The sequence below is a fragment of the Leptopilina heterotoma genome, unplaced genomic scaffold, assembly GCF_015476425.1.
Source record: "Leptopilina heterotoma isolate Lh14 unplaced genomic scaffold, ASM1547642v1 Lhet_63, whole genome shotgun sequence".
Lineage (NCBI taxonomy): Eukaryota > Metazoa > Arthropoda > Insecta > Hymenoptera > Figitidae > Leptopilina > Leptopilina heterotoma.
In genome coordinates this window covers 2,603,824-2,660,174 of record NW_025111149.1, presented here as the reverse complement: position 1 = coordinate 2,660,174, position 56,351 = coordinate 2,603,824, and the positions used below count along the sequence as shown (strand labels likewise).

At 23.4% G+C, this 56,351-nt stretch overlaps 4 protein-coding genes across 8 annotated transcripts; 1 reads left to right on the top strand and 3 right to left on the bottom strand.

Moving 5' to 3' along the window:
* The first annotated feature begins 3,446 nt into the window (after window positions 1–3,446).
* LOC122509874 (bcl-2-related ovarian killer protein-like) lies at window positions 3,447–22,619 on the top strand. Of its 4 annotated transcripts, none has more exons than XM_043624172.1 (5): window positions 3,447–3,573; window positions 6,610–6,911; window positions 7,072–7,515; window positions 7,590–7,885; window positions 9,584–9,854. In XM_043624172.1, the coding sequence occupies exons 2-4, from the start codon at window positions 6,642–6,644 to the stop codon at window positions 7,722–7,724; spliced, it is 849 nt and encodes a 282-aa protein (XP_043480107.1). In that variant the 5' UTR covers window positions 3,447–3,573; window positions 6,610–6,641; the 3' UTR covers window positions 7,725–7,885; window positions 9,584–9,854. The 4 variants fall into 4 exon arrangements, with proteins under 4 accessions (XP_043480107.1, XP_043480105.1, XP_043480109.1 ...); XM_043624174.1 differs by lacking the exons at window positions 3,447–3,573; window positions 6,610–6,911; window positions 7,072–7,515; window positions 9,584–9,854 and adding exons at window positions 19,375–19,676; window positions 19,837–20,280; window positions 20,355–20,650; window positions 22,349–22,619 and having other exon boundaries at window positions 7,749–7,885; XM_043624170.1 differs by having other exon boundaries at window positions 7,072–7,885.
* LOC122509871 (intraflagellar transport protein 80 homolog) lies at window positions 7,731–15,657 on the bottom strand. The gene is made up of 16 exons (XM_043624168.1): window positions 15,429–15,657; window positions 15,128–15,309; window positions 14,947–15,057; window positions 14,558–14,736; window positions 12,941–13,030; window positions 12,724–12,861; window positions 12,475–12,599; window positions 12,153–12,401; window positions 11,783–11,946; window positions 11,252–11,449; window positions 10,958–11,108; window positions 10,601–10,772; window positions 10,410–10,532; window positions 10,076–10,215; window positions 9,858–10,002; window positions 7,731–7,967 (listed from the first exon to the last, which is right to left on the bottom strand). Exons 1-16 carry the CDS (start codon window positions 15,521–15,523, stop codon window positions 7,881–7,883), a joined length of 2,349 nt encoding a protein of 782 aa, XP_043480103.1. The 5' UTR covers window positions 15,524–15,657; the 3' UTR covers window positions 7,731–7,880.
* Window positions 20,496–28,422, bottom strand: LOC122509873 (intraflagellar transport protein 80 homolog). The gene is made up of 16 exons (XM_043624169.1): window positions 28,194–28,422; window positions 27,893–28,074; window positions 27,712–27,822; window positions 27,323–27,501; window positions 25,706–25,795; window positions 25,489–25,626; window positions 25,240–25,364; window positions 24,918–25,166; window positions 24,548–24,711; window positions 24,017–24,214; window positions 23,723–23,873; window positions 23,366–23,537; window positions 23,175–23,297; window positions 22,841–22,980; window positions 22,623–22,767; window positions 20,496–20,732 (listed from the first exon to the last, which is right to left on the bottom strand). Exons 1-16 carry the CDS (start codon window positions 28,286–28,288, stop codon window positions 20,646–20,648), a joined length of 2,349 nt encoding a protein of 782 aa, XP_043480104.1. The 5' UTR covers window positions 28,289–28,422; the 3' UTR covers window positions 20,496–20,645.
* Window positions 28,423–35,239: 6,817 nt separating this feature from the next.
* Window positions 35,240–54,447, bottom strand: LOC122509870. 2 transcript variants are annotated; one of them, XM_043624167.1, is made up of 6 exons: window positions 42,185–42,326; window positions 41,381–41,803; window positions 38,330–38,461; window positions 37,894–38,110; window positions 37,655–37,814; window positions 35,240–35,709 (listed from the first exon to the last, which is right to left on the bottom strand). In XM_043624167.1, the coding sequence occupies exons 2-6, from the start codon at window positions 41,797–41,799 to the stop codon at window positions 35,468–35,470; spliced, it is 1,170 nt and encodes a 389-aa protein (XP_043480102.1). In that variant the 5' UTR covers window positions 41,800–41,803; window positions 42,185–42,326; the 3' UTR covers window positions 35,240–35,467. The 2 variants fall into 2 exon arrangements, with proteins under 2 accessions (XP_043480102.1, XP_043480101.1); XM_043624166.1 differs by lacking the exons at window positions 35,240–35,709; window positions 37,655–37,814; window positions 37,894–38,110; window positions 38,330–38,461 and adding an exon at window positions 54,311–54,447 and having other exon boundaries at window positions 41,668–41,803; window positions 42,185–44,444.
* Between the last annotated feature and the right edge of the window lie 1,904 nt (window positions 54,448–56,351).

Below are 56,351 nucleotides of genomic sequence, written 5' to 3'. Positions count from 1 at the left end.
GCCCTCAATTATTTCTAAAAATGTTTTCAAAATCCTTTATAAGAATTCAATATTATTCTCAATACAAATTTTACTTGAATTCCTCAAAAGAATTTAATTATTTTCACAAAAATTCCATACAATTCTTCAAAACAATTAAATTATTTTCAAAAATTTTAATAAAATTCTATGCAAAATTAAATTATTTCACATTCAAAATTATAAAAAAAATTACGAAAATTAAAAAAGTACCTAATATAATTTATAATTTTTTTTTTGCAATATAGTAGGTATCAAAAAACTTATTCTGTTAATTTGAATTAGTAATAAAAAACAAGTAACTATTTTTTTTATTTTAAAATGTTAAATTAATGCTATTAATTTTATTAATATAGATTGAATTTACATAATTTTCAAATTAAAATTTTAGAAAAGTTAAATTTAAAAAATTTTTTATTAAAAATTTAAAAAAGTTACTTTTTATTGAAATTTTATGAAATTGAATTGTAAACAAGTGGATTTAAGAAATATTTTAGTTAAACTTTTTTTTTCTTTAAATAAATAATTGAATTCTCAAGAGACTTTCTCAAAAGTTATTGAAAATAATTGAATTAGAGAAAAAATTTAGTTAAAAATTACTAAATAATTAAAAAATCAAATCAAATTTTTGTGGCAAGCCTGAAGAAAATAAAAATTTTAACTTTCAATTAATTAAAAAAAATCAAATTTTAATTTTGAATTACTTAATGAAAATAAATTCTAATGTTTAGGTAATTATTTTAAAAAAAATTAAATTTATTTGAGACAAAAAGAAAGTAATTTTTGAATTAAATATAAAAAAGAAATATAAAATTTTCTGTATTATTATTAATATTTTATTTTTAAAGTTCTTTCATTTTCGACGATAATTTCACTGACACATAGATATGAGAATTAAGTCTGAAAAAGGAGAGAAGAAATCACAAAAAAATAGAAAAAAAAAAAAAAATTTGAAATTGTTGAAATTTTCTCCTCTGTAAGACGTCAGTTGCTCGGTTTATAAATTATCGTAAAAACATTGCACATTGCAACATTATATTCGTATTTATTTTTATTTTTACTACATTATTATTATTTTTAATATTATTATTATCATTATTATTATTAATATTATCATTATCACTATTTTATTTTCATTATTATTACAACTATTATTATAATTATTATGTATTATTATATTATTATTAATATTATTATTACTATTATTATTATTATTATTATTAGTTTCATTATTATTAATATTATTCTATTATTAAAATTGTCATTATTAATATTATTGTAATTATTATTATTATTATTATTGTCAGAAACTGTATATTTACATATTTAGATGAATATTTAGATCAAGTGTTGTATAGAAAAGTAATCAAAGCGTCATGACAAACGCAGGGCACTGTTAATGCAAAACCCATAGCGTGTTAAAAATTCTAATTCAATTAAATTTCAAGGAGCCGAGGGAAAAATTGTTCTTGATCATATTTTTTTTTCTTTTTTTTTCTTTTTAATGTAAAATTTAATAGTATAGTATTATTTAATGTAAAATATCCAATACAGTAACTAAATGAAAATAATATCTAGAATATTTTCTAATAAGCATTTAAAAAATGCCCTTTGTTAAAAGAATATTTATATTTATAATAGTTTTGGCATACATATATATTTGAGTTGTTGGAAAAAAATCGATATTAAATTATTTATTTAGTTAGTTTTAATGTTATTTATTTATATATACGATAATAAGAAAAATTAATATAAACCGCTTAAAAAAATAAGAAAAAAGAAAAGTTCTACTTTTAAAAATATTTAAAAATATTGAAATAATTTTTAATTGAATATAATTCATTTATTTATGTATAAAAATTTATTTATATATGAAAAAATACAGGTTGATAATAATATATTATGTAAAGAAAAAAAGAGAAATTTTTTTCTCCTGGTGCTTCTTTAAGCTCCTTGAAATTTTGAGTGATTGAATGTATATGAATGAAAGAAGGAAAAAAAACAGCAGGTTATTATTTTGTGTATTTTACAGAAATGTGTATAAATTATATAGTTAAAAATCGAAAGTATTATTATATTATTATTATCTATTGAGAATGGATTTTTTTTAATTTCTTTTTTTTCTAATTCATAAGCGCGAGTGAGTGTAGCCTAAAAGATAATCTTAAAGATTGTAATCTGTACTATAAAAATACTAAAATAATTATAATGGAATGTTACTACGCTTTCCGTGTATAAGACAGAAAAATTATTAACGTTTTCCAATTGAAGTTGTTGCTATACATTACCATATCATCGTCGTTGTCGTAAAAATAATTGCAATTAAATAGAATTCTTGTTAAAGGAACTAAGTTTCTTTTATTTATTATTATTGTCAATCATTTTTTTTATTATAGTCAATCATTTTTTAATTCTTTTATTTTTACAGGTATCGTAAAAACTATTTTTATCGTATAACTATTATTATCATCATTGGTAATAAAATTTGAAAACTTTCTTTTTTATAAGTTGGAGAATTTATAGTGGAAAAAAACAATGTTCATTGAAAAAAAATTATTCATTATCATTATATTCAAGGCTGTGTAACAAACTATGTGTACTACTTTTCTGTTTTATTTATTTCTGTTTTTTTTTTTTTTGGTCTTTATCTTAATTACATAATTCTAGTGTGAAAATTGTGAAAGAAAAATTAAATATACCTTTTCATCGATATAAGTAAAAATATAGCTCATTGTAATGAGCAGTTGTCAATAATTTTTTTCAATTATTCTCTGATGAGAAATTAAAAAAAAGCTCATTTACGTTTTAGCAAAGAATTATAATTATATTATAATTTTTTTTTGCTTAGTAATATTTTTCATGTAATTGATAATATTTATAAATGACGATAAATTAAAGTAGATAATATTAAATACACTTAAATATTTTTAAAAGTAGTTTTAAAAGTAATTTTTTTAAAAGTACAATTTTTCAAAAATTTATTTTCTAAAAAAACTGGATTAATTAATTTAAATTAATTTGAATTTAATATATTTGCTTTATTATTTTATTAAAAAATGATTTTGTTAAATAGTGAAATAAATAAAAAATAGAAACAAATAAAAAAAAGATTTAGTTAAATAGCGAAATAAATACAAATAAAAAAAATATTTAGTTAAAATAAGAAAATATGAAAGACCATTTTCTGAGTTAGTTTGATAATTTTGAAAACAATGCATTTATATTATATAGTTCTGCAGTTAAAATTAAAAGATACATATTTATATAATAATACACGTTCTGTTTTATAGATAACTGATCATGTTTTATTTATCGTTTAATAATGGCACGTACGATGACTTAAGGATGTCTGTCATCTGTCGAGAACAAGGCAGAAAGGCACGTAAGTAATGCGAGAAAACGGACTTTATTATTTCTTGTCAGTTGGAGTCGACAAAACGAGTGATTCGAATGCCGAACGTGCGCCAGTCGTTTATTGTTGTAAAGTGTTTGCTTAAAAAGAAAAAAATTCGAAACCAATTTAAGTTTTAAATCAACTTTGTTCTATATTTAAAGGTAAGTAAAATATTTCAGAAACAATCTAATTTACACAAATGTAAATATTTATTTTACTATTTTTACTTTCTTTGACAAATTTATTTTTTATTATTAACATTGTTATTATTATCATTATTATTATTATTATTATTATTATCGATAGTTCCAGAAAAATTAACTCCAGGGAATTTTCCAGAATTTCAGATTTATTTTAGTTTTCTATTATAAAATAATAAAATATTGCATAAATAATATATCATTTTTGTTTGTTTTATTTTTATTGTTTACTTACTAATCAATCTTTTACGTCCGAGAAATAGTAATTATAGTGAAGGAGAATAATTAGTTTACTCCAACGTTTCGAAATCTAACTGATTTCCTCTTGAGGGAGTCAAAAAAATTAATAACTAAACAGTCGTCATCAAGAAATAAAAATAAATTCACCCATCAGTAAACTAATTTTTAAAAACTATTTGTCCGAATGTTTTTGTTTTATTCTCCTTCACTATAATTGTTTACTTACTATTTAATTTTAATATTCATTTTGTTTTTTGCTATTCGTTCAAAATTTACGAATTGAGTCGCTTTTATTTTATTTCTGTTTTTTTTATTTGTTTAATTAAAATTTAATATTGAATAGAAATTTCAAGTGCTTAAAAATCGATTTCAAAAATTAACCCACGGTTACCACAGGTCAGGGAATTTAGGAAAAACTCAGAAAATTTTATCAAAAGTACTGGAAAAATATTCAATTTCTAGAATTCACATAAAAATTTCAGAATTCTATTGTCTATTATTATGTCTTTAAAAATATTGAAAAGATTTAATTTAATTTTTAATTTCTTCTACTTCTGACAATAATCGAACTTTACAGATTTAAATTTGAATTTATACAACTTTAATAAAATTCTCCAAAATAAAAATTTTAATTTAATTCTTTAAAAAGAATTTCATTATTTTAACAAAATTACCATAAAATTCTTCAAACCAATTCAATTATTTTTAAAAAAGAAAAAAAAGGTAATAAAATTCTTCGCAAAAAGATTATATTATTTTCAAGACAATTTTAATAAAATTTCTCGAAAGAATTCATTTATTTTTAATAAATTTTAATTAAATTCTATATAAGAATTTAATTATTCTGAATATAATTTTAATAACATTTCTCAAAAAAATTCAATTATTTTTTTAAATTTTTACAAATTATTTTCAATAGGGGAGAATGGGGAGTTACGAAGCACGCTTTGTTTATGAGTTGTAACTTCAAAAAAATTTTTTTTTAAATTTTCTCCACTTGAATCTTTAGAGGGTCTTCAAATATGCTTACTGGTTGAAGAATTTGCATGAAATAAAATAAAATCGACAATTTTTTTCAGTTGGGCCAAAAAGCTGCTTTTTCAAGTTTTTAAAAATCATGGGGAGTTGTGAAGCACTACTAAAAATCGCTAAAAATGATATTTTTTGGTAAATATTCTTTATTGAGATTTTGCATAAATCCTTTTGAATATCGAAAACCTAATCATTGCTGGTTATTATATGGGTGAACTTATCTTTTTGATTTGTTCGCGAATTTTGTAAGAATTCTACAAAAAGGAACACTCAAAAAAACTTTATAAACGAAAAGTTGAACACACTGTCTTGAAAGATATGCAAAATATCTGCTATCGAAATGAATCCAATTAAAAAACGAAGATATTAGGTGAAAAAATATTGAGAGTAAGTGACATCTATCAAAACAATTACTATGCGAGATCTATGGCCGTGCTTCACAACTCCCCATGCTTCATAACTCCCCATTCTCCCCTACAATTTTAATAAGTAAAAAATTTTGCATAAATTCAATTATTTTCAAAAAAAAAAATAAAATTCTTCCAGGAATTCAATTATTTTGAAGACAATTTGAATAAAACAATTGAATTACTTTCAATACAATTGTATTGAAAGTAATTCTTTGAATCAATTCAATTATTTCTAATAAAATTTTAATAAAATTTTTCGCAAGAATTCAATTATTTTTATAAATAATAATATTCGTCGCAAGAATTCAATTTAAAAAGACAACCTAATAAATTTTTTAAATAATTTTACTAAAAAAATTTTAAATAATTTAATTTCAAAAAATTATAATAAAAAAGTTCTAAGAAATATCTACTATTTAAAAAAATAGTTGAATAGATTTTTTTTTACTATTTTTACAAATAATTGAATTTCAAATTAAAATTTTAGAAAATTTGAATTAAAAAAAATTTTTTTTTTTCTTTAAATAATTAATTGAATTTTTAAGAAACTTTCTCAAAAATTATTCCAAATAGTTAAGTTAGAGAAGAATTTTAATTAATAATTCTAGAAAATAGTTGAATTGATGTCTTGAAAATAATTTTGGATAAGTTACAGTATCAATTCTTATAAATTGTTGAATTTTGAAGGAATCGAACATTTTTAAAATCTTAATTCCTGTGGAAAAATAATAATAATGATTAAAAATTTATTAAAAAAAACTGTTGACATTTCGAATAATTTTTCAAATAAAGATATTCAGAAATAAATGTATTACAAACTCTTTATATCTAATTATTTTTAGAATGAATTAAAATATTTTTTAGAGTCAGAGAAAAAGTCAAAGTTCTTTATGGAAATCAGGGAAAAGTCAAATTTTTGTGGCAGCCCTATAAATCTTTTTTTTTTTTTCTAAAAGAAAAATTTTCAAGTAGAATATTTAGAAACTTCTGTAAAGATAATTTGAAACTGAAAAATAACTAATTTTTATGAATTAGAGAAAGTTTTTAATTGGACGTCCCATTTAATCTATAAATTCAGGGCCATATTTAAGTATTCTTAAGGCGATTTACTCAGATGTAAAATACGTCAGTACTTGTCAGAATACAAAACAATATAATGAGATAAAAAAAAGAAATACTTCGCATGGCTATAAAATATTTTAATATTTTATTAATATTCATCAATTAATTATTATTTTCGATAAAATTTATTTGTTTCGAAAAAAAATCCATTTTAACAATTTAATTTCATGATTTATTGCTGTGTTTGTTTCAGACAAAAGATCCTCATTTCATTTGAATATTAAAATGTCAAGGGCAATAGCGAATTTGAAAAATTTTGAGGATTCATTAAGTTCATTTCATGGTAATGTCAATGGAACTCGAGGACGAAGGCGAAATAGTCTCGCCGCCAATCTTCACGCAAATCACGTAATTTTCGGAGGTTCGTCAAATTCTGATGTTATGGAATTTGCACGCCGAAGATTGAGTAATGTAAGCGATGTTGTTTCGAGAAAATTATCTCGTACAATTGGATGGAAACCTATTTTTGCTCCCGTTGAAGAGACCGTCTCACAAGTACTTTTTTTTATCTTTTTCCCTTTTAAATTCCAAATATTTGTAATTTTAATATAAAAGACTTTCTTTATATTAAAATTACAAAGAATTACATTACAAAATTTTTTATAATGATTAAAAAAATTGATCTTGGAGAAATAAAAAATATTTAAATACACAGAGTTCGGCTCTCTGCGCTCAGTACATTCGGAATCGATTAAAGAGATCAGGAATTTATCATCGAAAATTGGGTCTGAAACGAATGAGAAGTTCAACATTATTGCCGGACATAACAATTGTCAAGGAGGCTTGTCCAGTGCTCATTGCAGTTGGAACTGAATTAGAGAAGGAGCATCCGAATATTTATGTGAAAATTGGAAGACAAGTGGGATGCGGATGTTTTTCCGATTATTCGGTAGGTAATACAATGACTCACGTATCGCGAGAAATTATTCGTCACGACATCACTTGGAGTAAAATTATTGCAATCTACGCGGTTGCTGGTGGCATTTCTGTGGATTGTGTTCGACAAGGAAAACCCGAATTTCTTCCCATTATTCATAAAGTGGTTGCGAATATTGTCGAAAAAGATCTCGCCCTTTGGATTGAAACAAGCGGAGGATGGGTAAATATAGCTTTTGAATTAAATTTCTTCCTTGAAAAAGTTGTAATAATATTTAAAATCTCTTTCATTTCTAGAGTGCTTTTGTATCTCGATATAGATTACCTCCAAAAACGTCAGAATGGAATGCCAAAAAGCTTACCTTCATTGCTTCAGTAATTACTCCGATTTTCATTGTTTTGTGGATTTTTCTAAGACTTCTATTATATTGACTTCTATTTCAATATATTAAATGCATTTTAATATATTACTTCCATTCGAATATATTATCTCCATTACAATCTATTCTATAAAGTGCAGTGTGGAAATTTCTTCAAGTGCCAGGTGCAAAAAATAATTCAGGATTCCACGCATACACCATAAATTATTCAAGGTGAGGAAATTAATCTATCATTTGATTCACTATTTTGACTTTTTTCAATTTCATCCAAGTCTCTCAATCTGCTGAAATTTTCCTGAAACAATTATTAAACAGTTAGGAACAATTAAATTATTAAAAACTATCAAGACTAAATTTTCCTTTCCCATTGTTACTTTAAAAGATTTGCTTTTTAAAATTTAATGAAAATTCTTCATTTTTTAAAAAATATAATTTTTCTAACACTTTTTCCTTAAATTTAATTATTTGAACAACTCGTATAGAAATCGCCAAGATATTTCTAACAGCAATTTGAATGTAAGATATTTTTGGTTAAATAATTGAACTTTCCAATGGTACTCGAGGACCACTGGAACTATCCTGGTAATAGGTTTATTCTAAATTTTTTTAAATTCAATTATTTTCCAAATTTTCAATTAGAATTCTTCAAAAATACGATTATATTTCAAAATAATTTTTAAAAGTAAACAAATAAAATTTATTAAAATATTAAATTTATTTCAATGAAATTTGACAACATTTTCAATTTTTTAAAATTATTTTAGGAAACACAATTATTTTTAAAAAATTTTATTAGGTACAATTTTTCAAGAAAAAAATTTTTTACGGAATTGCTAAATTAAATTATATTTTAAAACTTCAATAGGTACTTTTTGTTAAGAAAAAAATTAAAAACTTATTCTTATTCATTTTTTCACAGGAATTAAAATTTCGAATAAGTTTAATGAAAAACCTCATGAAATTTAATTATTTCTAAAAATTGCAACTGTAATTCTTCCAAAATTCAATTATTTGTTTAGAATTTTTTAAATTAAATTATTCAAAACTTTAAGAATTTTTAAGGAAACATAATGTAATTAATAATTTTTTAAAATAAAAATTTAATTATTTTTATACCTACATTTGCTTCCTTTAAATTTTCAAAGAATTTATTTAAAAAATTTTTTTAAATTCAATTAATTCTTAAAATTTCTGTTATATCGCTTTAAATATTCAATTATGTATTTTCTAAAAAAATTAAAAAAAATTTAAAAAAAAAAAAAAAAAATTAAATTAAATAAAAAATTAAATTAAATTAAAATTTTATTTTTTTTTATTTTTTTATTTTTTTTTTTTTTATTAAAATTTTATTTAATTAATTAAATTAATTAAATTAAATTAAATTTAAAAAAAATTTTAACTCTAATTTTTTTTAATCAATTCATATCAGAATTCAACTACGAGAATTGAATTATTTATATAGAATAATTTTTGTAAATTCATAAAATAATGTATTTTCAAAAATACAATTATATTTATAATTCTTAACTTCTTCCACCTTCAAAAAACTTTAATTACTATTTTTCAAAAACCTAATTTTTTCAGAAGTTCCAAATTAAATCTTTCAAATTTTAATCATTTTTGTAAAATAAATATTTAAATACTTATTGTTCTTTATTTGCTTAAAATTTCGAAACACTTTTAATGTAAACCCATTGGAAAAATTTGTTATGAAAATTTAAACAACAAGTCTTCCAAAATTCAATTATTTTTTTAGAATTTTTGAATAATGTTATTAAAAACTTTTTGAAATTTACATAATTATTTCTAAAAAATCCTACTTTAACACTTTTAATTATTTATTTATTTATTTTCTAATAATAATAATTTAAAATTATTAATTTGTTATATTTTAATTAAATTATATTTCAGGCCTCGGGTCGACTTTAAGGCGCAAAATGTTCAAAACGTTGAAAGATCAACTCCTCGAATATTCAAAACTTGAAAAATCCAAAATGTCGAAATTTTAACTCCCTGAATGTTCAAAAACTAGAATATTCTTTAAAACCTCGAAAGATCAATTTCGAATGCTCAAAATCTAAAAAATTAAAATCCTCGAAAGTTCAACTTCCCGAATGTTCAAAACATCGAATATTGAAAGTAAAACGTTGAAAAAAGAAAGTAATAAATAATAATCAAAATATACCTTTGTATTTGTTTTTGAAATATTTGACAGTAGAGCAAGGAAACTTTGATTTGTTTCTTGCTTATCCAATAATTGAAGATAATTTTGCCTCGCACTAAGAATTTCCGTCAGTTGCTTTTTATGTTTTAGCGCAAGTTCAAGAGCCCTTGAAAATTTAAATTATGCATTAAATTATTATTAAAAAGTATAATTTTAATAATAATACTATAGTAGTTTACCTGTTCCAATTGTAAATTTGAATATTAATTCGAATCGCTTCATTCACTAAACCATTCTGAAGTAATATACCTTCCGCTGCCAATAAATCTCCCGCGAGTAAAGCCGTTTCTGCCAATAGTTCGGATTTCTTCGACAAGCCCTATTTAAGATTAAAAATTACGTTGTGAAAAATCCAAATCGCTGAATATTAACTATTAACTAAACATATTTTTTTATTATGAAAGAATTAAAATTCTCTGTAAACCTATAGAAAAAGAAAAGTAACGTTTTTTACTAAATGGAAAGTTTACTTACAAATATATAATTATCGGAATTTTTACGTAAGATTACTACCTTAATGTACTGAATGAATTCAACTTTGTCAAATCTGCCAATTGCTGCACAAGCTTCTTCAGCAACTGTCAATTCTTTGCTGTCTATTGCCATGACTGCCATGCAAGTCCATAGAATTTCATTCTGTCGAGAATATTGACAATATTAACAATTTTTTTTCGTATGTAAAGAGTAATTTAAAAAAAAATTACCTGTGCAATTCGACAAAGTGAAAGTGCTTCTGACCAACGGTTCTGTAAAATATGTCTATGTAAATTAGTAAAGAATGTATAAAAAGAAGAAACGACTAAAGCTCCATCACCTCGTCTAACAGTGACCATTCCATTTTGAACCCTCACAATACTCGGTTGCTTTCCATATTCGCTGAAAAACAAAATTTTTTTTTATTTATTTCATTTTTTTCAATTTAATTAATTTAATTTAATATATTTTTTGAAATTTTATTTTCCTTGTTATAAAAATATATTTTCGAATTAAAAATACAATTTTTAATTCAATAAAATTAAAAATAAAACCAAAACAGTAAAATACTTGAGTAGAAATCATACCTATTTTCTTTATCGATTCTCGTTTTTTTAATTGCCTTTCGATCACTATAATGAACGCAATTTGGACAAAGCCAAACCGACAGTGTTGCGTCCAACATTGCGACTAGAACGTCAGCATCACATGCCCAAACAATGCTCTGAGCCATGACAGCTAAAAAAATTTGATTCGGAATTAAAACAAAAATTCTAAGTCACAGTAGTCGAAAGTTTTGCCTTTTGACTTGAGTATTAAGTAGAAAGTAGAATTAAATAAAGACATTTGAGTTGTAAATTAAAAAGTATATGATTTATTACCAATTTTGCAAACTCGACCAAATCCAGTAGATCTGATGGAGACTAGAAATAAATCCCTGTTAATGTCGATAACTGCCAACTGACGATTATTTATCCCACCAACGTGATTTAAAGCCAATTGTTTAACATTCTCCAAGTGAACATACGACTGAAGTTCTGATATTGGTTTCGCATAGGAAATGTCCAACACGTGCAGTACTATTGCAAACGTTCCTTAATATATTAAATATATTAAATCCGATATTAAATAAAAACACGGAGAGAAATGGATATTTAAGGTAAACATCTAGATGTTAAAGTTTAATATTTTTATTTTTTAACATAGGGACAGCTATCTAGATATTAAAAGTAAATATCTGGATGTTAAGCGTTAATATCTAGCATGTGATTTGAATATCTAGATATTGAAGTTTAATATTTTTGATGTTAAGAGTTAATATATTTTTTCAATATCTACTTTTGAATATCCAGTTTTCTCCGTGAAGAAAAGTAAATAATTCGAAAAAGGAAACGAATTTTCTAATTACTTACATTTTTCACTACTTTGATCTCTGACAACTAATGTATCAGAACACAAGGATATGCTTGACGGATGCAACAATTCTTGAGACATTCCTTTCCATTTCGGAGTACCCAATGATCGTCCTTGATAATTGTAAAGAGTTATTATGTTCCATTCAACTAACAGAAAATGTCTACAAAAAAATTCGAAAATTAATTATCAATGTGAATTATATTTGAATAATTTTAAATGAAACATAATAAATTCAAAATTAATTCAATTAATTATAATTACATATATTATTTTTTAGTTTTAGTTATATTTAGTTAGAAAAAAGAATAATAATAAATAATTTAGTTATAATAATAATGAATTATTTCAGTCAAGTGTTTAAAATACTTTTCTGCAAGAAGAACCGTTGACACTGAGCCACTTCTTAAATCAAATATTGCCGGAGTATTCCAATTTAGTGTCGAGTAAATATGACATTGACTGGGAGTGATGACAACCAAATGATCAAATCCAAATTCCAGTAGAACAACTCTGTCGGCTATTTCTAAAATTTCCCGACATTCTGTGCCTATTTCTTTTATTTCTATTGCTTTTCGCCTTATAAGAGTTGCTTCGAAATTATTCCACTCTAATTTCCTGTAAATTTCAATTATTTTTTTTCTGTAATGAAACTTTGTTATTTTTGTTAAAAAATTGTAATTTAAATTACCTGTCAATTATATGAGCTGTGAGAACTATTCCCCTTCCGCATGCCATTGCCACTTGTGTACCGTCACTAGACCAAGCGATACTAAAAACACTGCCAATATTTAATTTTTCCAACGAATGTGACCACTAAAAAATTAACATTCATAGTAAAATATTTATAGGCAGATAATTAAAAATATTTAATAATAACAGTAATAATAATAATAATAGAAATGATAATGATAATAACAGTAATAATAATAATAATTACTCCAGTTTTGTCACAAAGTTTAACAGTATTAAAAGAACCAATTGAAAAATAATTTCCAGAATTGCACCAATTGACGGAAGTTATCGGATGTTCATTGACACCACTACTGTAAAGTTGATTTCCAATTGTGTCCCAAACCTTGCATATTATGACAAAAATATTAAAAATTATAAATCAAATTATTGATTTGGAAATTTTTTTGAAAATAATCACTCACTTTGTATCGACAATCTTCTCCACCAGTGACAATAAGATCATTACACTGATTCCATGACAATGAAAGTATTAGGCCATCGTGAGCCATCCACTAAAATAAAATTGTATTTTTTTTTTAGTTTTTTCTTCTAGAATTTAAAATAATAACAATGATTTAAAAAACTAGTGTCAAAGGGTTGTCACAAATATTTAATTTTGTTTTTCCCTCACTTTTCCCTAATTTCCAGACAAAATTTTTACTTTTTCCCTGACCATAATGAAAATTCTGATTTATTCTAAAAATTATTAAATACTCAAAAAAAATGTTGTAATACTTTTAATTACAAATTTATTTCATTGTAAAATTATTTGAAAACATCAATAACTTCATTTTTAAATAAGTATTTAATCATTATTGTTTTTCCATAGGAATTAAGATTTTCAAATTTTCAAATTTAAACTTTTGAAATTTAAATTCTACGATGAGTTTTATTATTTATAAAAATAATTGAATTTCTAAAAAGAAATTTATTATTTATGAAAATAATTGAATCCCTTTTCAAAAATAATTAAAATTCAATCAAAAAAATTTATTCAAGGAGTTGAAACCAATATAATTGAATACCTTCGACGAATTTTATTATTTATGAAAATAATAAACTGAATTTTTGCGAAGAATTTTATTATTTATAAAAGTAATTAAATTCTTGCAAACAATTATATTAATGTTACTAAAAATAATTTTAATTCTTTAAAGAAATTCATTAATATTTTTGAAAATAGTTAAATTCTTTCTAGGAATTCAATTCGAATTGTATTGAAAATAATTTAATTTCTACGAAGAATTGTATTACAATTTTCAAGAATAATTGAATTTTTCGAAACATTCATTTAAAATTGTATTAAAAAATTTTAAATAATTCGAATTAAATTAAATTAATTAAATAATTAAATTCCTGTTAAATTTTAATTATTTATGAAAATAATTAAATGTTTGCGTGGAATTTCATTAAAAATTTTTTTAAATAATTGAATTCTTTTAGAAAAATTTACTGAAATAGTATATTGAAAATCATTAAATGCAGGAAAATTTTGAAAATAATCCAAAATTTATTTTAGATAATAATTTTATTAGATACTTCTGAAAATAATTGAAATTTTTTAAAGAATTTTTTGAAAATTTTGAACATTTTAGTTTTCAAAAACCTTTGTTCTTTAATATTTCTAGTGAAATTTATTAAAAATTGAAATTTTATGAAATTTCAAATTAAAATCTTTTGAAGTTCATCTAATTATGAAAATTGTAAACGCAACTCTTTTAAAATTCAATTAATTTTGAAATATTTAAGTAAAATTATTCATTAAATAATTTATCAATAATAATTGGATGATAGTTCTCAAAGAATGAAGTTATTTAAAAAGAAATTATTGTCAGAAATATAAAAAATTGAAGGTTTTGTATTAGAATTCGTGATAATTTCATAGTTTATGAGGCAAACGAAAAAGACAAAAAAATTCAGAATTTTCTTATGAATTCTAAAAATTTAGTTTCTTCCAGTACTTTTAATAAAAATCCCTGACTTTTCCCTGATTTCCCTGACCTGTGGCGACTCTGTGTAAATTTTAAACAAGAAATTACCTTCTGTGGTTTTGAATTTGAACTAAGTGATTGTAAAATAAGATTAGCTCCTTGAGAATAAAGAATCACGGAAGAATTGGGACTCCAGGCTGCTGTCATAATTGGTAACGTTCCTCTAACTAATGTCGATCGTAACATTCCACTACGTGACCATATTTTAATGAGTCCATCTTCTCCAGCTGCAAATCAATTATTTTATTATGAAATTAATTATTGTTCGGCCGTTGAATGTTTGGCCACTAAAATTAATAAATTATAAGTAAATTTTGAAAACATTACTTAGTAATTAAATTTATAGTAAATTTAAAAAAATAATTTTATAATTTTTTTCTTTTACTACTTTAAAAATAAATATATTAATTTTTTTTTTTTTATTTAATTTTTAATACCAGTGAAAAATGCAGAACCATCGTAACTCCATCTTCCAACAAGAGTTGCGCCTACATGAGCAGATACACTTTTTTCAATTCGGCCACTTTTGCTTATCAAATAAAATTTCCCTTTAAAAAGAAAATTACAATTTTACTAAATTATCAAAATTTGTATTTTATTCTCAAAAAAATAACTAACCGTCTGTAGTTGTTATTAAGAGAACATCCAACGATTGTTTCTTTGATGAAGAAATTGTCGTTTGAGATGGTCGAGGATAATATTGCATATCCGTTGGATAAAAGTCTGAAGGGAATTCCGCAACAACAGAGGAATTTAACATTCCACTCTCCAAGTGCCAACATATTAATTGATGATCTTCACTAAAGAATAAAATTCTCCTTATTAGAAAATAATTTATCAAAATAGAATATTCTATTTGTTTATACAAAAAAAGCAAACTCTTTCAATTGATACTATTGTTTAAATTAAAATTACAAACCCGCAGGAATATATTTCATCTGTAGAACTCCATGCAACACAAGTTACTAATTTTATACTATTCTTTCTCTCTTGTAATGAAATTTTAAATCTCATTGTTCTTTGTGATAAATTATAGTTATTAAATTAAATTAATTATACTACTATTTGGAAAAATTAATAATTACATTTATTGTGAAATATTTATTTACTTTGTGTACGTGACAATAAACTTGTGACATCTTTTTGTTTTGACAGGTTACCATGACAACGGAACATGTGGGTATTAAGCCTCATTCACCAGTATCTATTCTCAACATTTTAAATGTTTTCATTATGGCTATATATAGGAATGTAACTCTGTAACAATAGGTTCGCGAAAGTCGTTCGCGAACGCAAAGCATGAGTTAGAAAAGGACAGAGATATATTTGTGTCCTTGTCTATCGACTTTCGCGAACCTATTGTGCGTTGGACTTAAGAATCTGGAAACTCATCATTACCGCGCCAATTTCTAATAATTTGAATTTTATTTATTATTATTGTTTTTATCTATATTCTATTTAATATCTCTACCTATTAATTACTCAGGGCTCGAAGTAGGTCCGTAAATCCTGAAAAAGTCCGTAAAAGTCCGTTTTTTTGAAAAAAGGTCCGTAAAGTCCGTAATTTCATTCAAAAAGGATGAAAAGTTTGTAAATTGTACGATATAATTTGGAGAATTTTAGAGAAATTACAAATGATTGCAGAAATTCAATTATTTTTAAAAGTAATAAAATTCTTCGCAAAGATTAAATTATGTTCAAAAATTTTTTTAAATTCTCGTCAAAATTTCAATTATCTTTAGAAATATTAAAATTTTATTCTTCTCTGAAATTCAATTATTTTCAAAAAATCTTTAAAACATTGTCAACATTTCAATTATCTTTATAAATAAATAGCAAAATTCTTCGACAAAATTCAATTATTTTTAAAAATTTTATTAAAATTCGTTAAAAAATTTCAATTATTTTCATAATTAACAATAAATTTATCACACGAATTCAATTATTTTCTAAATAAGTAGGGGAGGGTGGTCCCATACCGACCCCCTAAAGTGCAAAGGCTAAAAAATGTGCCAAAAATGTGTTTCTTTGTCTTCGTCAAAATTTTTTTGAGTAAAGGAACTATTTTTCAATGTTTTCTGACGGTTGCCGAGGTTTACTTACTAATCAATCTTTTACGTCCGAGAAATAGTAATTATAGTGAAGGAGAATAATTAGTTTACTCCAACGTTTCGAAATCTAACTGATTTCCTCTTGAGGGAGTCAAAAAAATTAATAACTAAACAGTCGTCATCAAGAAATAAAAATAAATTCACCCATCAGTAAACTAATTTTTAAAAACTATTTGTCCGAATGTTTTTGTTTTATTCTCCTTCACTATAATTGTTTACTTACTATTTAATTTTAATATTCATTTTGTTTTTTGCTATTCGTTCAAAATTTACGAATTGAGTCGCTTTTATTTTATTTCTGTTTTTTTTATTTGTTTAATTAAAATTTAATATTGAATAGAAATTTCAAGTGCTTAAAAATCGATTTCAAAAATTAACCCACGGTTACCACAGGTCAGGGAATTTAGGAAAAACTCAGAAAATTTTATCAAAAGTACTGGAAAAATATTCAATTTCTAGAATTCACATAAAAATTTCAGAATTCTATTGTCTATTATTATGTCTTTAAAAATATTGAAAAGATTTAATTTAATTTTTAATTTCTTCTACTTCTGACAATAATCGAACTTTACAGATTTAAATTTGAATTTATACAACTTTAATAAAATTCTCCAAAATAAAAATTTTAATTTAATTCTTTAAAAAGAATTTCATTATTTTAACAAAATTACCATAAAATTCTTCAAACCAATTCAATTATTTTTAAAAAAGAAAAAAAAGGTAATAAAATTCTTCGCAAAAAGATTATATTATTTTCAAGACAATTTTAATAAAATTTCTCGAAAGAATTCATTTATTTTTAATAAATTTTAATTAAATTCTATATAAGAATTTAATTATTCTGAATATAATTTTAATAACATTTCTCAAAAAAATTCAATTATTTTTTTAAATTTTTACAAATTATTTTCAATAGGGGAGAATGGGGAGTTACGAAGCACGCTTTGTTTATGAGTTGTAACTTCAAAAAAATTTTTTTTTAAATTTTCTCCACTTGAATCTTTAGAGGGTCTTCAAATATGCTTACTGGTTGAAGAATTTGCATGAAATAAAATAAAATCGACAATTTTTTTCAGTTGGGCCAAAAAGCTGCTTTTTCAAGTTTTTAAAAATCATGGGGAGTTGTGAAGCACTACTAAAAATCGCTAAAAATGATATTTTTTGGTAAATATTCTTTATTGAGATTTTGCATAAATCCTTTTGAATATCGAAAACCTAATCATTGCTGGTTATTATATGGGTGAACTTATCTTTTTGATTTGTTCGCGAATTTTGTAAGAATTCTACAAAAAGGAACACTCAAAAAAACTTTATAAACGAAAAGTTGAACACACTGTCTTGAAAGATATGCAAAATATCTGCTATCGAAATGAATCCAATTAAAAAACGAAGATATTAGGTGAAAAAATATTGAGAGTAAGTGACATCTATCAAAACAATTACTATGCGAGATCTATGGCCGTGCTTCACAACTCCCCATGCTTCATAACTCCCCATTCTCCCCTACAATTTTAATAAGTAAAAAATTTTGCATAAATTCAATTATTTTCAAAAAAAAAAATAAAATTCTTCCAGGAATTCAATTATTTTGAAGACAATTTGAATAAAACAATTGAATTACTTTCAATACAATTGTATTGAAAGTAATTCTTTGAATCAATTCAATTATTTCTAATAAAATTTTAATAAAATTTTTCGCAAGAATTCAATTATTTTTATAAATAATAATATTCGTCGCAAGAATTCAATTTAAAAAGACAACCTAATAAATTTTTTAAATAATTTTACTAAAAAAATTTTAAATAATTTAATTTCAAAAAATTATAATAAAAAAGTTCTAAGAAATATCTACTATTTAAAAAAATAGTTGAATAGATTTTTTTTTACTATTTTTACAAATAATTGAATTTCAAATTAAAATTTTAGAAAATTTGAATTAAAAAAAATTTTTTTTTTTCTTTAAATAATTAATTGAATTTTTAAGAAACTTTCTCAAAAATTATTCCAAATAGTTAAGTTAGAGAAGAATTTTAATTAATAATTCTAGAAAATAGTTGAATTGATGTCTTGAAAATAATTTTGGATAAGTTACAGTATCAATTCTTATAAATTGTTGAATTTTGAAGGAATCGAACATTTTTAAAATCTTAATTCCTGTGGAAAAATAATAATAATGATTAAAAATTTATTAAAAAAAACTGTTGACATTTCGAATAATTTTTCAAATAAAGATATTCAGAAATAAATGTATTACAAACTCTTTATATCTAATTATTTTTAGAATGAATTAAAATATTTTTTAGAGTCAGAGAAAAAGTCAAAGTTCTTTATGGAAATCAGGGAAAAGTCAAATTTTTGTGGCAGCCCTATAAATCTTTTTTTTTTTTTCTAAAAGAAAAATTTTCAAGTAGAATATTTAGAAACTTCTGTAAAGATAATTTGAAACTGAAAAATAACTAATTTTTATGAATTAGAGAAAGTTTTTAATTGGACGTCCCATTTAATCTATAAATTCAGGGCCATATTTAAGTATTCTTAAGGCGATTTACTCAGATGTAAAATACGTCAGTACTTGTCAGAATACAAAACAATATAATGAGATAAAAAAAAGAAATACTTCGCATGGCTATAAAATATTTTAATATTTTATTAATATTCATCAATTAATTATTATTTTCGATAAAATTTATTTGTTTCGAAAAAAAATCCATTTTAACAATTTAATTTCATGATTTATTGCTGTGTTTGTTTCAGACAAAAGATCCTCATTTCATTTGAATATTAAAATGTCAAGGGCAATAGCGAATTTGAAAAATTTTGAGGATTCATTAAGTTCATTTCATGGTAATGTCAATGGAACTCGAGGACGAAGGCGAAATAGTCTCGCCGCCAATCTTCACGCAAATCACGTAATTTTCGGAGGTTCGTCAAATTCTGATGTTATGGAATTTGCACGCCGAAGATTGAGTAATGTAAGCGATGTTGTTTCGAGAAAATTATCTCGTACAATTGGATGGAAACCTATTTTTGCTCCCGTTGAAGAGACCGTCTCACAAGTACTTTTTTTTATCTTTTTCCCTTTTAAATTCCAAATATTTGTAATTTTAATATAAAAGACTTTCTTTATATTAAAATTACAAAGAATTACATTACAAAATTTTTTATAATGATTAAAAAAATTGATCTTGGAGAAATAAAAAATATTTAAATACACAGAGTTCGGCTCTCTGCGCTCAGTACATTCGGAATCGATTAAAGAGATCAGGAATTTATCATCGAAAATTGGGTCTGAAACGAATGAGAAGTTCAACATTATTGCCGGACATAACAATTGTCAAGGAGGCTTGTCCAGTGCTCATTGCAGTTGGAACTGAATTAGAGAAGGAGCATCCGAATATTTATGTGAAAATTGGAAGACAAGTGGGATGCGGATGTTTTTCCGATTATTCGGTAGGTAATACAATGACTCACGTATCGCGAGAAATTATTCGTCACGACATCACTTGGAGTAAAATTATTGCAATCTACGCGGTTGCTGGTGGCATTTCTGTGGATTGTGTTCGACAAGGAAAACCCGAATTTCTTCCCATTATTCATAAAGTGGTTGCGAATATTGTCGAAAAAGATCTCGCCCTTTGGATTGAAACAAGCGGAGGATGGGTAAATATAGCTTTTGAATTAAATTTCTTCCTTGAAAAAGTTGTAATAATATTTAAAATCTCTTTCATTTCTAGAGTGCTTTTGTATCTCGATATAGATTACCTCCAAAAACGTCAGAATGGAATGCCAAAAAGCTTACCTTCATTGCTTCAGTAATTACTCCGATTTTCATTGTTTTGTGGATTTTTCTAAGACTTCTATTATATTGACTTCTATTTCAATATATTAAATGCATTTTAATATATTACTTCCATTCGAATATATTATCTCCATTACAATCTATTCTATAAAGTGCAGTGTGGAAATTTCTTCAAGTGCCAGGTGCAAAAAATAATTCAGGATTCCACGCATACACCATAAATTATTCAAGGTGAGGAAATTAATCTATCATTTGATTCACTATTTTGACTTTTTTCAATTTCATCCAAGTCTCTCAATCTGCTGAAATTTTCCTGAAACAATTATTAAACAGTTAGGAACAATTAAATTATTAAAAACTATCAAGACTAAATTTTCCTTTCCCATTGTTACTTTAAAAGATTTGCTTTTTAAAATTTAATGAAAATTCTTCATTTTTTAAAAAATATAATTTTTCTAACACTTTTTCCTTAAATTTAATTATTTGAACAACTCGTATAGAAATCGCCAAGATATTTCTAACAGCAATTTGAATGTAAGATATTTTTGGTTAAATAATTGAACTTTCCAATGGTACTCGAGGACCACTGGAACTATCCTGGTAATAGGTTTATTCTAAATTTTTTTAAATTCAATTATTTTCCAAATTTTCAATTAGAATTCTTCAAAAATACGATTATATTTCAAAATAATTTTTAAAAGTAAACAAATAAAATTTATTAAAATATTAAATTTATTTCAATGAAATTTGACAACATTTTCAATTTTTTAAAATTATTTTAGGAAACACAATTATTTTTAAAAAATTTTATTAGGTACAATTTTTCAAGAAAAAAATTTTTTACGGAATTGCTAAATTAAATTATATTTTAAAACTTCAATAGGTACTTTTTGTTAAGAAAAAAATTAAAAACTTATTCTTATTCATTTTTTCACAGGAATTAAAATTTCGAATAAGTTTAATGAAAAACCTCATGAAATTTAATTATTTCTAAAAATTGCAACTGTAATTCTTCCAAAATTCAATTATTTGTTTAGAATTTTTTAAATTAAATTATTCAAAACTTTAAGAATTTTTAAGGAAACATAATGTAATTAATAATTTTTTAAAATAAAAATTTAATTATTTTTATACCTACATTTGCTTCCTTTAAATTTTCAAAGAATTTATTTAAAAAATTTTTTTAAATTCAATTAATTCTTAAAATTTCTGTTATATCGCTTTAAATATTCAATTATGTATTTTCTAAAAAAATTAAAAAAAATTTAAAAAAAAAAAAAAAAAATTAAATTAAATAAAAAATTAAATTAAATTAAAATTTTATTTTTTTTTATTTTTTTATTTTTTTTTTTTTTATTAAAATTTTATTTAATTAATTAAATTAATTAAATTAAATTAAATTTAAAAAAAATTTTAACTCTAATTTTTTTTAATCAATTCATATCAGAATTCAACTACGAGAATTGAATTATTTATATAGAATAATTTTTGTAAATTCATAAAATAATGTATTTTCAAAAATACAATTATATTTATAATTCTTAACTTCTTCCACCTTCAAAAAACTTTAATTACTATTTTTCAAAAACCTAATTTTTTCAGAAGTTCCAAATTAAATCTTTCAAATTTTAATCATTTTTGTAAAATAAATATTTAAATACTTATTGTTCTTTATTTGCTTAAAATTTCGAAACACTTTTAATGTAAACCCATTGGAAAAATTTGTTATGAAAATTTAAACAACAAGTCTTCCAAAATTCAATTATTTTTTTAGAATTTTTGAATAATGTTATTAAAAACTTTTTGAAATTTACATAATTATTTCTAAAAAATCCTACTTTAACACTTTTAATTATTTATTTATTTATTTTCTAATAATAATAATTTAAAATTATTAATTTGTTATATTTTAATTAAATTATATTTCAGGCCTCGGGTCGACTTTAAGGCGCAAAATGTTCAAAACGTTGAAAGATCAACTCCTCGAATATTCAAAACTTGAAAAATCCAAAATGTCGAAATTTTAACTCCCTGAATGTTCAAAAACTAGAATATTCTTTAAAACCTCGAAAGATCAATTTCGAATGCTCAAAATCTAAAAAATTAAAATCCTCGAAAGTTCAACTTCCCGAATGTTCAAAACATCGAATATTGAAAGTAAAACGTTGAAAAAAGAAAGTAATAAATAATAATCAAAATATACCTTTGTATTTGTTTTTGAAATATTTGACAGTAGAGCAAGGAAACTTTGATTTGTTTCTTGCTTATCCAATAATTGAAGATAATTTTGCCTCGCACTAAGAATTTCCGTCAGTTGCTTTTTATGTTTTAGCGCAAGTTCAAGAGCCCTTGAAAATTTAAATTATGCATTAAATTATTATTAAAAAGTATAATTTTAATAATAATACTATAGTAGTTTACCTGTTCCAATTGTAAATTTGAATATTAATTCGAATCGCTTCATTCACTAAACCATTCTGAAGTAATATACCTTCCGCTGCCAATAAATCTCCCGCGAGTAAAGCCGTTTCTGCCAATAGTTCGGATTTCTTCGACAAGCCCTATTTAAGATTAAAAATTACGTTGTGAAAAATCCAAATCGCTGAATATTAACTATTAACTAAACATATTTTTTTATTATGAAAGAATTAAAATTCTCTGTAAACCTATAGAAAAAGAAAAGTAACGTTTTTTACTAAATGGAAAGTTTACTTACAAATATATAATTATCGGAATTTTTACGTAAGATTACTACCTTAATGTACTGAATGAATTCAACTTTGTCAAATCTGCCAATTGCTGCACAAGCTTCTTCAGCAACTGTCAATTCTTTGCTGTCTATTGCCATGACTGCCATGCAAGTCCATAGAATTTCATTCTGTCGAGAATATTGACAATATTAACAATTTTTTTTCGTATGTAAAGAGTAATTTAAAAAAAAATTACCTGTGCAATTCGACAAAGTGAAAGTGCTTCTGACCAACGGTTCTGTAAAATATGTCTATGTAAATTAGTAAAGAATGTATAAAAAGAAGAAACGACTAAAGCTCCATCACCTCGTCTAACAGTGACCATTCCATTTTGAACCCTCACAATACTCGGTTGCTTTCCATATTCGCTGAAAAACAAAATTTTTTTTTATTTATTTCATTTTTTTCAATTTAATTAATTTAATTTAATATATTTTTTGAAATTTTATTTTCCTTGTTATAAAAATATATTTTCGAATTAAAAATACAATTTTTAATTCAATAAAATTAAAAATAAAACCAAAACAGTAAAATACTTGAGTAGAAATCATACCTATTTTCTTTATCGATTCTCGTTTTTTTAATTGCCTTTCGATCACTATAATGAACGCAATTTGGACAAAGCCAAACCGACAGTGTTGCGTCCAACATTGCGACTAGAACGTCAGCATCACATGCCCAAACAATGCTCTGAGCCATGACAGCTAAAAAAATTTGATTCGGAATTAAAACAAAAATTCTAAGTCACAGTAGTCGAAAGTTTTGCCTTTTGACTTGAGTATTAAGTAGAAAGTAGAATTAAATAAAGACATTTGAGTTGTAAATTAAAAAGTATATGATTTATTACCAATTTTGCAAACTCGACCAAATCCAGTAGATCTGATGGAGACTAGAAATAAATCCCTGTTAATGTCGATAACTGCCAACTGACGATTATTTATCCCACCAACGTGATTTAAAGCCAATTGTTTAACATTCTCCAAGTGAACATACGACTGAAGTTCTGATATTGGTTTCGCATAGGAAATGTCCAACACGTGCAGTACTATTGCAAACGTTCCTTAATATATTAAATATATTAAATCCGATATTAAATAAAAACACGGAGAGAAATGGATATTTAAGGTAAACATCTAGATGTTAAAGTTTAATATTTTTATTTTTTAACATAGGGACAGCTATCTAGATATTAAAAGTAAATATCTGGATGTTAAGCGTTAATATCTAGCATGTGATTTGAATATCTAGATATTGAAGTTTAATATTTTTGATGTTAAGAGTTAATATATTTTTTCAATATCTACTTTTGAATATCCAGTTTTCTCCGTGAAGAAAAGTAAATAATTCGAAAAAGGAAACGAATTTTCTAATTACTTACATTTTTCACTACTTTGATCTCTGACAACTAATGTATCAGAACACAAGGATATGCTTGACGGATGCAACAATTCTTGAGACATTCCTTTCCATTTCGGAGTACCCAATGATCGTCCTTGATAATTGTAAAGAGTTATTATGTTCCATTCAACTAACAGAAAATGTCTACAAAAAAATTCGAAAATTAATTATCAATGTGAATTATATTTGAATAATTTTAAATGAAACATAATAAATTCAAAATTAATTCAATTAATTATAATTACATATATTATTTTTTAGTTTTAGTTATATTTAGTTAGAAAAAAGAATAATAATAAATAATTTAGTTATAATAATAATGAATTATTTCAGTCAAGTGTTTAAAATACTTTTCTGCAAGAAGAACCGTTGACACTGAGCCACTTCTTAAATCAAATATTGCCGGAGTATTCCAATTTAGTGTCGAGTAAATATGACATTGACTGGGAGTGATGACAACCAAATGATCAAATCCAAATTCCAGTAGAACAACTCTGTCGGCTATTTCTAAAATTTCCCGACATTCTGTGCCTATTTCTTTTATTTCTATTGCTTTTCGCCTTATAAGAGTTGCTTCGAAATTATTCCACTCTAATTTCCTGTAAATTTCAATTATTTTTTTTCTGTAATGAAACTTTGTTATTTTTGTTAAAAAATTGTAATTTAAATTACCTGTCAATTATATGAGCTGTGAGAACTATTCCCCTTCCGCATGCCATTGCCACTTGTGTACCGTCACTAGACCAAGCGATACTAAAAACACTGCCAATATTTAATTTTTCCAACGAATGTGACCACTAAAAAATTAACATTCATAGTAAAATATTTATAGGCAGATAATTAAAAATATTTAATAATAACAGTAATAATAATAATAATAGAAATGATAATGATAATAACAGTAATAATAATAATAATTACTCCAGTTTTGTCACAAAGTTTAACAGTATTAAAAGAACCAATTGAAAAATAATTTCCAGAATTGCACCAATTGACGGAAGTTATCGGATGTTCATTGACACCACTACTGTAAAGTTGATTTCCAATTGTGTCCCAAACCTTGCATATTATGACAAAAATATTAAAAATTATAAATCAAATTATTGATTTGGAAATTTTTTTGAAAATAATCACTCACTTTGTATCGACAATCTTCTCCACCAGTGACAATAAGATCATTACACTGATTCCATGACAATGAAAGTATTAGGCCATCGTGAGCCATCCACTAAAATAAAATTGTATTTTTTTTTTAGTTTTTTCTTCTAGAATTTAAAATAATAACAATGATTTAAAAAACTAGTGTCAAAGGGTTGTCACAAATATTTAATTTTGTTTTTCCCTCACTTTTCCCTAATTTCCAGACAAAATTTTTACTTTTTCCCTGACCATAATGAAAATTCTGATTTATTCTAAAAATTATTAAATACTCAAAAAAAATGTTGTAATACTTTTAATTACAAATTTATTTCATTGTAAAATTATTTGAAAACATCAATAACTTCATTTTTAAATAAGTATTTAATCATTATTGTTTTTCCATAGGAATTAAGATTTTCAAATTTTCAAATTTAAACTTTTGAAATTTAAATTCTACGATGAGTTTTATTATTTATAAAAATAATTGAATTTCTAAAAAGAAATTTATTATTTATGAAAATAATTGAATCCCTTTTCAAAAATAATTAAAATTCAATCAAAAAAATTTATTCAAGGAGTTGAAACCAATATAATTGAATACCTTCGACGAATTTTATTATTTATGAAAATAATAAACTGAATTTTTGCGAAGAATTTTATTATTTATAAAAGTAATTAAATTCTTGCAAACAATTATATTAATGTTACTAAAAATAATTTTAATTCTTTAAAGAAATTCATTAATATTTTTGAAAATAGTTAAATTCTTTCTAGGAATTCAATTCGAATTGTATTGAAAATAATTTAATTTCTACGAAGAATTGTATTACAATTTTCAAGAATAATTGAATTTTTCGAAACATTCATTTAAAATTGTATTAAAAAATTTTAAATAATTCGAATTAAATTAAATTAATTAAATAATTAAATTCCTGTTAAATTTTAATTATTTATGAAAATAATTAAATGTTTGCGTGGAATTTCATTAAAAATTTTTTTAAATAATTGAATTCTTTTAGAAAAATTTACTGAAATAGTATATTGAAAATCATTAAATGCAGGAAAATTTTGAAAATAATCCAAAATTTATTTTAGATAATAATTTTATTAGATACTTCTGAAAATAATTGAAATTTTTTAAAGAATTTTTTGAAAATTTTGAACATTTTAGTTTTCAAAAACCTTTGTTCTTTAATATTTCTAGTGAAATTTATTAAAAATTGAAATTTTATGAAATTTCAAATTAAAATCTTTTGAAGTTCATCTAATTATGAAAATTGTAAACGCAACTCTTTTAAAATTCAATTAATTTTGAAATATTTAAGTAAAATTATTCATTAAATAATTTATCAATAATAATTGGATGATAGTTCTCAAAGAATGAAGTTATTTAAAAAGAAATTATTGTCAGAAATATAAAAAATTGAAGGTTTTGTATTAGAATTCGTGATAATTTCATAGTTTATGAGGCAAACGAAAAAGACAAAAAAATTCAGAATTTTCTTATGAATTCTAAAAATTTAGTTTCTTCCAGTACTTTTAATAAAAATCCCTGACTTTTCCCTGATTTCCCTGACCTGTGGCGACTCTGTGTAAATTTTAAACAAGAAATTACCTTCTGTGGTTTTGAATTTGAACTAAGTGATTGTAAAATAAGATTAGCTCCTTGAGAATAAAGAATCACGGAAGAATTGGGACTCCAGGCTGCTGTCATAATTGGTAACGTTCCTCTAACTAATGTCGATCGTAACATTCCACTACGTGACCATATTTTAATGAGTCCATCTTCTCCAGCTGCAAATCAATTATTTTATTATGAAATTAATTATTGTTCGGCCGTTGAATGTTTGGCCACTAAAATTAATAAATTATAAGTAAATTTTGAAAACATTACTTAGTAATTAAATTTATAGTAAATTTAAAAAAATAATTTTATAATTTTTTTCTTTTACTACTTTAAAAATAAATATATTAATTTTTTTTTTTTTATTTAATTTTTAATACCAGTGAAAAATGCAGAACCATCGTAACTCCATCTTCCAACAAGAGTTGCGCCTACATGAGCAGATACACTTTTTTCAATTCGGCCACTTTTGCTTATCAAATAAAATTTCCCTTTAAAAAGAAAATTACAATTTTACTAAATTATCAAAATTTGTATTTTATTCTCAAAAAAATAACTAACCGTCTGTAGTTGTTATTAAGAGAACATCCAACGATTGTTTCTTTGATGAAGAAATTGTCGTTTGAGATGGTCGAGGATAATATTGCATATCCGTTGGATAAAAGTCTGAAGGGAATTCCGCAACAACAGAGGAATTTAACATTCCACTCTCCAAGTGCCAACATATTAATTGATGATCTTCACTAAAGAATAAAATTCTCCTTATTAGAAAATAATTTATCAAAATAGAATATTCTATTTGTTTATACAAAAAAAGCAAACTCTTTCAATTGATACTATTGTTTAAATTAAAATTACAAACCCGCAGGAATATATTTCATCTGTAGAACTCCATGCAACACAAGTTACTAATTTTATACTATTCTTTCTCTCTTGTAATGAAATTTTAAATCTCATTGTTCTTTGTGATAAATTATAGTTATTAAATTAAATTAATTATACTACTATTTGGAAAAATTAATAATTACATTTATTGTGAAATATTTATTTACTTTGTGTACGTGACAATAAACTTGTGACATCTTTTTGTTTTGACAGGTTACCATGACAACGGAACATGTGGGTATTAAGCCTCATTCACCAGTATCTATTCTCAACATTTTAAATGTTTTCATTATGGCTATATATAGGAATGTAACTCTGTAACAATAGGTTCGCGAAAGTCGTTCGCGAACGCAAAGCATGAGTTAGAAAAGGACAGAGATATATTTGTGTCCTTGTCTATCGACTTTCGCGAACCTATTGTGCGTTGGACTTAAGAATCTGGAAACTCATCATTACCGCGCCAATTTCTAATAATTTGAATTTTATTTATTATTATTGTTTTTATCTATATTCTATTTAATATCTCTACCTATTAATTACTCAGGGCTCGAAGTAGGTCCGTAAATCCTGAAAAAGTCCGTAAAAGTCCGTTTTTTTGAAAAAAGGTCCGTAAAGTCCGTAATTTCATTCAAAAAGGATGAAAAGTTTGTAAATTGTACGATATAATTTGGAGAATTTTAGAGAAATTACAAATGATTGCAGAAATTCAATTATTTTTAAAAGTAATAAAATTCTTCGCAAAGATTAAATTATGTTCAAAAATTTTTTTAAATTCTCGTCAAAATTTCAATTATCTTTAGAAATATTAAAATTTTATTCTTCTCTGAAATTCAATTATTTTCAAAAAATCTTTAAAACATTGTCAACATTTCAATTATCTTTATAAATAAATAGCAAAATTCTTCGACAAAATTCAATTATTTTTAAAAATTTTATTAAAATTCGTTAAAAAATTTCAATTATTTTCATAATTAACAATAAATTTATCACACGAATTCAATTATTTTCTAAATAAGTAGGGGAGGGTGGTCCCATACCGACCCCCTAAAGTGCAAAGGCTAAAAAATGTGCCAAAAATGTGTTTCTTTGTCTTCGTCAAAATTTTTTTGAGTAAAGGAACTATTTTTCAATGTTTTCTGACGGTTGCCGAGGTTTCTGATTGTCATTAATAAAAGATCTAAAGAAAAAGCGAAAATTTACGTTTTTAACTTTCTCCAAATGGGTGGTCCGAAACCGACCCCCCATTTTTTGGGGGGAAATCTCAAGAATAATCAAGATATCAAATTCTGATAGTACTTAATTAAAATAAAATTCAACAGTCTGTAATAAACTGTTAAATTATTTTGACTTCATTTAAATACATTTTTGGACCTTTTTCTGAAGAAAAAGGTAAATTAAATGAATCATTAGTAACTTTACTCTGAGATTATTTATGTCTTTAAGTTATGTTGACATAGTTAAACTTGAATTATCACTCAGAGAAAAAGTTTATTTCACTTAACCAAACTGTTTAATTAACCTATTTTATTTGTCACGATAAAACAATTTTGTTGATTTAAATAAAAATTTGGTTTATTTTAATAAATACGTAAAATTTGTTTGGTTATTGGAAAGAAATTTTTTATTTGAAGTTGTTTGTTTCATTTAACCAAATTTGTGTTTTGAATAGAGAATATTGTTTAGTTAAATACAGTTTGTTCGACACAACACACAAATTTGTTTGATTCAACCAAATCATTTTATTTGAGTCGAACAAAAATATTTGCTTGTCTCAAAAAGTACATGTGTGAATTTAAAAATGGCGATCTCACTTGTCTACAGTCCGCGTTCGCGTCAAATTTATTTGTTAAATCGGTAAATCAAAGAAAAAAAATTATAAGTGTCGGTTAAATAAATATTAAATACATTGTGTTCATTGACTTACTGCATATTTAATTTGTACCAGTGAGAAGAATATTTACAAAAAGGTTTTGTGAAGTTTTCAGTTGGTTGTTTCGAATAAACTTTTTCCTGAGTGCACGTATAAAAATCATATAATATGTTTAATGTAATATTTAAAATGTTTTTTTTATAATTAAGTAATTTTGTTTATATGAAGAAATACATATATAATATTTTACTTAATTGTTATTTATTTTCCTCTAATAATGTTTGAGTTTCCTAATTTAATATTTTCTAGTATACATATTATTGGTTAATTTATAATTTATTATATGTATAATTTTAAAATATCAATAATTATATAATAAATTATAAATTAACCAATAATATGTACTAGAAAATATTAAATTAGGAAATTCAAATATTATTAGAGGAAAATAAATAATAAAAATTAAGTAAACAAAAATATTTATTTAAATGAACCAAATACGTTTACTAAAACTATTTATTTGAATCAAACAAATCTTTTCTCTTGAAATAAACAAATTTTTTAGTTATATTAAATAAAATTTTTTGGTTAAGTGTAATAAGCATTTGGTTAATACAAATAAACGTATTGGAAGAAATTTTTTGGTTGAATCAAACAAACGTTTGGTTGACTACTGTATAGCAATGCATTTATTTGGTTGATTCAACCAAAATTTGGTTGTTTCGAACAAATTTTTTTCTGAGTGTAATATTATTACTTTATTTAAATCAATTTTAACCCCCAGATAACAAAAGTGAGCGCATATGCTTGTAAAGCGTCACCCACAGCGTGCGACGAAGTCTCACTTGGTGAGGGCAAATGACCACCCATAAGTGTCATCCATGTGGTCGCATATTCTTGTCACAAAGTGCGAGTCGCACGCGTGAGGGTAAAATGCCAGCACGAAAAGAGAGTTTATTAAGGGCCAGAAAAATAATATTAAATGTTGCGTTTTGAATTAATTACAGGCTTTTTACTCGTTGAACTGGAAAAATTACACCCTTGATTGGCCAAGGTGGAAAGATGGCCGCATATGGCGCGCTTATTCAAAATTTTGAAAAAATAAGAACACGAATTACTCTTACTTATTTTGTTGCTTTTTACATTAAATAAATGAAATAGTTATTAACATTTAAAATAATAATAATTATTATTATTACATTTTTAATTTTAAATTAATTAATTTGAAATTTTGTAAAATTTCAATTTTAAATGAATTTTAAAAAAACCTAGATTTTTAAAAAATGTTAGAAAATAAAATTCTTCTGAAATTAGTTAAATTTTTTAATATATTTAGTTGATTATTAAAAATAATGGATTTATAGAAGAATTTTAGTTAAAAAAACTAAAACAAATTGAATTTTAATGCAATTACAAATGAATGCAGAAATTCAATTATTTTCAAAAGTAGTCAAATTCTTCTCAAAAATTCAATTATTTTCTACAATTTTAATTATTTTCAAGAACTTTTCTCAATTCAATTATTTTTCATATCTACTACTTTAATAAAAAATTGCCAAAAGAATTCATTTAATTATTTTCATAAATAATTAAATGCTTTTTCGGAATTAATTTTTTCATAAATAATAAAACTCTGCGTAGAATTTAAATTATTTTTAATGCAATTTTAATGGAATTCCTCGAAAAATATAATTATTCTTACAAATTTTATTGAAATTTCTTCATAGAATTAAATTATATTCCAAAATTTTAATCAAATTTTTTGTAACAATTCAAATTTTTTCAAAATAATTTTAATCAAATTCTTCGTAGAAATTTATTCAATTTCCAAAATTTGTCAAAATTCAATTGTTTTTAATGTCTACTATTTCAATAAAATTTTACAAAAGAATTCAATTATTTAAGAAAAATTTTTAATAAAATTCGTCTCAAGAATTCAATTATTTTCAATAAAATAATAATAATAATTTAAAAATGAAATTCAGTTAAAATTTCAGATTACAATTGAATATTGAAATAATTATATTGTGGATTTTTAGAAATAATTGAATTTTCAAAAGGTTTGAAATTAAAATCTTTAAAAATTTGAACTTTTCATACTTTTAATTAAGAATTCTGTAGAATTAATTGTTTTCAAAAAATTTAATGGAGTTTTTTTTAATTATTTCAAGTTTTTAATTTCTAATATGTATTTAATTGAAGAATGTCAGAATAATCGAAATTTCGTAAAATGAAATTGTAAACAAAACAACAAAAGAAATTAAATATTCTACTTTCTTAAGACAGAAATATGGTTACTGACATTTAACAAGAAATTAACATTTGATGATAGTAACAAACATAGTAATAAAAACAATTTAAATTTTGTTAAATTAGAAAATTCTTAAATTTACAAAAAATTTTAATTTTTCTATAAATTTATAAAAACTTACCTTACTTTGAATAAAAATCTTTCAAATTTACTGACTTCTCTGACTTTTAGGCGCCCTCATAATCCTTTTTTCATAAATATTGTTGGACATTAAAAATTACATTATTATCGCAAAACTTTGCGGATTCAAGATTTAGAATCTGTTTGTGGACAGTGTTCAAGATGAAATATTATGTAGTTTTAGCTTTGAACAATTTAAAATATCTTGATAAATAAATAAATACATACATACGAAACAATTATAGAAAATATAACCTTTTTTATTAAACAAATTTTCTGTTATAACTATATAACGGTATACAAACAATTTTCTGTTATAACTATTTAACTACATATAAACAATTACAGTCTACATTTTTTGGTAAAATTGTGAAGAGTTTATAAATTATAATAAAGAATAAATAAAATGTAGGGGAGAATTGGGTAGCCCCGGACAGCGGTTATCCCCGGAAACTCTTAATTTCTAATATAATAATGTGTTTTACTATTGAAATAAATTATAAACGATACTTAATACAGATTATTAATTTTATTTTTGACATATTGACTCAGTTTTTTTATTTCCTATTTTTAAATAACTTGAAAACCGTTTTGGATAATCGATAAGCTTTAGTGTTTGGGGTTACCCCATTCTCCCTTACATATCAACTCAACTGTTAATTTACTGTAAGTAAATAAGTACAGTGGAACTTGGATTATCCGAACCTCTGTTTTTATTAAAATTCTTTAAAATAAATGAATTGTTTTTAAGAATTTATCTCAATATTCTTGAAAATAGTAAAGTTTTTTGCAAAAATTCAATTTATAAATAATAAAAATCTTTGTAAAAAAATTCAATTATTCTTATATATAAATAATAAAATTCTTATCAGAATTTCAATTCTTTTCAATTCCATTTTTAAATGATCAAATACTTTAAATAGTTTAAATACAATTTTCATTAAATTTACTTATTTTTTTAAATTTTACAAAAAATCTATTATTTGCAGAAATAATAAATTTTTTGGCAAGGATCCAATTATTTTAAAAAGGTTTAATAAAATTCTATTCAAGAATTTAATTATTTTCAAAAAATTTACTTACTAAAAATCATTGAATTCTTGTAAAGTATTTATAAAAAAAATTTGAATATAATTGAACTTATTACAAGAATTTTATCAACATTTTTTCAAATAATTGAATCCATTCGATAATAATTAGAATTATGTTGAAATGAACTTACACTGGGGTCAAAAAGTTTCAGTACATTTGTACTGATTACTTTTAAATGCTCGCTTCACTTAAAATTCAAATATTTCTGTAAAAATGGATGTAAGAGCTATCAAAGTAGGATCATTTAAAAGTTCAATAAATTTAGAGTAAAATGGGCTAAGATATAACCAATTTAATAGTGTAAATATTAAAAATATAATTCTCTAAAGTTAGAGATTTTTTGTGAAAATTGCGATTTTGAAATCTGAAATTCAAGCGTACACCAATTGAAGAACAATTTTTTTTAAGTTTTGATAGTTGCACAATAAAAAGTACAAATTTCATTCTTTAATTCTAGATCAAAATCATTCACATATATTTTAGTATTTTCTTCAAATTCTATAAAAATAATATCTCTTGCTTTAAATTTTTCGAAGAATATAAATTGCAAATTTGTCGTTTTCATTCACTTGTTCTATCAAATAACCACACTTTTGAAAAATATAGAACCTCTTCATCTTAGGAAATTTAAGTTATTTACATGAAATTTATCCCTCTTCTTATAATTTTACAAATTTTAAATCTATCATTATTCCTTATTTTCATTCTAGGTGTCTATTTTTTTATTTTTCAATAAAAAAAGGTGCATATTTTTCAAAAGTGTCGTTAATTGAAAAATTTCGAGAGCAAGGGAAGTTATTTTTATAGAATTTGAAGAAAATACTTAATATATGTGAATTATTTTGGTCTAGAATTAAAGAATTAAATTTGTACTTTTTATTGTGCAACTATCAAAACTTAAAAAAATATTTTCTTCAATTGGCGTACGCTTGAATTCCAGATTTCAAAAATCGCAATTTTCACAAAAAAAACCCCAACTTTAAAGAATTATAATATTTTCAATATTTACACTATTAAATTGGTTATATCTTAGCCCATTTTACTCTAAATTTATTGAACTTTTAAATGATCCTACTTTGATAGCTCTTAGATCCATTTTTACAGAAATATTTGAATTTTAAGTGGAGCGAGCATTTAAAAGTAATCAGTACAAATGTACTGAAACTTTTTGACCTCAGTGTAATTCTTGGCAAGAATTTGTTTTAATTCTTTAAAATAATGAACTTTTTAAAAATAATTTTTAATGAAAATTGAATTGAAATTAAATTATATTCAGATTAATCAATGAATATTAAATTCTTTTAAACAAACTTGGTAAAACGATTGTAATTTTGAAAAATAATTTTATTTGAACATTTTTAAAATAATTGAAATTTACAAAGAATTTTATTAACAAATTTTGAGAACAATTGAATTGTTTTAAAAAATTTTATCACAATTTTTAAAAATAATTGAATCTGTTGGAAAAATTTTATTAAAATTATCATGAGTATAAATGAATTTTTCCCAGAAATGTTATTTAAATTGTATTGAAAATAATTAAATTTCTCAGAAGAATGTTACTATTTCCAAAAATAATTGAATTATTGCCAAGAATTTTACAATTTATAAAAATAATTGAATTGTTTCGCAGAATTTTTTATCAGAATTGTTGAAAATAATTGAATTTAAATAATATTATTAAAAATAATTGTATTGTTTCAAGAAATTTGATTGAAATTGTAGTAAAAATCACTGGGTTAGTGTAAAAAAAAGGACACTTCGAATTTTGGTTTGAAAAAGAGGACACCTCGCATTTTTAGTTGAATAAAAGGATAGGTCGAAAATATCCACTTTATATCAATTTTGGGAACTCACATTATACAGTGTCATCGATGAGTTCGTCGTCCCCGTCATTTGCATCACTGACCTCATCCAATTCTTGTAACCGCCTAATTTCTTCTAAAATCTCCTCTGAATTCATTTCTTCCAAAACTTCTTGTTTATTACTATTCTTCTTCCTGTACCTTTGTTTAGTAATTCGGAGCACTTCGAGCATCTCGTTTTTGAATTCGGAAATGCTGTGAGGCCCAACAAAATAAGTGCTCTGTTTCGCTGATTCTGAAAAAACAATTAAATGATTAAGTTACAATTAAGATCAAAAATTTCAATTTTGAAGAAGTTACAAATGATTGCAGAAACCCAATTATTTTCAAAAGTAATAAAATTCTTATCAAAAAATTCAATTATGTTTAAAATTTACAAAAATATCTTGACAAAATACTATTTATTATCTTTATTTATAAATTAAATAATTCTTCTTCAAAATTCAGTTATTTTCATAAATAATCAAAATTTTACTTAAATTTCATTATTTTTATAAATAATAAAATTCTTAATTTTAAGAAACATTCAATTGTTCAATAAATTTTTTGTTTGTATTTAAATAATTGAATTCTCGTAGAATTTTCTAGTAAATCTTGATTTTAAAATAATTTTTTATTCAAAATTTTAAATAATAATTGAATATTAAAAGTATTAGAGCGTTGTAGAATTTCAATTTTAATCGAATTCCTTGGAAAATGTAACTATTTTAAAATTTTCAATTAATTCTCGTAGAATTTTTTAATAAAAATTGATTTGAAAATGAATTTTAGTTTAAATTTTAAATAATAATAGAATATAAAAATAATTTTGTTGAAGTTACAGTAACAATATTCTTATTCTTATAATATAAAATAATGATTTTAACATTAGATCCTCTTTAATTATTATAAAACATTTTTAAAGTTGATTAATTTCAAAAATGTTTGAATTTGAAATTTTGAAAATCTTAATTTAGAGGTGTGCATTTAATCGAGTCGAACCAAACATTCGTATCGACTCGACAACAGAAAATTCGAATTGGAGATAATTCGATTCGAACTAAAAAATTGGAAAATCGGCGTTTCGAATTGCACAACTCGCCTCGGTCTACTTTCGATTCGAATCGGACAATTCGAAATTCAAAGTTTCGAATTCTGAATTGCACGATTCGACTCGGTTAACTTTCGATTCGAATCGGAAAATTCGAAGTTTCGACTTTCGAATTGCTCGACTCTACCAGTCGGGTAGGAGTGACAAGCCTTGAGCCGCTCGCTGCTACCTGACTGATACTATCCCTTTCAACCATGCGTTCGTCCCCTTATTTCATGTAGCCCTTCAATTCCTATGTGAAAAGAATAATAATTAAATATTTAAAATATATAAAAAATAATTTATTGTTTTCAAATATTTCTTTCAATAAAATTTTTTCTTTCTTTTCTAAAAATTAAAAAATTTTCAGTTTCTTTTTCAATTAAATTTTCTAATTGACAACTCTATTTCATAAACATTTTTTCCTTTATTTTTAAAAACTTTGAATTTTATTAAAACAATTGAAATTAAGTAATATAATTGATGCAAATTATTTCCTTATGAAAGTGAGAATTTTGTACAAAAATATTAAGAAACAGGAATATATAATCCTTTTCTTTGCAAAAGAAAAAAAAATCATTTTGTAAACAATATTGTTATTGAGAAATTAAAATTATGTATAAAATGGGTATATTTCCTACTTTTTAATAAAAATTTTTTAACAATAAACAAGTTTTTAGTATTTTTTAAAAATAAAAAGGAGAATAATTTGCATAATAATTTAGATGAGTCAAACGAATTTTGTTATATAAAAAAGCATACAACAAACAAAATTTTTCTAATTTATAATATTATTTTATTATAAGTCATGAAAAAATAACTGCATATTTTCGATTTGTCAAATAATATTTTTTTAAGAAAAAAAAAACAAAAGCATACATAAAAAGTAACTTCTAACTGCGGACAGAATTAATGAAAGAATATGAAGATTAATATACTTAATTAATGTTAAAGAACAAATTTTAGTTTACGTATTTTTTAATGATAAACATAATAATTAATTTTTCCTAGATTCTACGAAAAATGTATGTAATATTGCAAAATTCAAGCATTCGTTTAACAATCCATTAAGTAGATCAAAGAATGAATCTCTATTAAAAGTTAAACTTACCAAAGAGAAGATTGGAAATCTTAGTGTCTCCGAATTTCTCACTTTTTATGCTTCCGGGCCAGGAAAATTGACTCACAAGTTCATCAGTCATTAACTGCTTTAACGCATAATTTAAAAATTCTCGCAGTTTGGTTCCGCCAATTTGAATCAATCGATTTTTCTGAAATAAAATTTGATCGGAAAATTAAAAAACGAATTTTCCATAATCAAAAAATGTATTTTGTAATAGAAGAGCTTACCAAATTCACAATAATTTCATTATTCTCGGATGCTTTGAAGTCTTCGTATTCCTCCATACTCGATAAAGGGAAACCTTCAGGCGATTGAAATAACGTTCGTCCAAGGTTTCTTTCATCATAGTTTTTTTTCCCTTCCAAGATTTGAAGTATTTTTTGATTTTGTTCGTAGATTTTTTTTATGTCATTCGACATTTCGGTATATAGATTCTCAACATTTCTAAAAAAAATCAGATTTTAAAAACAAATTCTAATATGATTTTTTGCAGATATTTTGAATTTTTGGAATTATATAATTGAAAATAATTGATTTTTAAAAAATGATAATAAAAAATTAGGAAATACATTTTTTAAATCAGTAAAATTTCATAAGTTAAACAGATTTCAAGAAATAATTAGAATCTAGTGAGTTAATCAGTGGATATTAGTAGTAACATACCTCAAACGATTCGATGTCTCTTGCAAAACCTCCTCAATATTATGGAAATTTGTAGAATAGTCTACAGGGTTTTGTAATATTTCCAAATCATTCAAAAGGAAATTTGGATCGATAATCAATGGTGTTTGTAACCTATATAAATGGAAAATAAATATAATAAAAAAAATAATTTTGTAATATTCGATGGAAAAGAACAGTTTTCATTTTGATCTGAAAATATAATAAATTATTTTTAATTAAGTTTCTTTAATTTGCTTCAAATTAAATTTGTAGATTTTAATTTTTTGACTTAAAAAGGAAACATAAACTTTAATCAGGGTATATACAAAGCAGGAAACGAAAAAATGCTGAAAAAAAACTGTGAAATATCCAGGTAGTAAGACGTAATGTCAAAAAGTTATCAAAATTTTGTTTTGTGTCAAAAAACCACTAGTTTATTTAATTTTTTTTCGCTAGTGAACAACTATCATGTTCTGATTACCAAAAAAATATTATTTTTTAAATACTTTATTTAAACTAACATAATTTTTTTTTCTTTAAAAAACATACCCTTTAAGGTTTTATTCGAAAAATAGTAGTATTTGCTTTATAATTTATTTTTAATATGAAGCTTATTAATTAATTTATTATTAATTTAAATAATCTGGTAGTAGCCAGGAATGCAAATAACAAAATTTAGTAACATAGTTGATACAAAAACTTAATTTTTTTCATGACTTTTCCCTCATTTCTCTAATTATTTCTGAAAACAATTGAATTCATGATAAGATATTTACTAAAATTTTTCAGAATAATTGAATTCTTGTGAAGAATTTAAAAAAAATTGTTGGCAATTATTTAATTCTTGAGAAGAATTTCACTATCTATTTATAAAGATAATTTAATTCTTGACGATAATTTTTAAAAAATTATGAAAATAATTTAATTTCTGCAAATTATTTTATTTCCTTTTAAAAAAATTGAATTCTGATAATAAACTTTTTATATTTATCAAAATACTTCAATTTTTGAGAAGAATTGAATTAAAATTCATTAAAATAATTGATTTTATGGGAATAATTTTGTTGTTTATCAAAATAATTGGAATTTTTTGCAGAATCACTTTGAAAATTTTGAAAAATAATTGATTTTCTGCAACTAATGAAAAATTATTGGTAAAAATATTTGCATTATTGCAACGAAATATATTATTTTATTGAATAATTGAATGTTTCTTAAAATTGAATTTTTCTTCAAGTTTTAATAAAATTTTTAAGAATAATTACATTTTTCGAAGAGTTTATTTAAAATTCTATTCAAAATTTTGCAATGTAAATAATTGAATTTCTAAATAAAATTTTAATATTTATAAAAATAATTGAATGTTTTCGTAGAATTGTATAAAAAATTCTTTTCAATATTTTAAATGGTAAATATTAAAAATTATAGATATGCGAAAAAGTTTTGAAAAAAATTAAAATTTTGCAAAGGAATTTAATTTAACATTTTGAAAATAATTAAATTTTTGTCGATAAAATTTGTTATTTATAAAGATAATTGAATTCTTGACGAAATATTCTTATGAATTTACAAAAATAATTAAATTTTTGTCGATAAAATTTGTTATTTATAAAGCTAATTGAATTCTTGACGAAATATTCTTATGAATTTATAAAAATAATTGAATTTTTTCCAAGAATTTTATTACTTTTGTAAATAATTTTGCAAAGAATTTTATTAAAATTCCTAAAAATAATTGAAGGTCTCTGAAGAATTTTGTTTTCTATGAAAATAATTGAATTATTCTTGCAAAGAATTTTATTCTATTTTTTTCAATAATTATTAAACCTTTTGATACATTTTATGAAAATAGTAAATATTGAAAATTATTAAATTGCGAAAAACTTTTGAAAATAATTAAAATTTTGCAAAAGAATTTTATTTAAATTTTTAAAGATAATTACATTTTTTAGGAAAATTTTTGCTATTTGTAAAGATAATTGAATTCATGACGAGATATTCGTTAAAATTTGAAAAAATTGAATTTCTTCAAAGTATTTTATTATTTTTGAAGATAATTGAATTCTTGTTATAAATATTGTTATTTATAAAAGTAATGGAATTTTGCAATGAATTTTATTAAAATTTATAGAAATAATTGAATTCCTGTGAAGAATTTTGTTATTTATAATTGAATTCTTGACGAGATATTCATTATAAATTTATAAAAATAATTGAATTCGTGAAAATTCTAAAAATAATTGATTTTATCGGTAGAATTTTGTTGGTTATCAAGATAATTGAATTCTTTTGCAAAATTACTTAAAAAATATTGAAAACAATTGATATCCTGCGACGGAAAAAATAGGGGAAATTTAGGGAAAATTTTCAAATAGGGTACGTTTAGGGGACAAAATTAAAAAAAGGGACCTTTAGGGAACTAGGGGATAGACTGTGAAGCCTGTACTTTTAAGAATTTTTGAATAAATTCTTTGGGAATTTTTAAATTCATTTGTTTACAATTCAATTATACGAAATTTTGATTATTCAGAAATTGTTCAATTAAATATACTATAATAATTAATAACAATAATACTATAATATATAAATTACTTCCTCTATGAGGAAGTAATTTAACTAATTTCAAAAAAATATTAGTTGGACAAAATTGTTTATTAAAAACATTAAAAATTTTAATTTACTAAGATTTGAATTTGAATCCTTTTCAAAATTTAATTATTTTTTAAAAATGCTATTATTTGTAACTTTCCCAAAATTCAATTATTTTCTAGAATTTTTAACTAAATTGGAATTAAGATTTTCAAAAACTTTAATTTGTAACATTTTTAAAATTCAATAATTTCCAAAAATTGCTATTATTTGTAACTCCACAAAAATTAAATTATTGTCAAAAGTAGAATTATTTAAGGTTTTGCGTGAAAATTCTTGGTAATTTCAAAATTTAAAGCAAACGAAAACTTTTCCCTGACCTGTAGAAACCCTGAGTAAATATCCTGTTAATTTCAGAGTGTTTTTATTTTTCCTTTTTAGTAGAAAATATTTTTTACTTACGTATCAGTTGTATTTATCAAGGGTTTCTCGATTGTTTTTTCCACATGCTGATCCAGAGTGGGAACGATTGACGGTTCAATTGGTGTTAAAGTCAAAGTATTACTTTTTATTCTTTTTGATTTAGGCACATCTGATGATAAACTTGTACTTGGTTCATTTTCGTTGTTTTGAATTGCTTCCTTTTTATCTCCTTCTGACGAAAGTTTTTCAAGCAACCCTCGTTTTGCTGCAACACTTTTTAGCCTATTTAGCTCAGCTTTCAATTGTGTTGTCGATTTACTGTTTTTTCTCTTTGGTGCCTCATCCTCTGATGATAAAAGCTTATGAGGCGCTATGATAGGTCTTCCTTTGTTGGAAATTCTAACTTCCCTTTTGGCCATCGATCTGTCTTTTCCTTTTAATTGAACAAGATGAGCCATTATTCTGAAATAAATGTTCATATAAAAAATTAAAATCTGGTAACATTCGTTTGACAATTTATTAAAATGAGGGAAATTGTCTAATATAAAAGTAACTTTTTTAAACATGCAGTAAATTTTAAGTGATTAATATTGAAGAATTCAGTTTAGAATATATCATTGTAAAATTTTGTAAGTATGTTCCGGTCACCATTAACTAAAATAAGGCATAAGAATTGTTAAAAATATATGCTAAACATTTTTATCAATATTTATAAAATTAATCCCTATTTTTATTTTTAACAAAAAATTCAAAACACCCAAGAGAGTAAATTTTTTTTAAGATCCATAAATAGTGCAAAGAAGGTTAAAGCACAACTAGCTATATATATGATATATTACTCACAAATTTAGAAGAAATTTAAATTTGAGGAAGAATTATTGGTGTCAATAAATGAACACAAATCCACTTATTTTGTATTATGTGTTCTTCCTCTCCTTCCCTGCTACGCCATTGAGGCATTCTATAAATTTTATTTTTTAAATGTCGCAAATCAACTGCTTCTACTCTTTCTGCTAGATTTTCACACTGGAAAACACCGACCGCATCCGATTCCAATCCAACGTTATAAACTGGTAATTTTGATTTAAATTCCCTGACAATGAGAAGAAAAGTATTTTGCATTTGCAAAATATTTTCCAGTAGGACAATTCTTCCATCGTCTAGGGCACAACAATTGTCTCGCAAGTTGGTGGAAATTGTGAATTTACCTATTTCCAATTTATGAAATTGTCGGTAAACCTGTCCAGCAGCAATGTCGTCTGTTAGAGGCCCATCTGCATGATTTAACGAAGCCCGAATATTAATTTCGTTAATTTCAGGTGCATAAAAAGTTTCGTCTCTTTCACACAGTCGTTTGTAAACTTGTTGAAGAGTTAGATGTGGTTTTCGAATCAATTTTCTTAATGTTGTCATGTTGTTCTCATAAGGGAACGCACTAAATTTTTCTGATGGTCCTAACTCTTCAACATCGTCAACCAAATGACTCATTGAGTGCAAATTGTAGGAAATGAATTTTTCCCCGTATAAAGTAACAGATAATGTCACGAAACTCCGAAGAAGTTCTTCGCAGAAATGATAGAATTCTCTATCCGTTTCATTGGAAACAAGAAGACGCAAGGCACACTGAAGCATCATGAAATGTTCATAATAATCTGGATCGAAGACATCTTTTAGTACAGCAGGAGCAATATAAAGCAACATCTGTCGGAATTCAGTTGCCTTGAAATGCGAATATAAGCTTATTTTTCTAGGCCTTCGATTAAATTCTGTAGGACAATATAATGCCAGTTGTTCCATCCTAGAATCAAGAATATTAATTCTTCTGACTTGTAATTTTTGCTGTCCAAATTTCCCATCTATTTTTGCCGTGAAAATCTTCTTTACAGTGCCTAAATAAACTGAGTGCATAATTTCGAATGGGACTTTTTTGACCAAATCTAAAACACCGACTAAAGGACTTCTACCTTTATGGTGATCGTCATCAACAGCAAGTTCATAATCTCGATGTGTTCGCGCTACATTATCCAGGCCTAAAAATACCATTGTTCCATCAATTCGTTCACCCTCCACTTTACATTTGGAACAAGGATACACAGAGTTGTGTCCATAATGATTTAAAATGAAAGCCCTAGCTGGAGCATCTGCAATAAGCGATCGGACAACTAATGGAAGCAGCTGATTCCTAATTTGAATACCACCATCTTGACGGATTTCATCAAACTCTGCAACGAGTTTTTCATAAAAATCGTAAACATTCGACGGTTTAGTTTTTCCCCTATAAATTCCCGCGATTATTGGTCTCTTATCCTCAATATTTACAATGCAATATTGGTGGGGCCAAAATTGACTCAATCCTTTGTCTACTTTTGCACCATCAGTAGACAAATCAATTTCAATAAATGGTGGCAATTTATCAGGAGGTAGTTTTTCTAATCTTTTTTTTATAGTTGCCTTCAAACCGATGTGTAAGTACTCCCCACCTACTATCGGATCCACACGTCTACTAGCAACATCCGTAGGAGTATTCAGTAACGTCCTCGTATCTTTAGGTAAGAATATCAAATTAAAAGGAAGCGATCTTAATGTTTTTAAAATGATGTTTCCTTGAGTGTGTTTCAAGTCTGCGGCAAGAAACGCATTTTTCAATAATCTTCTTCCAAAATTTCCAGGATTTTCAGGTAAACCAGGCTCTTCGGGATCATCAGGCTCTTCGGGATCATCAGGCTCTTCAGGATCATCAGGCTCTTCAGGATCATCAGGCTCTTCAGGATCGACGGATTGATCAGAATCATCAGCATGTTCGTAAGTATTAATCTCATCATCATCATAAAAATCATCAGAATCATAAAAATCATCATCACGCTCATAATTTTCAGGTTCTTCGCCAGCAAAAGGTTCTCTAGGAACGTCAGAACTTCCACAGTCTTCGTGCTCAATAATTTCATAATTTTCCTCTTCTAGTTCTTCATGAAGTCTCTTGTCATTCTCTTCTTGGACAAAATTGTTTTCAATTCTCGCTGGAAAATTAAGCAACCGCCTCTGCTTTTGTCTTAAACTCAAATCCAAAAAGTTTTTATGTCTTTTAGACATTTTTCTCCTTCACCTTTAGTAAAAGAAAATAATAACTACTTTTTTTATTATGTACAGTATTACAGTGCCGCTTAATAACTATTGTCCACCCTACAGCGATTAAACAGTTTACAAAAAGTTTTATATTTTGTTTATTATTAAAGATAAAAAGCTCAAAAAGTTCTCTTTTTAAAGCTCTTTTCCTGAGTTTTAACACTGTATAAAAAAAATTTATTAAATTAATTTGTTAATGTTTTAAAAATGTTTAAATTGCAAAAAAAAATTTTTAAATTTTTTTTGGTTTTTTTAAAGCGATACAGTTGTTCAGAAAATCAAAACGCATTTTTAAAAATTTTTTTACGATAATTTTTAAGAATAATATGATCATTTGTTTAAATAATTCAATTATTTTCAAAAATTGTTTTAAATTTCCCTTTAAAATTTTAATTATCTTCATAAATAATAAAATTCATCCCAGAAAATTTAATTATTTTTAAAAGTTCTGATAAAATTCTTTGCAAAATTCAATTATCTTCAAATGTAATATAATTCTTCGCAGAAATTCAATTATTTTCAAAATTTTTTTTTAAAATCTCCTCAAAACTTCAATTATTTTTATAAATATCAATATTCTTGGGCAAAATACAATTTACTTTTAAAATTTTTTTTTTAAATCTGTTCAAAATTTCAATTATCTTTATAAATAATAAAATTTTTCTCTGACATTCAATTATTTGCAAAAATTTTAATAAAATTGTACGCAAGCATTTAATTATTTTCATAAATATAGAAAATTTCACAGGAATTCAATTACTTACTAATTTTTTAAAAATTTCTTCGCAATAATTAAATTATTTTCTTAAAAAATAATTTTAAAAAATTTTCTTTCATAAAGTCTTATAATATAAAATAATGATTTTATCACTCGGTCATCTTTAATTGTTATAAGTCAAACAGTAATTGAAAGATGTGAAAAAAGTCAATGAGTCCCATTTTTCACAAAAAAGTCGAAAAAAGTCGAAAAAGTGGCACAATCCGAGTCCTGAAAAGTTTTAATAAAATTTCTGAAAATAATTGAATTTTGTAACGAATTTTAATAAAATTCCTAAAAACTGAATTTAGACAAAAATTTTAATAAAATTTCTGAAAATAATTGAATTTTGCAAAAAGTTTTATGAAAATTATAAATGAATTAAAATTTTCATAAAATTTTGGAAAAAAAATAGAATTTTGCAAAAAGTTTTATTAAAATTCATGAAAATAATTTAATTTTTCAATAAATTTTTTTAAAATTCCTGAAAATTGTATTTAGACAAAAAATTTATTAAAATTCCTGAAAATAATTGAACTTTGCAAAGAATTTTGATAAAATTCCCTTAAAGAATTAAATTTTGATAAATTTATGAAGCAAATAAAAAATCGAGTTTTTAAAAAATATTTTAAAAATAATCAAATTTTTGATGAATTTTAATTATAAATAATTTTTCAAAAATTCTAAAATAGTACATTTTAAATTACTTTGTCAGAGAATTACTTTTTTCAAAACTATGTTAATATTTTCATTTTTTATCGAATTTACACTTGAAGATTATTCATTAAAATTTTAAAAATTCAATTATTTCCATAATTTTCAATAAAAATTCTATAATAGTTAATTTTCAAAAACTATAATAAAATACTTGAAAAAAAGGATTTTATTTTCAATTAATTTTACTACTAAATTTCAATTATTCAAAATCTTTTTAATTGTATATTTCAAAAATTGAATTAAAAAAAATTTTCAAAAATAATTTTTGAAAGATTTATCTACAGCTATTTTTTATAATGCGCGTAAAAATTGAAAAAAGTTGCAGCAGTTTATACTAAAAATATGATATTTTGTCGCAAAATTTGGAAAAAAAGTCGCAAAACTCGCATTTTTTTAATATAAGTCGATAAAAGTCGCACTATTTGAAAACAGTCGAAAAAATCATAATATCCGAGGCCTACATTCAGGAAAAAATAAAAAATTTCAAGTTATAGGTGGCACGTTTCAGAAATTCTTACGCACAAATGAAATAAAGTGTACAGAACATGGTAAAAAATAGTTGAAAAATGTTTTTTAAATATAAAAGTCGTATTTTACATATGGGACCATTTAAAAAAATTCGTAACGCTTTTAAGAGAAGGGGGGTTACTTAATTGCGAAGGTCTGAAGAGAAAATTTTGTAAATGTAAAGAAAAGTGGATTAAAATTTTCAAGAAAAAGCATTATGTATTTTTTGAACGGCTTTAATGCTTTTTTAAATCAATGATTTATCATTTATAAATTTCAGTTAATTAAAAACTTTATTTATCTTTCATTTACTAAATAAAATTTTTAATGTTAATTTTTGACAATTTTTGAGGAACAAAATACAATTGAATAGAAATTGACATTTAATAAAATGAATGTTTAAAAATGTAAATATATTCATTTATTTTTTCTAAACATTGAACTCTACATTTAAGGTGGTCTTACTATTGTAGAATTCTCTCTAAATCTGAATAAGTCAAAACTCTTCCACGTAAAAAAATAAGTGCATATTATACACTTGAAATAAGTGAAATTCAACTTACTCATAAGTGAAATTTCACTTATTTTAAGTGTATACCTATGCACTTATTTTTTACGTGGAAGAGTTTTGAAACATGAATAAGTGGATATGCACTTATTCAGATTTAGAGAGTAATGTTATTTTCTAAAAACAATTAAATTTCTCAAAAGAATTTTGGACTTTTCCAATATTATTTTCAAGAATTTCATATTTTAAAAAATTTGAAATTAGGGTCAATCAGGGTAAATGCGAACAAAAGGTATTGGAACTTAATATTTACACTTACAGATTAAAAAGGAAATTCGACGTGAACATAAACAGGGTGTTCACAAGTTTCAGTTTATCAATTTCCCTGACAATTAATCGTCTTTAAGACTCAAAAAAGTCGCTTTAGTCGAATAAATTTACAACAAAAGTCAAGAAAAGTCGCATAAAATTTCCAAAAAAGTCGGAAAAAAGTCGCATGAAATTTTAGAAAAAACGACAAAAAAACACGAAATTGTCAAAATTGTAAAAATAAATCACATTTCTCAACAAAAAAATAACATTTTTAAAAATTTAATAAAATTCATTGCTAAATTTGAATTACGTATTTTCAACATTTTTTTAAAAATTCTCTTTAAAATGTCAATTATTTTTATAAATAATAAAATTCTTCTTCGAAATTCAATCATTTAACAAAAATTTTAATAAAATTCTTGTCAAAATTTCAATTATCTCTATAAATAATAAAATTCATCCTAGAAATTCAATTATTTTCAAAAGTAATAAAATTCTTCGAAAACATTCAATTATATTCAAAATTTTTAAAAAAATTTTTGCCAAAATTTTATAAATAATAAAATTCATCATAAAAATTTCATTGTTTTCAAAATTTTTTTTTTAAATTCTCCTCAAAATTTCAATTATGTTTATAAATATCAAAATTCTTCTGCAAAATTCAATTACTTTTAAACACTTTTTAAAAAAATCTGTTCAAAATTTCAATTATCTTTGTGAATAATAAAATTCTTCTCTGAAATTCAATTATTTGCAAAGAATTTTAATAAAATTCTTGTCAAAATTTCAATTATCTTTATAAATAATAAAATTCATCCTAGAAATTCAATTATTTTCAAAAGTAATAAAATTCTTCGCAGAAATTCAATTATTTTCAAAATTTTTTTTAAATTCCTCGTTGAAATTTTTATTATCTTCATAAAAAATAAAATTCATCCTGGAAAATTAATTATTTTCAAAAGTTTTGATACAATTTTTTGCATAAAATTCAATTATCTTCAAAAGTAAGAAAATTCTTCACAGAAATTCAATTATTTTCAAAATTTTTTTTTTAAATTCCCTTCAAAATTTCAATTATCTTTGTAAATATTAACATTCTTCTGCAAAATTCAATTACTTACTGATGTTTTATAAATTTCTTCCCAATAATTCAATTATTTGCATGAAAAATAATTGAAAAAAAATTTGTTTTTTATAAAGTCTTTTAATATAAATTAATAATTTTATCACTCGGTCATCTTTAATTATTATAAAACATGAAGACATCGATTGCTCCGAGTTGAAAACTCGGAGTGATCGATTTCTTCATGTTTTATAAGTTTTTTAATTTCAAAAAGATTTAAATTTGAATCTTTTGAAGAATTTTATTTCCTATGGAAAAATAATAATTAAATATTTATTTAAAAAAGAAATAATTGATGTTTTCGAAAAATTTGAAAGAAATTTGTAAATAAATGTAACAGAACATTTTTTTGACTCAAACTTTTTCCTTTAAGTTAAAAAAAAAATTTTTAATTTCATTCGCATTTTACTAAAAAAAAATGTCGAAAAAGTCGATTAGTCGCATATTTTTACAAAAAACTCGAAAAAAGTCCCATTTCCTTAGAAAAGTCGAAAAAAGTCGAAAAATTCGCACAATCCGAGCCCCGATTTCACTGACAATCAGTGGTTTTTTACTGATTTTCAGTGAAATCCCACTGATTCATCAAAGAAACTGAGCCACTGAATTGAAATCAGTGAAATTTTCACTGATTCAGATTTAGAGTGATATACTGTTTACAGGAAAATATTAATGTTTACGAAAAATGAGTAAAATTTATGAATTTTAATAATTTCTAAAAATTAAATTTCCTGAATTCAATTATTTTCTACAATTTTCAACTAAACTTCATCTTTGAATCAAATTATTTAAATAATTTCCCAAAAGTTCTTCTAGAATACAATTAATACAAAAACTCAATTTTTTATAATAATTGTAACTTTCCAGTTTTTTTTTAAGTTATTAAGGTACAATATTTTCCAAATATTATAAAAAAATTCTTCCAATTAATTTTTTAAAAACAATTTTTGAAAGATAATAGTTTTTTTAATTTGGAAAATTTTTATTTACATTGTTCGAAAATAATTGAATCTTAAGCAATTATTGTAAAATAATTCTAATAATTAGTTTTTAAAAATATTTTAATGTAATTTTTCCAAAATAATTATTTCTTAAAAGAATTTTTGTATAATTTAAAAAAAATAATTAATTTTTTGATGAATTTTAATTAAAAATTTTGAACATGATTTTTTTCTCCAAAATGTTGAAAATAATTCTAAAATTAAAAATTTTACATCTGCAGATTTTTCATTAACATATTTGATAATTCAATTCTTTTCAAAATTTGGAATGGAAATTCTTCAAAAGTTGATTTTCAAAAACTTTTTTTAACTACTTGAAAAAAATTAATTATTTTCCATTAAATTGTACAAAATGTCAATTATTCAAAAAGATTTTTATTATAGATATAACTGAAATATTTATTTATCTTAAAAAATTATTTAAAAACAATTTTTGAAATATTTGTTTACAATTATTTTTCGCATTATACAAATCAAAATAAGTTGCACTTTTTTTTACTAAAAATTTGTGATTTTTTGTTTCAATGTTTGGAAGAAAAGTCGAAAATGTCGCAATTTTTGAAAATAAGTCGAAAAAAGTCTCAATTTTCTTAATTCCCTGACTTTACTGACAAAAATTTTGTTTACCTGACATTCCCCTGACTTTACTGACATGTGGCCACCCTGATAATAGTTTCTTTTTACCTGAGTGACTTTTTCGAAGTTTCCAATGTGCGACCGAACAGATAAAATGAAGTTGAATGCGATTTTCTATCAAAGTTACTTGAAATGCTTAATTTGAGTCTGGATTTACTCCAACTGACCATATAATTTTTTCAGAAAATTTTAATGAAATACTTAAAAAATTTATTATTTGATAAATAATTGTTTAATTATATATTTGGAAATTTTAATTATCTTATAAAAAAAATTTTCATTCCAAAATAAAAGGTACAGTCGCATGGAGAAAATAGAAACTAACTTTTACTACTTTCATAGTAAAACCTGAACTGTCAGAAACTTTTGTACATTTCTGGTAACTTTTACTACTTTCGGAGTAAATGTTGCTACGTTCGAAGTAACTTCTACTACGCTCAAGGTACATATTTGTAAAAAATTAGTAAAATTTACTCTGAAAGTAGTAAAAGTTACCAGAAATGCACTTAAGTTTCTGACAGTTTAGGTTTTAGGTTTTGAATATTTCAAAATCAAAAATTTTTTGAAAAAAAAATTCAAAAAATTCAAAAATGTCTTTTTAACATAAATATTTAAATTTCATAAAAATCGATATACATAGTAGTTTTTAAGAAAAATATGTTTTTCGATTTTTCTTTCCTCCTCTATAACTCCCACAAAACTCAAAATTTAGAATTGAAAATTTCAGAAAGTTTTTTTAAGAGGGTAGAAATTTATGGGCAGAAAATATAAAAAAAAACATTTTGCACATTCAGGATTGCCACAAAAATTTAACTTTGTTTTTCCCTGACTTTTCCCTGATTTCCAGATGAAATTTTGCCTTTTTCCCTGACTCTAATAAAATATTGTGATTCACTCTAACAATGATTGAATACTCAAAAAAAATCTCTAATACATTTATTTAGTAATTTCTTTAATTGCAAAATTATACGAAAACATCAATAACTTCTTCTTTAAATAAATATTTAATCATTATTATTTTTCAATTGGAATTGGAATTAGAGTAATAGCTTTTTCATATTTTATAATAATTAAAAATGACGGTGTGATAAAAAAATTATTTTGTATTATAAAAGACTATTTTTAATTTAACTTCGTCAAAATTATTTTCATTATTTCAATTCAATAAACATTTTCAAGAATTTTCAACTACAATTCTTCTTTAAATTAATTATTTTTAATAATTTTTGAAAATTTTCTTATTGAGAATTTTTAAATCCATCTGTTCACAATTTAATTTTATGAAATTTCGATTACTTGAAAAATCTCCAGATAAATATATATTAGAAAATAAAAACTTGGAATTTAAGTTTTACAAAGAATTTTATTAACAACTTTTAAAAATATTTAATTTCTTTTAAGAAATTTAATTAAAATCTGACTGAAATTTATTATGTTAAAGAATTTTATAACAATTTTTGAAAAAAAATTTTTAAAATGTAAATAATTGAATTCAGGGTGTCTAGTATTTTCGTTTAACAAAATTCCCGGATATTTCCCGGTTATTTCCCGGATTTTCCCGGTTATGTAAAAAATTTTTTCCCGGTTTTTTTTCTCATCAAATTTAAATTTGATTTCGAAAATAAATAAATCTTTTAATTTTTTAAAAATAATCTTGTCTCTTTATAATTATAATTGAAAATTTGATTTTTTAATTTTATTAAAATTATATTGATAATAATTGAATTTCTGCAAAAAATTTTACTATTTATAAAAACAATTGAATCCTTCCAAAGAATGCTATTATTTATGAAAATAATTTAATTCTTGTGAAGAATTTTATTAAAATTTTTGAAAATAATAATCATTAATAATTATAATTATTTACCTAATAAGTAATAATAAACATTTAATCAGTAATTTAAAATTATAAAAATTTAAGAGAAGTTCAATAATATTTTTAGAAGCAAAAAATTGATTTAAAACTATAACAGGGACTTTAAATTTTAAAAATTAAATTATAATTACGGTCACTAACTTCGCTTGATTATTTTCGAAAAATTTAAATAAAATTCTTCAAAAGAATTCAATTATTTTTCAAAAAATGTAAACAAATTTCAATTATTTGTTTAGAAAAATTCAATTATCTTGAAACAATAGAATTGAAAAATTACAATGACACAGTAAGAAACATGAATACATTAGAATTTAACTCTTTATAATATCAGGGTGGCCGCAAGATTGACTTATCAATTTCCCTGACATTTTACTGACATAACAACGAATTTCCCTGACAAAAATTTTTTTGTTTAGAGCAAAAAATATATTGCATGGCCGTCTAATTTCTTTAATTGCCCTGACAAAAAAAATTTTCCTGACATTTCCCTGACTTTACTGACATGTGGCCACCCTGATTAGAATTTTCGTTTTTCTATAAAAAACTTTTAATAATATTTTAATTATTTGAATGTTAATTAATAATTTTTCCTTATTTTTTATTAGAAAAAGGTGAAAAAGGTGACAAATCGTCAAAAAAAGGTGATAAAATTGAAATAAGGGGACAAAAGTGGAAAAAGGGACCAACTGTGATACCTGGAATTACCGTGAAATTTTCATTGTTTTAGAAATTAATTGAATATTAGTGTAGAATTTTGTCAAAATTGTTTTTAAATAATTGAATTCTTTTGGGAAATTTATTCTTAAAATAATAGATTATCTACAAATTATTAAATTAAGAAAAATTTTTGAAAATAAATGGAATTTTGCCATGAATTTTATTAAAATTTTTTAAAATACTTGAATTCTTGTGATGAATACTATTATTTATGAAAATAATTAAATTTTGCAATGAATTTTATTAAAATTCCTGAAAGTAATCAAATTTTGCCATTCATTTAAAAAGATAATTGAAATGTTGACAATTTTTTTTTAGATTTTTTGTAAATAATTTCATTTCTGCGCAGAATTTTATTAATTTTGAAAATAATTAAATTCTTGTGATGAATATTGTTGTTTATGAAAATAATTGAATTTTGCAATGAATTTTATAAAAATTCCTAAATATAATATTTATTTATATATTTATATGTGTTTACAGGCACAAAGCCCTTTTGTTCAAAATATTGAACTTCATCGAATAATTTTGCTATTATGTCCCTAAAGTTTTGAACGTTCAAATGAACGACGATATTTTTATTACCGTTTTAAATTTTAATTTTATTTACAAAATATTGTTTTTCATAATTAAAAAAATCATTTTTAACTAAATAAATATTTAATTATATTTTTTTTTCATTTCAGTTCAGTAATTTTTAAAAATATTGCAGTAGAAAATAATATTTCGTTCATTTGAACGTTCAAAACTTTTATTTCCCTTGCTATTTATAAAGATAATTGAAATGTTGATGAGAATTATTTAAAAAAATTTTGAAAATAGTTGAATTTCTGGAAAAAATTTTTATGTTTATTCGATTTTTGTTAGAAAATTCTACGTGAATTCAATTATTTTTAATAGAAGAATAATTAATTTATTGAAAATTTGAATGTTTCTTAAAATCAAATTCTCAAAGAATTTTATCAACAAATTTTTAAATAATCAAATTCTTTCCACGAATTTTAATCAAAAATTTTTAAGAATAATTATCAAAAAAATTTGTAAATAATTGAATTCCTGTTAAATTTTTATTATTTATTAAAACAATTATTAAATGTTTGCGTAGAATTTTATTAACATAATTGAATTCTTATGGAAAATTTGGGTGATTTTATTAAAATATTATTATATAAAAAGTCATTGAATTGAGGAAAATTTTTGAAAATAATTGAAATTTTGACAAGAATGTTATTAAAATTTTTGAAAATAAATTAATTTTATGGTTTATAAAAATAATTGAAATTTTGACGAGAATTTAAAAAAAATGTTGAACATAATTGAATTTCTGTGAAGAATTTTATTAATTTTGAAAATAATTGAATTTCTGCAATCATTTGTAACTTCTCCAAAATTCAATTCTTCAGTGTTTTTAACTAAAATTCATCTATTATACTTTGAGAAAGATTTCGAAGCAAAGAAAAACTTCTTTATTTTTTATTATAAAAAGGTGACAAAATTGAAAAATGGGACATAAGGGACTATCTGTGATGGCTGTAAACATTTTCCTCGAAAATGCACACTTTCTGAATATTCACGGGATTTCATACCCTGTACAATATTTTAAACTTATTATTTTATTAATAGACAAGTAAAATAGCATTGCTAAAGAGATTGCTAATAAAGAAACTTTAGATTTAATAAATACTTTAAACGTACCTTATTTCTTTGATGACGTATTCAGGAAATTCTGCTTCCTCGAAATAGAATGCAGGATTAGGAATACTACGCCCACGTAGAGTAATTTCCTTATCACTTCTGTACTGTTCAATAATACGAGGATCTCTGTTCTGAACGACGTCCCTCGGAATATAAAAGTCTTTCTTAAATGGTTCAAGACGACTTAGATCCCACCTGGGCTTCTTTAAATTTGCACCTGGTTGATTTCGTCCCCCTCAACTGTTTCCTCCTCGATCACGGTCACGATCACGACCTCCTCCCCAATTTCTTCGGTCTCGTGGTGAACGACTTCTGGAACGACTGCGTGTCCTACGTCTTCTATCTCTGTCTTTGCTGCGGCTGAAGCAAAATAATTAGTCAAAATAAATTCAACAAATTTTAATATTTAAGATTGTTTCTATAAATTGTATAATACTAATATATCAGAACTGTTAAAAATCATGAGTTTTTTTAAAAAATAAAAGAAATACAGGGTTGCCACAGAAATTTAATTTAATTTTTCTCTGACTTTTCCCACGACGGTGAAGTTTACAACGTTTATTATCAACGATTGCAAGAAATAAAATATTTTTCTTGACAAAAACAATAAAATATTTTGTTCAAAAATTTATCTATTTCAAATTAATGATGAAAAAATTCACGAGAGTTTTTTTGTGCAAAAATATGTAAAAATTTTGAATAGAAAATATTTTTTCTTCTAAATCGTTGATTATAAACGTTGTGAACTTCACCAACGTCTTTTCCCTAATTTCCAGACAAAATTTTCACTTTTTCCCTGACCATAAAGAATATTCTGATTCACTCTAAAAATTATTAGATACTCAGAAAAACATTCTATTAAATTAACTTACGAATTTCCGAGTCGAAGACTTGGAGTGATTGATATCTTTATGTTTTATAAAAATTTTAATTTCCATGAAATTTTTCAAAAAAAAATTAAATTATTTACAAAAATTATAATAAAATTTTAAGCAAGAATTCAATTATTTTTAATACAATTTTAAATAAATTTCTCGAAAAATAAAATTACAAATCTTCAAAAATTTTTTGTAAGAATTAAATTAGGTACATTTCACAAATAATGAAATTCTTCGCTGAAATTAAAAAATTTTCAAAAATTTACATTTTTAATACAAGTTTTCAAAAGAATATAATTATTTAAATAAAATGTAATAAAATTCGTTGCATAAATTCAATTATTTTTACAAGTAATACAATTTTCCACATGAATTCAATTATTTAAAAAAAATTGATAAAATTCGTTGTAAGAATTCCATTATTTTCATAAATTATAAAATTTTTCTGAGGATTTCAATTATTTATAATGCAATTTAAAGTAAATTCTAGAAAAATGGAATTATTATTCTCTTAATTTTTTTGTAAGAATTTAATTACATTTCACGAATATAATGAAATTTTTCGTTGAAATTGAAATTTTTCACAATCTACTTTTTTAATAAAAGTTCTCAAAAGAATTCAATTATAAAAAAAAAATGTAATAAAATTCTATGCAGGAATTCAATTATTTTCATAAATAATAAGATTCTTTACATTATTTCAATTATTTAAAAAAAAAGTTGAAAAAATTCATTGCAAGAATTCAATTACTTTCATAAATTAATAAAATTCTTCACAGGATTTCAATTATTTTTAATACAATTTTAAGTAAATTCTTGAAGAATGTCACTATTCAAAGGGTGGCCGCAAGATTGACTTTATCAATTTCCCTGACATTTTACTGACATAACAACGAATTTCCCTGACAAAAATTTTTTTGTTTAGAGCAAAAAATGTATTGAATGACCGTCTTAATTTCTTTAATTGCCCTGACAAAAAAATTTTTCCTGACAGTACTGACACAAAATTTTTTTTCCTGACGTTTCCCTTCTTCTTTAATTGCCCTGACAAAAAAATTTTTCCTGACATTTTCCTGACTTTACTGACAAAAAATTTTTTTCCTGACATTTCCACAGTATGTAAGATTTCAGACCCACATTGAAATGTTGTAAAGTTACAAGAA

Bases quoted from the DNA above. Each gene is read 5' to 3' on its own strand.
- LOC122509873 (XM_043624169.1), bottom strand. From the start codon at position 28,288: ATGAGATTTAAAATTTCATTACAAGAGAGAAAGAATAGTATAAAATTA. The intron at 28,075-28,193 runs GTTTGTAATTTT...TTTATTCTTTAG, and splicing joins GATGAAATATATTCCTGCGG to TGAAGATCATCAATTAATAT. The intron at 24,712-24,917 runs GTATTTTAAACA...ATTTTTTTGTAG, and splicing joins ACGGTTCTTCTTGCAGAAAA to ACATTTTCTGTTAGTTGAAT.
- LOC122509870 (XM_043624166.1), bottom strand. From the start codon at position 44,431: ATGTCTAAAAGACATAAAAACTTTTTGGATTTGAGTTTAAGACAAAAG.
- LOC122509871 (XM_043624168.1), bottom strand. From the start codon at position 15,523: ATGAGATTTAAAATTTCATTACAAGAGAGAAAGAATAGTATAAAATTA. The intron at 12,862-12,940 runs GTGAGTGATTAT...ATAATATGCAAG, and splicing joins GAGAAGATTGTCGATACAAA to GTTTGGGACACAATTGGAAA. The intron at 12,600-12,723 runs GTAATTATTATT...TTAATTTTTTAG, and splicing joins AACTTTGTGACAAAACTGGA to TGGTCACATTCGTTGGAAAA.
- LOC122509874 (XM_043624171.1), top strand. From the start codon at position 19,407: ATGTCAAGGGCAATAGCGAATTTGAAAAATTTTGAGGATTCATTAAGT. The intron at 19,677-19,836 runs GTACTTTTTTTT...TTAAATACACAG, and splicing joins TTGAAGAGACCGTCTCACAA to AGTTCGGCTCTCTGCGCTCA.